Raw genomic sequence first — 71,794 nt, forward strand, 5'->3', positions numbered from 1 at the left:
TTCTCTTCACACACTGAAACAGTTCATGTGCTGGTCACATACAAATGGGCAAAGCTGGGTTCTTACCTGCCAAAATGCAATGATTTGAGTCTCAGATCTTGACATCAAGTTCACAGAGAGATTGAAAACCATAAGCCTTCATGGCCTGGGGGTCCAGCCTAGCTCTGCCCCATTGCACCAGGGTAAAGATTGGTTTTTAAACTCAGATGACTGGGTTTGCTCTTCCAGAAGAGCTATTTCTGAAACTACTTCACTTTTTATCTACCTTAATTACTGTCATAGGTTGCAATTCCCCTGTTTTTGAGTGGCATGACCCAAACTGACCACAGGTGCCTTTACATGGGCAGTTGGGCTTTGGCTCCATGCAGAGCCAGAGGTGGCTGGGAGCAGCACAGACGTAGTGTGCTTTGCTTGATCCAGGATAATGTGGGGAACAGACACGTAACAGAGGGACAGAGCGTGTTTTAAAACAGAGACTACAATGCAAACACGTGAAGTAGTCTGTATGCAAAGGCAAGAGGAATCTTCCAGCTGAAGGAAGACCCTGCTGTGATTTGCATGTGAAATGAGCTCCTGGTGAAGGGACTGTGGGTGTGCAGTTGCTCATCAAATGAGTAAGTCTGGTAGCCAAGGACACATTTTCAAGATTATGTTGCAATTAATATGATTTAATATCAGAGCCTCTTTTTTTGTTCTTATCCCACTATCTCTCCCCAGGGCTTCATCAGACTCAAGCTTTCTCTTTACAAATCATAGAATCATAGGATGGTTTGGTTCAGAAGAGACCTTAAAGATCACCTCGTTCCAACTCCCTGCCATGTGCAGGGACACCTTCCACTAGACCAGGTTGCTCAGAGCCCCATTCAACCTGGCCCTGAACACTTCCAGAGATGGGGCAGCCACAGCTTCTGTGGGCAACCTGTGCCAGGGCCTCACCACCCTCACAGGGAATAATTTTCTCCTGATATCTGACCTAAACTTACTCTGAGTTTGAAATCCTGCTTTCTGGCACCAAGGAAATCACCATCACACTGCCAGCTACCCTAGCAACAAGTTACAGAGGCAAGGGCTGTATTTCACTTATTAGCCTTAAAATCCAAAGGTGAGAAGGAAATAAACTGCGGCAAAGAAAGAAATGGGCAAAGGAAGAAGTTTGTGCTTCATTAAGGAGATGCCTGACCAGCTCAGTTAACCCCAAATGCTGTTGCAGCCATTCCAAGACCTAGGTTTGGATATATTATCCATCTTTTGCTTTCAGCCTCCATCACTGTCATTGCAAATTCAGGGTTTTTCTCCTTTACTCAGACTAGATACAGGGAAGATGTTCCAGTGAGCTTTGTGTGCCAAGGGGTGGGATATTTTGAAACCTCTGGTGGTTTTGGATAGGAAGTTCAAGCTCACAGTCAGTCACACACTGATGATTCTCTGACAAAGCTGCTCCCAGAGGTGGCTTAATGGACAAGAGCTCCCACAGAGCCCGGCCTACCAGCAAGTGCATCTCCAGCCACCCCTCATGGTGTCACTCAACCTGGATTTTGGGCTCTCTAAAGGCACTTGGAGATGAGCAGGCAACAAAGGCACCCAGAAACCACTTCTGACCCCTGACAAGATGCCTCTTATTGTGAGGCTCCAGCCCTCTGCCCCACCCTCAGCATAATACTTCCGGGGGAAAAGAAAATAGGTCTCATTTTTCTTCACTGCTGCCAATACAAGAGCTGGCTGCTTAGAAATCCTCCCTGTTTCTTCCACCCATCTTTCTTTCCCCTCTCCAAGCACATTTTCTCTGAAGGACTAAGAACAACCATCACAGCCAGTGTGAGTCCCACAAACACCAGCAGTAGGTACATTCCCATAACATCCCCTACTTCAGGCATTCAATGGCTCTCTTCTGACTCTTCTCCTGGCTTTCATACGCCAACCTAATCACTGGAGTATCATTGTGGGTGATGTTGCTTCAGGAATTAATCTCTCCTGAAATTTCTGCTAAAGATGTCTGTCCCCATCCCTGCTGCTGTGGAGAAACTCTCGGGGAGTCCCTGACATGGGGAGAATGACCACTTACATTGATTTAATTTAATTCTGGGGAGAGTTGAAAGACCTGTGAAAGACCTAATGTAGCAAATGAACCTCTTGCTTGTAAATTCTCTTGCATCTGCAGAAGCATTTTATGTTGCTGAAGACTGCACTAATCACTAAAAGACAGAAATACATCTTCCACTGGGATTTATCCCTGCACTTGAACAGGGAATACAAATACAACTTAACGCTCTGCACCCCAGACTAGAAGGAAATTTCCCAACTCCTGTTGATTTTCCTTGCTTTTGCTTCAAAGCTATTGAGGATGGAGGGAAACAGAAGAAAACAGGGACATCTATATGGGTGAAACTCCTGGAACTCCCTGCTACCTGCCCCAGGTGCAGGAGGGAGCAGGTGGCAGCAGATGAAGGTTACAGGCCATGGTGAAGGGCACTTCTGTCATCAGATAGATGCCTGCCCACAGCAGGAGTCAGGGAGCCTCCTTCAGCAGGCACTGCCCTGGAGAGATTAACCCCAAAAAGGGGATGGAAAAAGAGCCCTGACATGAACCTGCATTCCCTGAGAGCGAATATGGAGGGAAACTCAGCTGCAGGTGCAGAACACGGTGAGTCAGGCTCTTTTTTCTCCCCTCTAATAATACCACACTGAGAAGGGTCCCTGGGAGCTGGGTTGTATGAGGTCATGGGGGAGGTTTCCAGGAAAAAGCGGAGCTTTAGTAGCTCTGGAGGGCCTGGCTATGTTAGAGTCCTGCAGGAGCTAGAGTGATGTTGGATTTACAACTGTCTAAATGAGAGGTGAGGTTAAGTTTGGATGTGGCTTATCAAGAAACACCACCCCAAAACCCAGGCACACACATACATATGGGTACAGCCTCCCTGGAAGGGGCACTTTACCAGCCCACAGAACTGCTGTAAAAATTCCCACATCAGAGTTTTTCTGTTCCAGAAGAAGACAAGCCAAGCAACAAATACTGAGAAAACTCATGAAGGATAAATTGCTGCTGCAAAAAGAAATCCCTAGTGCCTGGCAGAAGCTCTATTTATCTCCCAAAGACTTTAGTCTCAGTCTCTCCCAGGGGAACATTAACAGAGCTTGTTAAGAGCTTCCATGACAAACAAACCTTTGTCACATGCCAAGAGGACAGGTAAAGCTTTGACGTCCTAGGTCCCCTCCTAGAGACCCGAGGGGATGCTTCATGCTGGAAATGCCATGCCAGGGGACACTGACAGTGCCACTGAGAGACCCATCTGCATAGGAGCTGTATAGCAGAGCTGCTGTGAAGACAAGGCCTTTTCCCTTGAGGTGCCATGGGCTTGCCACCCACCTCCTTGCCTCAGGAAGAGGGCTGGAGCTGGCAGCTGTGCTCCCAGGGCTCCATCAGTGCTCTGCATCCACAGGAGCACCACAGCTTTGGGCTGATGCTGGTGCATTGCCTTGTCCTCACCTTGTTAATCCCCATGTGGACAGCCCCCAGCTCCGAGTTCAGCTAATCTCAACACCCACTTAATGGAGTCACCTTGGGTGAAAAGCTGGAACAGCAGCTGTCACTTGTCCCATCAGGCTGGTCCTGGTCCCTTGCCCTCTGAGCACTTCTGTTCGTGGGAGACCGTCTTTCTGTGGCAGGGTCACACTCTTGGCAGGTGAAGTTACTCAGCTATTGACTACATTCATTAGTCAGATATTGACACATCACGCTGGAGAAAATGAGAAGGACTGCTCCAGCGACTGCCTTATTGCTCAGGCTCTTGAGAAAAACCTGCTCCCCATTTGCTTCTCCCCAAAAAGCTGAATATTCAAAAGGTCAGAAGGACGTCTCAGGATGAATCAGCCAAGAGACACGTATCTAAGATCAAAGGGATTGTCAATCCAATTAACAGCCTGGGTTCCTGCGGCATTTTACGTATAAAATACACACTCCTCAGTGTTTCATCTCCAAGTCCAGGTCTCTCTGGAAGTCCTTCTTCTCAAGTGTTTCTTCTTTTCTCCCCACTGTCACAGACATCCCTCAGCTGGTAGGAGATGTTCTGTAACCAAGATTCTATTCCTTCTCATCAACCATGTAGAAGGCTGCAGGGATCAGCACTGAGCTGGAAGGCTCCTGCTGCAGCCTGTGGCAAAGAAATAGATGTGTGGGTGGGCTTTGAGGAAATATATCCCCCACTAGAAGGAGAAGATCAAGCAGACAAAACAGTCTTAGAAAGGGAGGGGCCGTTCAGGGAGTTGTTCCATCAGGCAGGTGCAGAGTGCTGAGCTAAGGGGAATTCACAGTAAAGAAAAAAGAAAGACTTCAAAAATGTGTTTCCTTCCTTCAAAGTTATCCAGCAAGCGGTTCCCTGTTAAAAGTACCCTTGGAGATGCAGCTGCCGGGTTGACACGGCATCGCCCCCTTGGCTGCGCAGTTCCCAGCTGTGCCGCGGCGGTGCCGCTCCAGTACGTTCTGTAATTGCTCATCAGCGCTTCACAGCGCACAATCACCCCAGGAATCGATGCCTAAATAAGCACAGGGAAGTCTTAGCTAATGAATTGGGAGTTCATTTCTATTCTGGGGACAAACTTGTTCCTTTGTTGCTGAGAAATATCCTGCATCTCTTCATGTGCTGACGTTGAAGCGTGGTAGTTGTGACTCCTCAGCTCTGCCTCTGCTGGAATCTTCCCTGTGACATATTTGCAGTGTCATCTGGCAGATAAACGTTGCTTTTTAAGCAATCCTTTTTACAGAATCAAGGAATCATTTAGTTTGGAAAAAACCTTCAAGATCAAGTCCAGCCTGTGACCAATCCCCACCTTGTCAACCAGACCAGAGCACTGAGTGCCACGTCCAGTCATTCTTCAAACACCTCCAGGGATGGTAATTCCACCATCTCCCTGGGTAGGAGAGATCGTGGAGTCACCACATCTTTTTCTGACTGTTTTGACTGGGAGGGAAACACCTCAGCTGCTGCAGGGCCAAGAGGTGGAGATTGCTCTGTCCACATGGAAAGAAGCACTGATGAGGCTTCATGACTTGGCAAGAACATCCTGTGGGCTAAAGGTCTCCTCTCCCTGCAGGGGAGGCTGCAGGCAAAGAGTCAGGGCTCCAGGTGGCAGAAGAAGTGGGGTGTTTGTTTGCAGAAGGATGAAAACAACACCTTTGAAAGCTTTCCAGGGACTTGCCCTGCTGGTGTATCTTTATGTAGAGTGTCAGCTTTGGAACTCCTCTGGCATCCATGGGTGCCACCACATGATCTGACTCCTATCAGCAAGAAAATCCTCCCCTGTGAAGTTCCTCTGTTGTTTATTCTGATCTATGCAATGGCTGTCCCTTTTCCTAGACTGTCCTCTGATCCCAGAAAAAGCATCTTTTCCTCCTGCTTCCCTCCTCTAAGCCCCTTTCTAGAGGCTGTTTTCTCTGTTGTATCCCACCCAGTGTAGACACAGAACACTTTGCTCAGCATCATGTGGGTAGAGAAGCTTTGGCTTCTGACCAGCAGCTTCCAGCTGCAATCCAAGATTGCTGCAAACTTCCCCTCGTTGTCCCCATCGCTGTCAGTGGTGAGTTCCGAGCTTCTTGCTCTGGACCTGTTCCATTCACACCCAAGGAGTCCGGGTTAGCCCTTCCTTTCTCCAGCTGGGGCAGAGCTTGTTGCTGAGCAAATCAGAGCCCTCTCCGCTGCATTTGGGGCATGCTAATCCTTCCTGCCCTCAAGCACACTCCAAAAATAGCACCAAGCCCCCACCGAGTGCAGCCTCAACAGCAACAGGTGCCATCCTGGAGCCATCACAGCCGACTGGGCTGCTCAGAGCCCACTGAGTCGCTGGTAAATGCCACGTAATTTCTCATGCCATTATCCTGTGACTCACTGCCAGGAGCACCTGGGATGCATCTGAGGCTGGGGTAGAGGTGGCAGGATGGGGGATCAAGCAGGGGCTCCCCCTCTTCCACCTGTCCTGACAAAATTCATGCTGTGCCCACCTTCCCACAGGGCATGGGATGTCCGTGAGGCACAAGGGCTTGATTGCCAAGTTGGATTCTCAATTGCCAAGTAAACAAGGCTGTTTACCAAAACCACCCAGAGTTTATACAAGGATTAGCAGGAAGTACTCAGCTACAGCCACAGGATGGAGAGCTGGAAGCGCCATTCAACTCTGCTTAGCCACAGTCTGGGGATCAAGAAGTCAGCTTCCATCAATCAAAACCATATTTTCCTCAAAAAACTTGTTCTTTCTGGTTGCACTTTCATTGTGGGGGTCTCTGAAACATGACAAGCTTCATTTTGGATTGACGCATTCATTTTACTTTGGTTTTGACGATAAAAGAAAACAGAAAAATTTAATTTCCTCCTTGTTTGCTTTGTCCCCGAATGCACTTGTTCAGGGTGTTCGCATATTTTCCCATCCCCCTCCTTTGTTGTTTAAAAAACATAAAAATCACAAACTTTCTCCAGCTGAAGGAGTGTAGAAGGAAGTGGAACAGTTCCTGGGTCAGTGCACTCTACTCGGCATTAGAAAGGGGAACAGTGTGGTGATGAAGATGTGACTTATTTGTTTTCTAGAAAGAAACATCTGAAATTATTTTTCAAAGATGAAAATTGTTACCTTTAAACAAACACAGAACCTTTCCCAAAATCTACCTTTGCATGTTTGGTGCTTGTTGTGCAATTGTTTTCTGGTGCTACAGTTTTTGCACATGTTTCTTGCAAGAAGCAGCATCTGATGCTCTTGCTGGGCTTGTGCAGCTATCAGGCATGTGCAGGGATGGAAACAGGAATGTGCTACTCCCCAGTGCAGGGCACTGCTCTATTCCCTGCCCTGGGAAGACTGGCAGCAGGGGAAAAACACACTTCTGCCAGAGAGCCAGGTCCCTGTGTCTGTACCAAGGCAGGGCCATGGAAAAGGCTGTGGAGAGCAGAGCGAGTGGCCAGGATTTGCCTGGCTGAATGCAGATGTCTCCAGCTGAGCTACTCCACAGCAATTTTGTAACCTTGCAGGACAATAGCCCATCTAGAGAAGTAGTGTAGCCTACCATAGGATAGTCATAGAATCATGGAATGGATTGAGTTGGAAGGGACCTTAAAGATCACCTTGTTCCAACCTCTCCCAGGGGCAGGGACACCTTCCACTAGACCAGGTTGCTCCAAGCCCTGTCCAACATGGCTTTGAACACTTCCAGGGATGGGGCAGCCACAGCTTCTCTGGGCAACCTGTGCCAGGGCCTCACCAGCCTCACAGTAAAGAATTTCTTCCTAATACTTGACTTAAATTTTCCCTCTTTCAGTTTGAGCCCATTATTCCTTGTTTATCACCACAGTTCCTGATAAGAGTTATCATTTCCTTTGATCATCATTTCCTGATGTTTTGCCAACCTCAGCTTAACCAGGGAGTTCACTTGGATCCTGTTTGCTGCCCCTGGGATATGTCCCCTGCCTGTCTTTATTCTCCTGTTTAACCACTCTCACCTGTTTAGATCCTGAGCTTTGCAGGACTAGACCCTTTCCCACAAGGTTGGTGTGACACCTGGAGCTGTGGAGCTCCCTGCTTAGGTTGCCTGGTTGCTATTGCCATTGCAAACACAGCTAATAGTCATCTGCATCCCTGGACACCCATACAGCCTTTCCATTGGCCTGGATGGGCTTTCAGCGAAGATTAGCTCTTAAAAACGTGGGCTCCCCATGCAGGCTGCAGTGAGGACTTGCAGCAAAATAGTTAATGGTTAACAACAGCATTAGTTATTTCTCTTCTTTTCCATTTTCCAGTCACAACAAGCTTTAGAGAAGCAGCATGGATAAACCTCCCTGGCATTTGTATATATTTTTTTGTTATTTTTTGTGCTTTAATGACCATAATTTCCATTTTTTTAACACCTCTTCTTCCTCTTTTTCCTTTCATCCTTTCAGATGACAGCCTGGTCTGGGCAGATCCACATTTCATTATGAATTTCACTGACATGTACAAAAAAAAAAGCAGGCAAATAACCCAGCCCTCATCACTTCCTCAACTGATGAGGCAAACCCAACCCTTCAGCATCAGGATTCTGCAATCCAAAGGTGACCCCTTCTACCAATTTCCACTGAGACCAAAACAGAGCACCTGGGAATTAAACATTCTACCATAATAATCAAAATGATGGTAAATTACCATCTTGGAATTTTTTCATCCAACATTTATTGAGATTTGTGCCTATAGAATTGCAAGTAAATGTGTGTGTGAGACCCAGAAATCAGCTTGTGTCCCAGGAAGGTGCCAGCTTGGGCTGGGGGAAGATGATCAGGAATAATATAAGTGCCATGGTAGCAGCAGGACTCTTTGAGGTGGTGTCAGGCCAGGGAAAGGGACACATCCACCAGAAGACATACAAGGAAAGCAGGGAAAGTACCTGCTGCTTATGCCCAGCTGTGCAGTTCTTAAAAGGATACTGAGAGAGGGAGGATCATTAAATGAGGGGATGTGGCCATGGCTGGGAGAACTGTTGCTCTTGGATCGGGTCTTGAGGGCACAGTCCCCTCTATCATCCTCCATCCTTCAGGAAAATCTACACCCAGAAGCAACAGGGCACCGCAGGAAGGCGTCCTACTTGCTGGGGACTGGCAGCCTTGCTTGCATGACAGCTGACAAAATGACCCTAAAAGCTGCAGCAGTCACTGCTGGCTGCACATGTGAAGACCCTGACTTCTCTGCAGCCTCTGCTATGTGCCAGGTAGCCTAAAATCTGGCCAAATGTGGGGGTTTTATTAGCCTGTTTACATTTGGGAGTTATGACGTGTCTCGTCTGCTGCAAGAGTTGATGGTGCCAGAGCCTCAAACGAACAAACGGGTCAGAAAACAAGGGCAAAGAGTGAATCTGCTGCTTGGTGAGGGTGGAAAGGGGTTGTTTAATTCCTGGAAGGATTAAACTGACTTGTAAAATAGCCTCATTCAAGCAGAAGCATTTGTGAGTACTGACATCTTGGGTTAACAATGCTCTTTACCAGACATTTGAGAAAGCAATTTTACATGCTGCTCTCAAGAGGTTTAAGTTGCCATAATTCATGTTCATACCTCTAACCATGAAAGGACGAAGAAAAGGTTTATTGCAGTTATGTACTGCAATAATATTCTCACAGCTCTTTTCTCTGGATTGCTTTAAAGCTTTAGGAACTTTGGAAAGATATTTGGACACATCCTGGGATGTCTGGAGGCACTGGGGTGGTGTGTGCTCTTGGCAAATAAGGCTCATGGTTTATCCAGTCCCAAAACCCAGGGCTGACCCCAGAGCTCTGTAAATCCAGATGCAAAGCCTGGGAGATGGAGAAGATCCATCCTGTTAGTTAGATAAGCCTCTCTAGTGCGGATGGATGGGTACTCGTGGCTGGAACAGAAGTGCCTAAGTCAAATGTGACTTTGGAAATGTTCTTGGAGAGCTTCTGAATTTTTGTTGTTCCCAGTCACACTGAAAAGTAGAAGTATGGCACCACAGGGATCTATGCACAGCTATGCATCATTTCCAGGCTGTTCTGTGATAGAAGGCACATCAAAATCTCAAATTACCCTGGCAGTGCTGCATACCAGTCCCATTGGAACACTGTGGACCCAGAGTGTGCTGCTGCCTGAAGCCCTGTGCCTGCTGGCAGCCAGAGAATGGGCTGCAGACACTTAGCACGACCACTGTCTGAAGCATCTTTATGTATTAGGGCACTCCAGGATCTCCACTGTTTTAAATTGGGATGATTAATTGTCTCATCATGAATTCAGTTGGAAATGTGTTGGTTTTGATTCTTTCGTTGTTTGGGGACCAAAATTTCCCCTGACAAATGCTTCTGAAAAGCTGTAACACTGTCACTGCCACCCTGCCCTGGGTCACTGGGGAAAACAGCTGGGGATTGAGAGGAGGAGTTAAGGAGCTTTCTGCTCCATCACTGATCTGAAGTGTGCCTAAGGAACCAGCCCATGGGATGACACACTGCCATGCAGGAGACTTCAGATTCCTCTGTTGTCATTCTGCGAAACCCTTGGGAGACTCAGCACTCTTTCATCTGTCTTTTTTCCTTCTCCTTGGTTTCTTTGACCAGACCTCCTCCTGCTCAGCCCCACAACACCTGCAGCCCCACACCCACTGCCTTGCTGTTGCTCAGCTCCTCCCTAGCTTGGTCCCACAGCCCATTCCCACAGCACCCGGAGATATTGCAACCCATCACCCAACAGCACCAGGAAGCTTAAAGGAAAAGCCCTGCCACCTGCTCTGGTGCATTTTGTGTTTTGGATTCCCCTGGCTATCCTGACTGCCTCCAATCTCTCCTCCTTGTCAGCTGCAGCACTTCCTGAGCTGCCCTGGCATCTTTCTGTTCCCACCATCGAGGTACAGTCCCCTCCTCCGGCACCAACAGATGAATAAGGTAAAAAAAAAGAAGAGTGGGAAGAGCAGGACTTTTCATTCTTTATTTGTCAGAACAATTTGTTCAGTGAGAAGAACAGAGCTCTTACAATGGTGATGGTGCTCCAGCTGAGTTCTGCACACACAGGATCCCCACACAAGCTCTCCACGTGCACTGAGCCTGCCAACCCCCCCCCCCCCCCCCCCCACGCTCACAGGGCATGGGGCTCCCTCTTTGCAGAGAGCTGTTGTTGAGATGGGGGCTTGGCTGTGCACTGTCCCTAACAGGGATCACTTCCCGTGGAATCACAGAGTCACAGAATGGTTTGGCTTGGAAGGGACCTTAAACATAATTTCATTCCACCCCCTGCCATGGGCAGGGACGCCTTCCACTAGACCAGGTTGCTTAGATCCCTGTCCAAACTGGCCTTGAACACTTCCAGGGATGGGGCAGCCACAGCTTCTCTGGGCAACCCGTGCCAGCGCCTCACCACCCTCACAGGGAAGAATTTCTTCTGTATATCTTGGGAAACAAGTGCTCACTGCCAACACTGATCAGCTTTTGGACACATCTCTGCGTCTGCCCCTTCCTTGCACCCCACAAGCCTCTCAATGAGGGAGAGAGAAGCACCACAGCTGCTGGGGAGACTGGGCGTTGCCAGAACTCCTGGCTGCTCCAGTGGTGGGTACATATCCCTGACAAACTCAGCATGGTTGAATTAATGAACAGGCTCATCCTGTGCCAAGCCATGGGGAGGACAGGGAGCAGCAGCAATCAGGGAGCCAGAGATGTTCTTGGAAGAGAAAGAAGAGGGCAGGCCAAGTGGCAGAACATAATGAACAGCAGGTATTTGAAGAGCATCACTAGGAATAATGGAATGAAGTTTTCAAGAGAAAATGCAGGTGGAAAACTAACAGCAGGTCCTGACTTGAAGCACAGAGCAGTCTCCCAAAGGACAGCACAATAACCCTGGTGTCAGGGCATTTAAAAATAGACCCAGCACACCACCAGTAAGTAATATATGGAACAAGCCTGAAGGGTCAGAGGCAGATGGATTTGTAATACACCTCTTCTGTCTCCAACTCGTACAACTCTGCAAGGCAGTGATCAGCAATGAGTAGGTCACTGCTTTTGGGCCATGCTGGCAAATGATCAGAGCAAGTGCGTCCATTCCACTTGCTGCAACCTGCTCTTGCACATCAGGGGATTTGTGAGAAAAAGGACTACATGCATGTCTTTAACCTGAAAACTAATCCCACAGATAGTGTTTTCAGTACATAATAAGTGACTAGAACCAGCCAAGAATCTTAGGAGGAACAGGTTTTGTTGGGAAATATTTCCAGTCAGCAACAACACAGGTTTGGGCAAAGCCTTGCTGGGGCGTCTCAGAGGGAAGGGTATGGGAGAAGCCAGGCTTTTCTGGAGCAGCTGGGAGATGCACCAAGGGATGTCAGGGTAGCCTGGTCCCTCCTGAGTGTGGGAGCTGTGGGAGAGTAGCAGGGCACTGGAGAGCCGCCCTCTCCCAGAGAAATTTTTCCCTCTGCAGTGGGACAGACAGACTTTCCATAAAATGGGATACCTGACCATAAGTGGATGCTGCTGGTGTGCCAGTTTTTAGGCAAAAAGCGTAGGAACAGCCAAGGTTGAGCATGAACCACTACAGTACAGCTACAGCCCTGCCTTGAGAGGCTGGTCTCAAACTGGCTGTGTCAAATGGGTCTGTGACGGACGCCTAGAGCAGAAAATCTGCCAGGTTAATACCTAGTTTAATAACCTCAGTGAACACAATGGTGGGAACTTGCCTGGCTGGGGATATGTCCTCCTGTGAGTGTAGAAACTAAGTTTGCTTCAGGGAGTGCTGGGAAGGTGCAACCCGGGTGAGCAACTCACATAGAGACATGTCCTGCACAAGCACAGATGCACGGAGGACATTTGGCTACAGGGACATTCCCAAGCTTATGCAGGCTGCAGCTGTCCTGCTGTCCTTACCAGCAAAGCTCTACCCAGCTTGTCCTTGGTTCTTGACAGAGCAAAATTGCACCCTCACCCCAGGGAGACTGAGGTTTCACTGCAGCCTTTTCCTCCTGCCTTCTATGCTCCCTCCGTAGGCATGTCCACATCATAGAATCATACAACAGACACCTTCTGCTACACCAGGTTGTTCAGAGCTCCATCCAACCTGGCCTTGAACACCTCCAGGGATGAGGCATCTCGTTCAAGGCTTATCATAGAATCACAGAATGGTTTCGGTTGGAAGGGACCTTAAAGATCATCTAGTCCAACCTCTCCACCATGGGCAAGGACAGCTTCCACTAGAAGGTTGCTCCTGGAAGGTGTCCCTCTCTCCTGCCCCTCTGCCCAGTCCCCTTGCACAGACACACCACACACCCCCTCCCTCCATCCTCTTTTGGCTGAGGGTGTTTGTGAGGAGGCGGCTCATTTAGCAGCTTCACATCAAGCAGCAAGAAAATAAATAAATAAATACAATTGCACATGAGGGAAGGGGTTTGCAGCTGGAAGCCCAAGAGAGAAGGTCTGAGATGGGGCTCCCGGCACAGTTTGGTACCAGCATGTTTTGCCCAGGCCTCTGGCAGCAGCTCAGTGACCAGACATCTGCAGCTGCCCAGCTGGGCATGACAGTCCACAGCTGGGGCACCACCTGCAAGTCAAAGGTGCTCATTTTCCTATGATTTTGAGTCAGTTTTTCCTACTGTTTTCTGCCTGAGATCTGTCACTCCCTCCACATCTGTCTCTTTCACTGCTTAATGAGTTTTTCCCAATCCAAGAAGCAGGAGCTGAGTGTGCAGCCTGTCCATATGCTCCTTCCCACAGCTGCAGGAGAGGGACAGATGCCCTATGATGTTTTGAGGCTCAGGTGTTACAACTTGGCTCCCAAGGGTGGCTGGTCATGCTAGAATGTGACTGCTTGCAAGTGAAACGACTGCCAGGTTCCAGCCTTTCTCCTGTCTGAAGTCCAGGCATGACAGTTGCACATTTGTTGGCACAAGGAGCAAACAAAAGCCACATTGCATCTGCACTGGGCAGGATTTGCCCTATGCCAATCCTTCTGCTTGTTTGTGAGAGTCTGGGCCCCACATGATGTATACGGGCCTACAGAGAAGAAGAGGTAGACAGAGAAGACACCAGAAGGAGAAACAAGCACAGAATAAGTCAAAGCAATCTTCCACACTCCTTCTCTCTTGGTCTTGGACAGATTCCTGTTTCATCTGGATCCCCAACCAGCATGTGAACAAGCATCTTGCTGGTCTCCTGATCTGACCATAAGGCAGTGACCTTGCTGTGCCTCTTCCAACTCAGACATTGGAGATGACCACGTGGTCCTGATACTCCTCTTTTGAAAGTGCTTTCCAAGGTTGCTGTGCCCAGGAAACCACTCTGCACCTTTTATCATGATTTAGACATTCGTCTCCTTCAGTTCACAGGGCTCCTGTAGCCTCTTTCCAGAGCTGGTTCCACAAGCAGTGACTCCTGCAAAGTGCCTCTCGTGTTGCCAGTCCCCCGGTGGTGTCCTCCAAGGCTAGCAGAGCCTTTCCTGGTCCCCTGGTTATCTTTCACCAGCTTCTTCTTCAGGTGATGCACGATGGGCTATGGGTTAGGATGAAGACATTTGCCAAGGCAATCACTTCCCACAGCATCCCCAGGCTCAGGGTAGCAAGGCTGTGCTCCCACTCAATCTCTTCAGAGCCCTCATGAGCTCAGGATGGTGAGGAAGAGAGGTTGGTCCATTCAGCTCTTGACCATTCCTGGACACCCAGGGATCTCTGTGGGACAGAGAAGAAAGAAAAAAACCATTAGTTTAGCACAGAAGAGGTTGGGGTTTAAACACTTTCATGGATAAGGCAACCTGTACCAGGGCCTCATCACCCTCACACTAAAGATAAATAGATACATCTCTACAAACATGTCAGCTGCCCAGGAGATGAGAACACACTTCTTTCTGCATTTAATATCAGTGAATATACAAAAGGGGAAAAAATGGACTTTTTCTTGATTGTGGAGATACTCAAATGACAGACTTGTCAGACGGGAAAATGGGAAATTAATCATGAGGTAAAGAAAGGAATAAGTACAGAATATGCCTGTGTTTTTAATTTTTGAAAGTGATATTTTTTAATAAGTACATGTAAAAGATTATCATCTGTGCATGTGAGAAGAAAGCAGGTTTAAAGCCAGAATGGATCTGCACAAAGGAAAAAAAACATATCTGTTCTTTGGGAACACAATGCCTCTCTCAGAAGAATTCTGGGTATCTAAAATGAAGTTATATTTCTTGTGCAAATAGAAGATGAAGTTACAACATGACAGAGATAATTCACAACAGTGTTAGTTGCCAGCATCTCTTTAAAAGGACTACTCATACTCCATCTGCCTTGCAAAGTGTATCCTTCCTTCCTTCCTTCCTTCCTTCCATCCATCCTTTTTCAAACATTCACAACCCCAGTCTCTACCTCACCTTACTGGCAAGGATTGTACTGTGCACAAAAGGAAGAAAAGTCTTTCACTTTTTGTGTTTTCTCCTCCTAAAAACAGTCCCCATGGACTGCAATTAGCTCTGCAGGTGCAGCCTGGGCAGAGAAGTGTGGGCTGGGGCTGACAACTATGAAATACCAGGTTAAGGAGAAACTGATTTGCTAAATCAGCTCAACTTAGATGATTTGAACATGTCAATCACTGCTGTTTAGTTTTCTACATGGGGCACTGTGAGCTATGAGAACCTAAAGGGATCACAACTCTATCACAGAAACACGGAATGTTTTAAGATCATCTCATTCCAACCCCTAACATGAGCAGGGACACCTCCCACTAGACCAGGTTGCTCCAAGCCCTGTCCAACCTGGCCTTGCACACTTTCAGGAATGGGGCAGCCACAGCTACTCTGGGCAACCTCTGTCAGTGCCTCACCATCCTCACAGTAAAGAATTTCTTCCTAATATCCAGTCTAACCCTATTCTCTTACAGCCTGAAGCCATTCCACCTTGTCCTGTCGCTACAATTCTTTATGAGAACTGTTACCCAGAAGTCTTTCAGCTCATGATCTATTTAGAATATTGCTGAGTTTTCCTGTGTGAAATAATACCAGTTCCACCATTCCAGAGGCAACAGCCTCAGCTCCACATCCTTGCAGCACAGGACCAACGACCAGCAGTTTAACCAGGGTGGAAAGCTCTCCCCAAATATGAAGGACAGATGATGAAATCAATTGTCTTTCTGCAGTGTGGTATGCTAAGCATGCTGGAGTTTTTCCAGAACAAACCTGGAAACTCAGAGTGAAGCTCCTCTGCCCTTTTTCATCAGCTTGAAGCCAGAGAGCTCTTCTTCATCAATCCTACAGATGGAGCTTGTAAGCTTGCAAGAAAACCAGAACCATGCCATGAGCTCCCAGGGCAAAGCCACTTGTAAAGTTCAAATGAGAAGGAAGAGGGAATACTCTAAAATAATTGCGTGTTTGCATTCAGGAAGTAGAACCATAAAGCACAGCAAGATTATGTTTCCAACTCTGCATCCCTCAGCCACTGTGGTTTAATTGCTACCTGTCATAATTGGAAAGAGTTTTGCTCTTTAGTATGGTGCTGATAAGAAACCCCATCATTCATAGGCCAGTCCCCAAGAGCCTGATTTAGTTCTTCCCAGGAATACAAAGGAAGCCAATGCTTCTTGATATCTCATGACAAGGTTAATATAATAGTGACTGTCTGGTGTTCCAAATCCAAGGCACACACAGTTTGATAGGAGACGGCAGTCCAGTGTCCTCTTCCTGTTGCCCCATTGGATGAGCTTCACATTCAGGCTCTGATTTCCATGACAATAATCACAGTTTTGTCTCGCTTCTGGCAAACTCCACCACTGCCTACCAGCGAAGGCATCGGTCAAGTTGTCCACCTCTAGTGAGAACAAAATGGGTGGTAAAACTGGAGTTGTGCTCTGTTAGCTCTCACTCCATCTCCATGGGGCCACCTTCTGAGTGTGGCACAGGGAGGTCACTGTCAATGGGGTCACAGAATCAGGCTGGGCTCCTGAAACCCATGTCCTGCTCTGTGGCAGCCCCAGGTTACCTGGTGGTTCACATGGACCTTGTTTCGACCTGCTGCTTTAAAGCAGCTACGCCACACATGACTGCACTTCACCGTGGGCAAACAAAGCCACTGAGAGCAAATGTGTGCTATTAAAAAAGTCACTTATGAACAATTAAGAGATTGGCCAGATGCCAGCAGAAGAGGGGTGTAAATCAGCTTGTCTCCAGTGGCATTCGTGGAGCAAGGCCGGTGGACTTTGAGGTGACAACTGGGCTCTCTAACTTCTATAGAGCATCTACCAGAAATCCGGGCACTCTTTGCTAAAGTCTCTTTAAGCATCAAGGTTGTTTGTGAAGCCCTACAGCTTCAAGGAGAAATATCTAATTCGTGTCTCCTTCTGCTTAAACCCACAGTCTGAAGGGTGAAGCCACTGCAGAGAGAGGGACCAGCATCTCTTTTATAGATTCTCACTTCTAACCATTAGAAACAAAGTAGGAAAATTTAGAGAAACAAGTGAGTAAGTAAGGGTTAACACCCTGAATGCTGCCAGCACAGGGTGCCTACAACTCTTTGCGTCCTCTTGGAGGAGAAAAGTGCAGCCAGCATTCCCACCCCTACAGACCAGCTCTTGGCACCAGTTGCAAGGGCAGTTCCTCCACACACATGCCCCTCTGCCTTCAGCTAGGACCAGCGGTTCCTCCATGAACTTCTGCCTGGTTTTCATCAAGATATGAGGGTACTGCTGCCTTGCTCTCCACCATCACAACACAAGCCAAATGGTTGGATTCATCCCTGTATGACACTCCTGGAATAGTGTCTGACAGTGGGACTAATCACTTTACACAGGAGCATTGTTTTATCCTTTCTTTTCATTAGTGACCTGCTACAGGGAGCTCTTTGAGGTCCAGACTGTGGTGAAGTTACGACTCATTTTCATCAATTTAATGCCAGCAAAATCCATAGGACTGATCTCTGTTGTCATCACTGTACCCCAGAGCAAATCCTGGCCTGATGTTCAGCGCTAGAACATGCTGAGCCCAAGTTCTTTTGCTCTTGTCCTGGTGTAAATCAGCAACATTCTGCAGTCAAGGAGTCTAACTCTCCTTTACACTGCCATCAGCTGACGTCAGCGGAGCAATTTCAGATTTATGCTCATGTCATTGAGAAAGGATTTAGACCTAATTAATTTATGCTACAGTAAAAGTGATGTGCAAGGGGAACAGGGTTTGCAGCACACAGCCCTGTCCAGGCACTGATGGAAGACAGGGCCAGCTACCCAAATAGCGGCATAATCTGAAGAATCCTTATTTATGGACTCCGAATGTGTGCGCGCACGTAGGAAAGAGGTTTGGAAGATGGCAATTAAAATAAACAGCAGATCACTTTCTCCTAAACATCTGCCTTGTAAAAGCAGAAAATCAGATGTTGCCGTGGAATGCAGGCTGTTTGCTGCTCCAAGTGACACAAAGAGAGCACGGCTCGCTTGACCTCTTCCAACATTTCCTCTGCCTTGAGATCTGAATTCCTCAGGGCTCACAAATGAAAGCATAATATTCAAAACAGAAGTTGGCTGAAGAAACCTTGCAGCCTCTGTTCTTGACCTGTGCCTGTTCACCTGTGGGAATCTCAGATTTGCTCACCAGAGAAGCACAACGAGACGGATGGACCACCCGCATCCCACAGGGTCAGGCCACATGCTTCCATCTTGTTAACTACTTACCCAGATGGATATCACTAATTTACATTCCCTTCTTTTGTTTCATTACAGCCTTAGAAGAGGTGGAAGCCTAATGATGAAATCATTTTTGGTCATTACTCCCAAGATATCCCAGGCTCAAGGACAGCTACTCTGAAGGGTGAAGATCTGATGAGAAAGTAAAAATGACCTTTGCAGTCAATGGGAATGGACTAGTGCCCACATAGTCACAGTGGGAGTTTGAAATGCCTCCCATGGGGCATTTCCCAAGGGGTCAAGGAAAGGATGAAGAGGGAATAAATTCCCACCCTGGCCCTAGGCTGTAGATTAGCAGTAGATTGTCTTAGTGCTTTGCTAAGTGGTTTTGCAAATTGGGAATTTGAGTGATAGGAGAAGGGAGAGTGAACTCAAACTGAAAGACAGTAGGTTTAGATTGGATATTAGGAAGAAATTCCCTCCTGTGAGGGTGGTGGGGCTCTGGAACAGGTTGCCCAGAGAAGCTGTGGCTGCCCCATCTCTGGAAGTGTTCAAGGCCAGGTTGGATGTGGCTTAGAAAAGCCTGTTCTAATGGAAGGTGTCCCTGCCTACGGGAGGGAGTTGGAAATAGATGATCTTTAAGGTCTGTTCCAACCCAAACCATTCTGTTATTCTGTGATTCCCTAAATCTTACATTTGTTTCACTCCATATGAAACATACACTGTGGAAATCTTCATTGAGAGCTGGATTTCCAGAGCAATGGAGCCCAGTCCTCAGACCAATGTAAGTGCCTGCAAGGCAGCTGAGCAGCTCTTCCCTAAGCATCCATCAGATTCAGGGTGGAGTGAGGAAGATGGAATTTCACTCTACAGTCCTCCAGTACTCTAGAAAACAGAACAGTCTGTCAGCTTTCAATGCACAGTCTCTGCATCTAAACAGGTCTCATAATCTAGTCAAGACTGGCACAGATTGTCTACAGACTCTCCCCTCTTTCCTTTCCTGCATCTTTAATCTCTCCTTGGAAACTCTTGCTATTTTATCATGTTTCAGCAACCTGTCATCTGCCATTTGCCAACAATTCCTGCTATAACCTTTAAACAGCATATGTTAAAAGTGCAGGGTGTGAAAAGAATCCTAGGGCACAGCAACAGGAAATGAAGCATCAGTTGCTTCTTTACAGATCAAGGTAAAAGAAGAACCTGTTAATGCATGATAAGAAGCCAAAGTGTAACATAAGGGCACAAGGAACCCCAGAGGGTACCAATCCCAGACTTAGGCTTATTTATGATCACATTTACTTAGGAGAGGAAAAAAATTCCATCTCATCCCTTTCGGTTTGCTGGAACCCAAACCTGTGTTTTAGAGCATCTCTGTACTTGTCTCTCTGATGTGATGTTCCAAGTGACACATGGTGATGCCCCTTGTTTTATGACAGGGCTCTGACACAGCATCTTTCCTCCACAGAGTTTATCCACGACTCCTAGGTCACAGCCTCAGGAATGGCTGGAAGTCCCTCTGGACACTTTATAATCTATCCATCAGCTCAGGGGTAGCATTTCTTCCCTACCATTCTCCCCTGCACCAGTTTGTCCTCCTTCCCCATGAGCTCTCCTATGGGAGAGGATCCAGCAGCCAGTGCCACAAAGCCAAACTTGGACACAACTTTCCAGTTAGTGCCAGTTCTTAGCACATGTCCAGCTTGCTCCCCACCACGCAAGCACTAAATTAACTCAACTTCTCCACTTGTTGGATCTGGTATCAAACCCACCTGAAGACCCAAGTTCTCTGTGTCCTTTATGACCACTTGAAGAACACAGATCTCCCAAGATCAGGGTATTCCTCAACTCTGCCAGGCTCTTGGTGAAGATCACTGGCTCCTACATTGGTGCAGATGTCAGTTCCATTACTGTATCCCAAACCTGGATCTTCGCTTACTTTGCTAAGAAATAATGTCCTCATCAAATTCTAGGTTTGAAGGACTACTTTTTTTTTTTTTCCTGGCAGAGGCTCACCAAAGTAACTCTGGAAAGCAGCCAGAATGCGAACAGCTGCAAAGCAACAGGCTATGTTATCCTATTTCTCTTGCCCCAGCTTTTCTAAGCGGATTGTTTGTTTATTTTGTTGAATTTTGGGGAAGTGGGAAGGACATTGTTTGCTTTGGGGTTTTTTCAGTCACTGAACAGATTGAACGTCGTTCCCAACAGAGCAACAGCTCTCTTTGAAACTATTAAAACTGTAAAATCCTGCAATATCCAGCAGGAGCTCTTGATTGTTGGAGTATTGGGAGACTTATGCAATGCTTTTCTGGGGTTTTATGTCTGGGGGTTTTTTTGGCAAATAGTAATTTTCCTCACTGTGTTTTCCTGTCAATAGTGCAATGCATTAGGTCATGTGCTGCCGTTACACACTCAGCTCTTGGTGTTGATAGAATTCGCTCAAATGTAGCAACTGTGAATATCAGGGCAAGTGGGAGGACTGTAGGAAGGGAAGATACTTTCTGAAGCCTTAACGGAAGACAGTTACTTTGAAGCAAATTTAAGGGCCACTATGACAGAGATTATGCCCAGGTACCTTCCCTGCACTGCTTTTAGATGCAAATCCTCATATGAAAATAGAAAACAATTGTCCTTTGGATTAGGAAGGGCCAGGGATCTGACAGAATTGGAATATCAGCAGATGCCTGTGAATGCCTGGAGGGGATTCACACTAAAAGGCTCCCACCTTTCAAGAAAGAAATATTTGTGGGCATTTGGCTTCAAGCAATGAAAATCCTTCCCCAGATTTAGCGCCATCACATGTGGAATTCAGGTCTGAACTCTGATTTCCTACTCCAAGGATTTCTTGGAAAACTTATAAATTGATTTTGGGTGGTCTGTTTAATGGTTTTATGCAAAATGACTTGGGGTCAGGGGAAAACACTAAATGAATTTTTATTCTAGAAAGTCCAATAATGTCACGGGACGGCTGTCTGGTGACTCAGTGAGAGCTCAGCCAGGGTTTTGTTTCCTACCAGAAAAAGCAGAGATATCCTGTGGCATGGGGAGATGCCTACATGAGAGGATCCCTCTCAGCTCAGTTGAGGGACTCCATGAGCTGGCAGCAGCCACCACAATGCTCCAGTGAGAAATTGTTCTTAAAGGTCTGATTTGAAAGACCAAACACAGAAAATTTGGAGTAAAACTGTCAAGGCTTAACAGAAACCATCATGAAGCCATCACAGAGTCCCTCAAAGCTGTATGTCCCATCACAGGGTCCCTCAAGGCTATGTCCATGCTCTACTGGTGCAAGGATCCCACAGGTAACAAGCAAAAGCAAATCTACTCCTTTTCCCTGTAAATGCCTTCCTTTTTGCTGAATAAAGTGGGAAGAATGAGCTTTTCTCATGCCCAGCATATCATTGCTAGTAAAGAGGAACTGATCAGAGTCAGAGATCCAACACAAAACCAGTGAGCCAGCTGGAGACAAGGAAATGGGGAAGAAATCTGGAGAATACAGATCTCTGCTTCCAGTTCACTGGTATGCATCCAAACCAGCTGTCCCATGGCTGACTAGCGCACAGAATCTCTCTTTTTAGAGGAATATGGTGCATTTCCTACATTCATACACCCAGAACTGGCAGTCACAGCTCCTCACACTGTTCTAACCTAAATTCTGCCTACTGAACTGAGCACTTCCAGCATGACTGTCACCTTGAACAAGGGACAGGTACACAGATGGAATTCAGGCCAGGAGAAACCAAGCACTGTCATCCCTCCCTTTGGAAACACAGAGACTTAACATCCCTGTTTGTGCTTTGCTGTGAGCCTTTGTGATGCTGCTGTGGTTCCCTTGAGACTCTTCCTTGGAGAAAGAGGCAGCAAGAGTGCAGAGAACACCCTCACTCCATCTCTCACGTGCAGCTCTGTGGCTGCCTCTCCTCACAGGCAACGTTCCCATGCAAGGCTCCAGTGAGGATGATCTCTGACCCCGAGGGCACCAGTGCAACTGCACTGGATGTGGGAAATGGCTTGTGTCTGAGTTCCTTATCCTCAGGCAGCCTAAGAACCCCACACAGAGCCCAGGGAGTCTGAACAAGCTGCTTCCACCACAGTCACTAATTTCCGGGTCTCTGCTGAGTCTGCTCCACACACCCTGAGCTGGTGGCTGCTGGGTTTTCCTTTCCTACTGGAAAGGAATGGAGCTTCTCCAGGGAAGGACATGGGTGGTTTGTGTCCATCTACCTCAGACACTCCTGCTGCCCAGCCTGTCTCCGCACTGCTCTCCTCCTTCCTCTGTCACAGCCAGAGTGTGACGTGCAGCAGTGCTGGCCCCACGTGGTGCCAGAAAGGATCTGAAGCGAGTCCAGACAGAGGAAATGGCTCCTCTGACCTTCCCTGAGAAGGAAAGAGGTTCTCCTGCCTGCAGCCCCACCACTGTGCTGTGTGGCTGGCGGCTGGTGTTGGAGCATGGTCCCACTGGTGGCTGGGAGGAAGGAGGAAGGAAAGGCATTGGCCTGTTTACATCAGCACAAAAGCATTTCCCTCATTTTCAAAATGGTGCATTTCATCTGCTGATCTCGAAGCAGTCAGGCAAGAAGCATTGTCTCTCCCACCCAGCAGATAAGGGGTTAGGATCTGATCCAGGGCAATTAGCCAGCCAGCACCATTAGTGACATAAATCTGGTTTCCAAATCTCCAGTCCTCAGCCAACTCTGCACAGCTCTAACATCTTCTGATGAACGTGTGAGCTAACACTGGGGCTGAGTTTATGACTAACAAGTCTAATGAGGTAATATGAATACTAATTTAGACTCAGAGACATCTCAGATGCCATTTTACTCACAAAAAAAAAAAATCTTTATTCTAGTAAATTCCTTTCTAACACTTAGAAGAACTTACTCTCCAAAACTGTGCATTATCCACCTGCTTAACTTCTTGGGATGTGGAAAAGAGGACAAGGGACAGGGCAGCGGCTGCCCATGAGGGGTGATTATGGCAGAAATTCAGTTCTTGCGGTTTCCAGTCACTCTGTTGCAGTTTCATATTTGACAGGACAATCCAGGCCATGGGACAGCTCAAAAACAGCTATTCCCAAATGTAACTTTGTTGATGTTTTTTAAGCATCACAGCTTGGGAAGGAAGGAGGAAATCACCAGTTTCTGTTCCACTACCATCCTGCTGCTGCAGAGGTCTGCACCCAGAGAGGTGAAAGATCTCAGGGGCTGCCCTGGACAGACTGGTTTGTTCAAGGCCTCAGGTGCCTTTCAGCCAAACTGCAGCAGGTGCTTGGGGTGAAGGGAAAGTTGCTTTGGTGAACAGGAATCAAAGGAGAAAGAGAAACTGGTGAAATGTTAATGCTCAGTTTAATGTTAATGCAGGGTAGGAAGCACTCTCTCTTCGCAGGAGGGGCTAAGGCTCATAAAGGTCAGGGTTTCTTTTTTAGAGCCTTAAATTCTGACAACGTTTGACCTGTTAAGGTATTACTGCTGCCACTGGGAAGTAAGAGATACGCTGGTGCCCCTTGGGATAGCTGAGGGAAGCTTGAAAACTTGTCACTCCCACAAACATTAATGGTTCAGAAGGGAGCAGGCAGAGAACAAGGGAAGCAAAGGAAAAAGAGACAAGAAAGGAAAGCCACAAGTTTTTGAAGTTTTCTTAAGACAGACTTTGGGAGCCCATACAGTTTGCTAATGCCTGGGGAAAGGCAGTTGCTTAAGTGATTCAGCACAAAGGAACCATCTGGAGACTTTGAGTCCTTCCCCTCCGGTGGCAGCAGCAACTCTGACTAGTTACAGAAATGACACAAAAGGAGTATAAACAGCATGGCCATCCCCGTGACAGCCCTTTCTCCACAGCCAGGCTGCACAGTGACTGTCCTGCAGGACACACGTGGCTCTGGGGAGGTGGGTGTGGCATTAACCCTTTCTTAGCTGGCACTATGTCAGGGGGGTTGGGACTAGATGATCTTTAAGGTTCATTCCAATCCCTTAACATTCTGTGATTCTGTGAACACCCCTGCAGACAATCCTAACCTGTATATAGCATAACAAAAAGCAGCTCCCCCCCTTTATAGGGGCTCTCAGCAGAAGTTTCTCACCTCTGCTTTCTAAGACTAAAAGGAGCCTGGAGAATCCTGAGCTGCAATGCCAGTGGCCTCCTCTCAAACAGCCAGAGTGCAGGGAGGCATAAGATAAGATTGTGAATGTGGCAGAGCCATGCAGGGCTGCAGGGCACAGCACTGAGATCAGACCTGAGGTTATATTATGCCCCTCAGACATTCTCTACCCACATGCATGTGGAGTGTCTATCAGCACTCCTTCCCACCCCCTCCTCACAGTACTTCATTTATTAAAAAGGAACCTATTTTTCACCTCACACAGAAATAACCTAATAGCAAACACATTCATTTCACACTGTGTATGCTGGAGTCACACAAACAACCTTAAGGAGAGCCTAAGTGGCAATTGCCTGCACTCATGGTTATATCCATGTATGTTTGGAGGACACTGCTCTTGAGGAGTCCTATGGATCCATCATCCCATTAAATCAGTGACAACTATATTAGCAATGCATAATTGCAAGGGGCAGGGAGAGAGACAGAGCCTTAGCTGTCCTTGTGCAACACATCACTAACAGTTTCAAAAGCAGCTCAGGAGCTTAAGTCTCATTTCCAAAATTACCTTGGGTAATCGTTCACTCAGGAGTAGCTGCTACTTGATGAGAGTAAGTCCAATTCTTTTTCCCTCATCCTGCTCACCCACATCAAAGGGTGAGGCACAGTGGTTTGTGCCAAAGATGATAAATACTCCCAGGGTTTACAGGGCCAAACCTGTGTGGAAAACACTCAACCTCATCACGGCCGAGTTCACACTACGCTTTGGTTCCCTTCATCAAAGCGAAGTGAAGCTGCCTGAGCAGGGGCTGGCATGCAGCGATGCTGATGGTATCACTGGCAGACACAACACAGCCCTGCAGCGGGCACAGCGTGAAGGCAGGGCCAGGAATCCATGGGTGGAGCAGGCATCACACCTGGGTAAACACAATCTGTTTTCCCAGAGCACAGCTTCGAGCTGGTTACTGCACCACGGGCAGCTCAGCCCTCAGGGGCTTTTCTGCTTCACTCTCTGGCAAGTATCTTCTTCAGTGAGTGAGCAAATGGTTGGCATCTGCCATGGAGGTATAAAAAGATTTCCCTGCGGGGTGGAGCTCAATGTGTTGATGATCTCATGGTTTCAGTCACGGTGACCTGCTGCACTTGATGGATGCATCCCTTCCTCCAGTGCCCCTGCCCTTGCCCTTCGTCAGCAGCAGCTACTTCTGTCTTCAGCTGAGTTTTCAGCCAAGGAGGCTGGAATCACCTTACCCACACTTTCCAGGGCAAATCTCAGTTGTACACAACACAACAGCAAACCCTGTCCTCCTGACCCATTCTGGGCTCAAAGTGAGACAACCCTTGCAGAATAAAAAGTCCAGAACTTGCAGAAATGGCAGAGGTAAAATGTTAAAGGGACACAAGGTTCTAATATCAGTCACTTATTTACTGTAATTTCCCTCCTGTTTAGGAAGATCCAAATCTTACCTAACAGCATCCTGACCCTTCTGGGAAGCCCAACTGTAACCTTAAACCCCATTTAAAAATAGGTGGTCCTAAGAATTCTGCAGGCATGAGAGCCCTGGTATTCATGAGGGGTTCAAGTAACTCGTCTGCAGCCCTCCGATGGTTTGATATGGAAGGCTTTCGGGTGTATTATATTTTAAATCAGTTTCATTGTTAAGACAGCACTGAAATCTGAAGGACTTCAACTGCTTATAGAGAGTGACCAGTAGCTATGGGACATTGTCTGATTCCTCCACATTTGGCCCTGTCATACAAGGGCTCACTACAATGACAGGAGGACAGAGTAGGGATCAGAATCACGGAAGTTTCCAGCTGCCAGCTAAAATGGCCAATAAAGAATCTCTGATGTGCAATTAAAGAGTGCTTTCTGTGACACAGAAATCCATCCAGAGGGGTGTGGAAATTATAACTGAACTTCTCATAAATTACTGGAAGTGAAACGTTAACAATTTCCATGTAAGGAAGATGAAAGGCGGAGCGGGTGGAATGCATACATATATTCAGCTCCATTATTCTCGCCTCAAAAAACCAGTCCAGCAGCCCTTTAATCACTCAGCAGCTCATCTCTAAGTTGTCTCTATTATTAACAACAAAGTGCTTGTTATTTCCATGGTCATCCTTTGAAGAAGCCAGGGATGGGGGTGAGGACGCCTGTGGTGAGAAACGAGGCACAGCACAGACACAGGATGAGCAGTGTGGGCAAGGCCACGGTGTGCCAGCTCAGGAGGAGTGATCAGAACAGAGTAGCTGTGAGCCAAGGGGCAAAACAGGAAGGAAGGAGATGGTGAGACTCTTCTATCCAGGGAAAGGGTGGGTACCTTGTAATTCTACAAATGGCAAACACAGCCTGAAAAACTTTCAGGGAACTTCTGAGCAGGATATACCCATCCCTACCTTTGCGCTGCAGCAGAGAAATCTTTCACAAATGCACATGACCTAACAGGTCTAGTTTCTCATAGTAATTTTAACAAACAGTAATTGGAACTCCTGGCTGAAACCACAGGGGATTTCCTCATGCAAAGCTACAGCGTGGACCTGGCTCTGCTGTTGCTATAATTAGCATGTGTACATAAAACTACCATTATCATCCTGTGACTTCTCTGGCCCAATTTGCACTGATATTCATGATGAAATTGCCTCCTTAGCCTGGCTTCTCGTATCATTCCACTGAGAAATGAGGTATCTGTGGATGAATCACACAAGATGGGAGGGGGAAGGAAGAAAGTTCTTCAAACTCAACCTTTTTTATCAGCAGCTGAAGGAAAGGAAATTATAACGGGTACTTAGGTTGATGAAAATGGGAAGCTTGCAGGGATGCAGTCACTTTTAGAACAGTCAGGATTACTCAAGGCTAGCAAATATAACACTTACTTTTTACTACTACTAGGTAAGGTTGCCCTTTTGGTGCAAAGGGTTGCGTCTTATCCTTCAGTGGTCTAGCCCTGGTGTCTCACCTCCTCTGGTGAGGCTGAATGATAGTTGTCTTGCAGCCATCCTTACAGCTCTGGCAAAGTAATAAAAGGGTTTCATCGTTAGGTGAATCTGCATCAGGCTGAGTTCAGATTCCTGCCACAGAAGCCAAGAAAGGACAATATCTGGTAGTTGTGAAGCATCTTCTCTCCAAATTCCTGGACACAGTGTGCAGGGACACTGCCCTGCCAGGCACCATGTGCCTGGCAGGCTCCATGTCACAGGCGGCACCGAGATGTGAGATGAGTCACCTCAGTGGAGCGCAGACTCAGCGCTCCATTTCTAATCTGGGCCCTGCGTTGTAGATGTTTGCCACTGCAGCACAGGGTGATATCTTCACGCTGTATTTCTTTCTTCCTGCAACTCAACGAGCACCTCATAATAAAGCCTTTGTGCTTCAGAGAGGATTGAGGTCTCCAGGAATTACTTACAAAGCCTGAATGAACATTTCAGGATGTACCAAGTCCCATATGTTTCTGTAACAGCACAATCTCTACCCAGTGACTACAGACCCAGGCTGCTGCTTTTCAGGGATGGCTATGAACACTGGTGACTAGGAGTATGTCCATGTTACTGCAAGGGCACCTTTCACAGCAAGAAGACTCTTGTCTAGATTTGGACCATGGATAGTTTTACATCCCTAATACAGCCAGGGTCCTGCCCAGGTCCCCATCCTGTGGGCTCCCACCTCCCTGCTTTTCTTGGAGCACAGTGCAGCTGCAGGTCACTCTGCACATCCTCTGGGGCTGCTCAGGGCAAAACCACCTTAGCAAAGCAGAACTGACACCAGACACATACCAGGCACTCATATTCCCACAGGCACTGGAAATAGCACGGCCACAGCCCCGCAGCCCCGTTCACCACAGGGACAAGTGTGCACGATGGACAGACCAGGAGCGGTGAGCTATGCTGACCTGTCCCTTCCAAACAAACCACAGCTGCTGGCTGGCGTAGCCCACATTGTGGAGACACCCCAAGATCATAAACAAAGAGCAAACTAAGAGCAGCAAAAACTTCTGGGAGCAATGCTGATGCCAAAGCCCAAACAGAGTCCCTGGTGTCACCAAGTACCCAACCTCTTCCCATGGCTCTTCTCCAGGGAAAACCCCATCTCCCCTTCAACTTTTCTAGTTGACAAAGTGGTGATTAGTTGGACTTGATGATCTTAGAGATCTTTCCAACCTAAATGATTCTTTGATTCAGTGATTCCCCACTCACACCTGCTTATCACCAAGGCCATCGCCTCTCCAGGGGGATGGCTGTCCTGATTTGTCTCCATACCTGTCAGACACTCACTGCAAAGGCATTCATGCCTCAAGAATGACAGGAACGCCTGCTCCACACCCTTCAAGTTGTGCCTTGGCAGGCAGCAGAGCGGCCTCTGAGAAGGAAGAGAGCTTGCTGCTCATTCCAGAAGTAGTCATCCTCTACACAAAGGGAAGGAACCTGGAGGGGCTCAGAGGAAACCATGAATTATTGCTTTTCATAATCTTGTCCTGTGCCAAGGATTGGGAGGGGATTTCCCAAACACATTGGCTTGTCTTTGTGGCTTCTGCAAGGAAGAGGAGGAAGAAGATGCTCCAGAAGAGAATCAGGTTGTATGACTCAAATACCCCAGCTCCAGAAGGGGCTAAGGGAAAGAAAGGTGGTATATTAAGGTAGACAGTACATTTTTGGAAATGGATACTAGGGTTTTTTTCATCTGTTGTCTACCACTGGTTTTCTCTGGGCACCTCTATCTACATGTGAAGGCTCCTAATAGAAAACACATTTAAAAATGCCTTTTTAAGCCACCTCCTAATTCTTTCAGCCCTCATGGGCATCGGAAGTTAGGAACACCAGCTAATGCCAGCCAGAGAACAAGCAGGCACTATGCAAGCATGTCTGTCCCAGTTTCCATATCTTGGCACTGCTCTCCCCAGCTGCGACTTTTATTCAAGAAACAATAAATTTGGCAAAGGCTCTGCTTGGCCATTTGATCTGTGGCACTTTGGGGGAAACTCACAAGCACTGCGTCCCATTCATAGGAGCTCTGTCTTTAACAAATGTCACGTTTCTTCCCCTAACTCCACTGGATTCTACTGGGAAACTCTAACTGCCCTGTGTGCTGGTGTGGTACAGCCCTCCCCAGCCCCCTAGGCTGCCCAGTGAAACCCTTCTTCTTCCCTCCATCACTCCCCAGCCAAGGTGCTTTGCTGGCAACTGCCCCAGCCCCGCTCCAGTTGCAGTTAAAATAAGAGTGAGGTCCCAAATTTATCTGCAGCTATTTGTCTTATACAGTCATCTCCCTCTTTCTCCATCACACACCCCCACACCAGTGCTTTAGCAGAGTTGGATGACCCAAGGTCAGCTTTAGGCCACCTCATTACTGTCATTGCATTTACACTGACTGGAAGGGGAAACAGGAGAGAGAAACGCTGGAATCAAGGCTGTAATATCAGTCCAGAGAAGGGATATCTCCATCCAAAACTAAGGCACAGGACAGTCTGATCCTGTGGGTGATATTGGAGTGAACAGCTCAGCAGCAGGGACATCTCAGAATGTTTTCATTTGGTTGGAGTTGCTTTTTCCATGCTTTTCCCAGAACTGGAACCCTACTGCAGGAGGTCACATGGCACAAGGCAGAGGAGACCGTTATTAAAAATAAGACAACGTTCACCTTCCTTGCGCTCGGAGTGTAAATTAGGCTGGCCACTTGTCTTGGAGAGCCTTCTTGACACTGAGAACAAACTGTGCCTGCATTGCCTCTCTAATGGCCATCCCTGCTCACCCACGGGTCCCCAGCAATTCTGTGTCACCAAGACACTGCCCTGCCCACTCTCCCTGTGTCCTGCCACATTCCCCTGCCACATCTGCTGCATCAATCTCCCACTGCCTGAGAGCAGACAAGGGAACTACTAATGTAGGAGGGAAGAGGCACCACTGGGGCTGCCTGCACGGAAATGCAGATCCTACTTTCATGGCATTTTCCAGCCCATTTCTACCTTCTCCCTCCTTTTCCATGGAATCCAGCCTCTCGCTATCCAACTTGAGTTTCCTGCTGATGCTTGACTCATTGTCCCTCTTAGGACCAATTTTTCATCTCCAGTCATTTGATTTTTTTACACTCTTCTTGGGCATATAGCCTCTCTTATTTGGTTGCCTCCATCTATCCCTTCAACCATTTCCTTAGAGTCCTTCTCTTTCCATCACTGGCGTTTGCTGTATTTATGACTTTAATGGCAGATCTGACAGGAGCCTCCTTAGACATAGGCCATCAGTAAGCTGCAGTTGTTCAAACCTATGCTGAAATAGTTGGCCCTGTCCAGTTTTATCATTTTGTTTTCCCTCCTGAGTTTTGAATGTTAAAGAGGATTCTTAGGCAGAAAAAGAAAACATCCGTGAATTCACTCTGACTTTGCTACAAGCCTTTGGCTTTGCAAATCGTATCAGAAAGGAAAATCCCCAAAGCTGTGTCCTGTAGCTGTAGCAATCTGAAATCCTACCCTGCAGCCAGATAAGTGAATACAAGCGTGGTTTTCAGCAGTGGTTTGCCCCTGGAATGAGGGGTTGGGGCCAGCCCAGCCTGAGGCCAAGCCCGAGCAAATCCAATGCCAGGCCCCATCCTGGGTCTCTCTAAGATTCAGGAGGGCTTTGCAGACTGGTAGGGATCACTCATCATGCCCCAGGCCACCAATTCTGCAGCACCCCATGCTTCACTTCAAACCAACAATCCTTTCCCTTCTCCCCAGTTCATTTCTGTCTCTCCTGGCCAACATCCACGAGTCAGGTCTAGAAACCACAACTTCACCCCCAAGCCCCTCCTGCTGCCACTGGCTCTGCCTTGGAGGCTCATCACACACAGCTCTGCACCCTGACCTTTCCTTTCTGGGAATAGCATGCACTGCTCACCTCCCATCACTTCCAAGGAAGGGGCAGCCCAGCGGGAGTACCCTGCCCCTCTCCCTGCCTCCTCCTGCCTCTGCCAGCCCAACGTGGCAGCAGCCAATGTGTCATCACCTCCGGCACCAGGGAGAGATGCCGGCAACTGTCCCTTACAGTCTGATAGCAAATGTCAGAGGGAGGGGCTGGGACTGCGGGAGAACAGCCTGTACATCACTCTGCTGCCGGGGATGGGGAGGTGTTCATTCAAGGCTGGATGACTCTCCTGGAGCAGTTTACATGCTATAAATAGGTACCTCGAGGATCCCCTTTTAAGAAGGGTCTTTCTCTACAGCGGGGAGCCCCAGAGGGACAGGGAACCACATAGTCAGCTTTAAATGAGCTGTACAAAACATGCTATGCAGTTACTGAGGAATGGCCTTCTTGTTCTGAGTCACAAAATGTCTTTCTGTACTTCTGCTCTCCCTTTATCCTCCCACAGGTCTCACCTCTACAGTGCCCCTTTGCCTCAGCTGCTGAGCCAAAGTGATTTTGTCTACAAAGCTGCTGGTGCATCCCTTCTGTGGGTTTGATCCCCATATGGGACATTCCCTTAAGAGTTGGACTCAATGATTCTTGTGGGTCCCTTCCAACTTAGAATATTCTGTCATTCTGATTCTGACTCAACTTCACACCCAGTAGCTCTGCACTAGAGCTGTTCAGCCTGACTTGTGTAAAGAAGGTCCTGTGCTCAGCCAGACTCGTGTCAAGGCAGAGTATCACAGTAGTATTTGGGTTACAGAGAGGTCTCACCATCAGTCAAGACTGATACAGATGTATCTCAGCATCATTCTCTTGCTGCCCACAGTTATAATTACACTTCCTCTCAGAAACCACGAACAGCAAGAGCATCTTATTCTCATGAGATACAGACCTGAGCTGTGACCCTAACAAAGGACTGGAAAGAAATGGTGACAGCCTACACCTGATCCCACCCATTCCCAAGCAGGACTGCCAGGTGAGGTCAGTGGAGACTGAGAAAACATCTGAACAGTGAGAATAGATTCCCCAGTGAACAGGTACCAACCCAGCTCCCCCACCCTGCTCCCCTGAACAGAGATATTTTGGGGCTCCCACAATCTTTACCATGTGCAGACACACTTCCTTTCTCTACCGAGAGTGTATCGGAAAATCAGCACATCTACCACCGAACCATTTGCTTTCGGGGACAGGCAGCAAGAAACTTATCTAGGGCTCTAATTTCTCTCAGGAGAAAGTGCCCTGCATTTCCAGCCATGAGTCCAATACAACAGAATAGGACTTTCAGCCTTTGGAGCAGGGACCCTGCAACCCCAGGGGTATTTTGCACTGCTTTTGAAGTCATCTTCAAGGCTGCCTCACCAATTTGCTGTCCACACGCTGCAGCCCATGGGACCTCCATCCAACAGACACTAAGGAGTGTCATGTCCTGACAGGCACCATCATGGGAGGCACCATTTAATCTGATTCCAGCAGGCTTGGGAGGCAGGAAGAGCATTATGGCTTTGGGGATGATAAGATATGTTTTCAGCTGTGTGGTTCTTGCTTCAGCTGCAAAGTATCAAGATGAAGGCAGTTCTCACCCAGGGGTGAACAAGAATTTCCTTCAGCCAGAGAGAAAAAAAAAAAAAAAGATTAGGGAGAGGTTTTTCACACTTGCATACACTTAAGAGGAAAAAATATTTACATGAGGGAAAAAGGACTTGGCAGGGGCTTCCCAGAGGCCATTTGCTGTTTATGCATTTCTCAGGACTGGGCTGAGGCCACAGAGCTTGGTGGTGGCGCCTGAACCTCCCTGAGCAGCTGAGGGGACTGTCTTTAGGGCTGGGGAGATCCTCTCAGTGTTCCTACTGTGCCTCCACATGCAGAGAAGTCGTGTCTGTGAGACCACAGGCAGCTCTGACAGTGGCTGCTGTGGTTTCCTAATGCCTTTCCTTTGTCATCCCTGAGGGACCAGAGCCAAGAGAAGCTGTTGGAAGCCTCAGGGTAACATCACATGTGCTGGGAAGCAGGAACTGGGCTCTAAGAATCTCTTAATACCAACAAACCTTTCCAGGATGGGATGAGAAATATTCTCCAATTGGAATGTCCTGTTTTAACAGGGGTGGGGGGGGAGCTGAATGGCAGCTGTGGCTCCCACCACAGAGGCTGAAGGTCTGACTGATTCTTTCATCAGGACCCCTGCAGTCAGCAATGGCTTGTACTTATAGCTGTGGCTCTCTATCTCTTGAAAGCACAAAGCCACAAATTATTATAATTTGGGCATCTGCCGTGCTTTGGAATTGCCTAGTGCAATCCCTCCCTGTCCAAGCTGCACAACAGCTCCCTGCTGTTGTTTCTGGAAGGTAGAAGCCTCAAAATGTTCCAGGCACACTGGCCTCTGCTGCCAAGACTTTCACCATGGTCTTAAGTGGCATAAAGAATGCAAAATACTTGTCACTGCAACATGCTGGGCTGGGATCCTACTTTACGTTACCAGTGCTCTTTCTTCACCCTCACTTGAAGCAACAGGAACATCAGGACAACAGGCAACAGAGAACAGGCCTGGAGACTTTCCCAAAGACACACCCCCATGAGCTTTTCCAATCCTATCTAGGAGATAAAACAACCTGGGACAGACAGCAGTGTCCTACCACCACACCGTGCTTCTGTCACCCCAGGGCAGGGGCAATTTGTTCCATCACCTGCTTCCAGCCCAAACTCCAAACCAGCCCAGCTGAAGAAGCTGTAGCAAAATGTTTGGTGCTGAGTCAACACTCAGAAGCCCTGTGAGGTGTGAGGTAAGACCTTGCTCAGACAGGCGAGAAGGAGCAGAGCCACCATTCCCTCCTGCTGTGAGCCAGTGTGGGGGTTCTGGGGTGGAGCAGAGCAGGGACAGCATTGGGCTCTACAGATCGGTGCCAACCACATTTTGCAGTGTTTCATGTTTGCCATCCCAGCAGTCTCAGCACTGGACATCTGTGTTTCCTCCCAGTCCCAGGGGACGCTGGCACTGGTGACCAGCAACAGAGGATTAAAGCCCCCAGCTGTACTGGTCCATGTTTCTGCAGCAGCATGGGAAGTGCTGCCATGGTAGTGCAGGAGCCATCCAAGACTGCCATTGTTTCCAGTCCAAACAGGCAGGAAAGCAGGTGGACTTTTAAAACTCTGTTTGCAGATCCCAGCATAAGATGCGAAAACCAGATAAGCCCTTTTACATGTGAAAACCAGATGAGCCCTTTTACAGGGAGCTTTTGAGCACCCACAGCTCCTTCACCATTTCCAGTGCTCAAAGCACTGAATAAATTAACAAAATTCTTGTCCACACTATGTTTGCCTCCCTGCCAGCGCCCACATCTTGAGGTGCTGGTTTTCTTTAATGAGCCCTGAATGATTCACTGGAACAGTCTTGGAGAGTATGGGGGAAATAGAGCCAGCAAAACAGCTTTAAGCAAGGACACTTGACTACAAGCATACCATAATTACTCTTTATTTAAACACAACATCGATAGGATGTGCAATAAATACTCCAAGTTTTAAACATACAGATCTTCATCTATGTATGTATCTAGCACAGCAAAACACCTTTACATTTCCTTGTTTATATACAGATCTATATATTGCTGTATATGGATAATGGATATATATATACACACATATACATCTATCTATAATGAACTTGTGCAAAAATGACCTTACCAACGACAGTAAACAATTAAATATTTCCCAGTCCACTCTCACTGGCACTGGCAATATTGCACAGAACTTCAATTGTATGCTCCTGCCATTGGAAGGGTGAGAAAATGGGAAAAACTGAAATTGCAGGCACAGAGAAGCAACAAATCCACTTTTTTCATGATGAAGAAAGTTTATAAAAGCCCGGTGCCCACTAAAATACTCTGCTTGATTCATCACCTTTACACAAAGCAATTCCAGCAAACTCCCACTGCCAGATCCAGGGGAATCAGGGTTGTGTTCTGCTCTTACAAGACTTACCACTTACCACTTTACTTCCAAGTTGTGTAAACCCCAGTTTCCAGCACGCACTGCTCTGTCTAGACCCAGACTGTGCCACTGGAGAAGTGATTGTGCTCCCAGCCCAGCTGGCTGTACTTTGTTCTGTGCCAGGCAAATACAAGCCTCAGTCCTCTGGCTGAGGGAGTGGTGGTGCCACAGGACCTGCCTGTGCCACCAGCTGCAGCTGGAGCCCTTGAGGAACAGCTTTAGTGCATCTCCCAAGAGTCAGTGCTGGGTGGAATGTTGCTGCCCTACTCTGGAATGTGATAAAAAGCACCTACAGGTTCCCCTGGGTGCCCCATGTCACTGGTGACCCACTTAGCAAGAGGGCAGCATCCTCACAGCCCAGGGTGTGTGTTCATTGCAAAATGTTCTCTTCGCCCCCAGGAAGAAAGATTAGTACTAATGTTAGCTTTCAAAATAGCTCCAATAAAAGTATAACAAGCGGAAGAAATGCTGGGGCTGCTCAGAAAAAGCCAAGCTTTCACACTGGAAGAGACTGCTGCACAGGGAGGAGATGCCAAAGTGGCTGTGGTCCTACTGTGGAGCTGAGAAACCAAGTGAAGTGTAAAAACAGCGATGAAAGGAACCTTAATCTTGCAAAACACTAATCTCAGGGAGCCTGGAGTCACACTGCCTCTCTGCTGAGAACAACGACCAAGGCCAGGACAGCTTTTCACAACAGCTCTTGCTCACCTGAACCTGCAAAACCACTCTGGGTACCACATACATTGCACACCTGAAGTGCAGGCACAAGTTAGCAAACAGTGTGGGTCAGCCAAGGTACGAGGTGCTTCACCAGGACTGGATACCCCTGCAAAGGCATCTGGGGAGAGGAAGACTGGGGTAACGCTGGTGAGAAGACCAGTGTACACCTTCCCCAGCTTCCCCTTCAATCCTCACAGCCCAGGGACACAGCCAGTCAGAGCCATGGTAGGTCAGGAAACCTTTGTTTCCCTGCTACTTTGAGGATGGCACTTTGTATCCACTGACAGAGAGCAGAGAAGGGAACACACAAGACAGGCCATCCTCCCTCCTGCCAGAGGAATGAATGTGCTCATAAACCCATCTCCTTGGGAAATGGATTCATCATACAGTGAAAATAAACACTCAGAGGCAGAGAACTGGCAAAGGGAGGGACAAAGCCCTTCTCTCAGACAGTGTGGGTGTTTGAGACTCCTGGCAGCAGGAGCTGTGATTAAAGGTGCAGGAGCAGACTGTCCCCGTGTGCCGGACGAGTCGGCAGGGAAGAGAATGAGCCTGGCAGAACCAAGAGTTTTGGTTGAAACTCAGGGGAAAGGGGAGAGTTTAGGACCTCTGGAAAAAGGGCAGGCAACTCAGGCAACAACAAGGATGTTGTGAGATGATGCAGGGAGAAAAGTTAGAGGGACTAGAGTTTAATCTGGCTGCTGCCATAAAAGACAATTAAAAATGTTTTTATATAAGCAATAGAAGGAGAGCTAAGGAGAATTTCCATACTTTATTTGGAAAACACAGTGACAAAGGATGAGGAAAAGGCTGAGGTACTTAATGCCTTCTTGGTCTCAGTCTTTATTAATCAGACCAGTTATGCTCCAAGCACCCAACACCTTGACCTGGAAGACAGGGACCTGATGTCCTCTATCAAGGTGACCTGCTTAGTAGATGAGGGAAAGACTGTGAGTGATGTCTACCTGGACTTTAGTTAAGCCTTTAACACCTCCTTCCCACAGCATTCTCCTGGAGAAACTGTTTTCCCGTGGCTTGGATGGGTACACTGTTTGCTGGGTACAAAAATGACTGGATGGCTGGGCCTAGAGAGTAGTGGGGAATAGAGCTGAATCCAGCTATGGGCCAGTAACCAGTGGTGTTTCCCAGGGCTCAGTTTTGGGCCAGTTCTGTTTAATATCTTTACTGATGATCTGGACAAGAGGGTCAAATGCACCCCCAGTAAGGTTACAGATGATGCCAATTTGGGAGAAGTGTTGATTTGCTGGAGGGTAGGAAGGCTCTGCAGATGGATCTGGACAGTCTGGATCGATGGCAGTGCCAGACCTTAAAGGTCTTTTCCAATCTAAAAGATTCCATGGTTAGAGATGCTGGGAGATAGACTGCAGCCTGCTCTTTACAGCCAGCTCTGACAATACCTTCCCCTCAATGACAAAAGCATGTCCCTTATAGTAAATAAACTCTTAAATGGGCCCTTTGCAAAGCCCAGCAGCTGTGACATGTGGGAATGCTAAAGAGCACATTGTGTGACTGCTCACACATCTGCTCCCTCTCTGGAGAAGCAGAGCTCTCCTTTCTACTCTATTAATCCCTGACCTATTTTCAAACATTTTGGTGCATTTTGTAACTTAAGTCTCTTCCCTCTCTCTCTGCTGTACCACTATCCCTCACCTTGACCCCAGCGGAGGTTGCACGATCTGGACACAGTTTCAGAGGCAAGGCTGAGGCAGGCACAGCCCTGACACCCCACAGCAACATGATATGCACCCATAGGCGATGCTGCCCAGTGGGAATTGCTGAACAACTCGGGACATGGAGTGCTTTGGGAACAACCAGTCCTCAAAAGATGCTTGAGTCTCATTTCCAGGTGGGGATCTGCACCCAGACCCTGTTCCCTCTGCCAGCTCCCCATGCACTTCCACATCTCCCTAGTGCCAGAGCAAGCTGAAGGTTATACTTCCAGGCCTGCCTACCCAGAAACCAAAAGCTCTCCAGGAATGCTCCCAAGAGGCAAAGGACTAGCATAACTCAGGAGCTTTCAATGCTCTGGCTGTTTTGTAGGATGAAGCAAAGACAGCTCCTGATGTGAAAGCTGCAGCTGCCCAGATCACAAGTAGGACCTACAGCGAGGGCAGTATTTTGTAACAACACAAAAGCTGTGTTTGTGATCTCCGTCTCAACTAAGACTTTAAAAACAATTACAATCTCTTTGGCCAAAGTGGCTAAAAGCAGTGAACATACTGCCAAACTCCAGTCAACTGCACACACAGACACCTGGGGGTCATATCCCACCAGTGTCCCCACTGACATGGGTGGGCAGTACCCTCTCATGCTCTACCCACCTTTGTGGCAGTGGCACAAGGTAAAAGCCAGCAGCACAGCATGTAGACTGCTCTGTTTGCAATAACAATTTGGTGTTTATCACTGTGTGTTATATCAGATGTATTTAACCTGAGCCAACTCTCTGATGGTGTAAATCCTAAGTACCCTAAAATCCAATTTAACAGCTACTTCTGACTTCAATGCTCCATTTTTTAATGCCTAGCATGTATCTATAAAACTATCTTTGTAGTGTAAAATATTTTAACAGGCCAAAGCTTTTCTTTTCCAACCACAGACAGGAAAGATTTGTCAGGTTTGGTTTTGGTTATGCCATAATATTTTTTCTCTCTTTCAGTTCCAGCTGCCCCCAGAAGCACACAGTTTATATTTTAATAGTTTTACTAATGTTACCTTAGAGGAGAGAAATCAGTTCTTCAACACTCAGACTCCACTGCAAGCCTGAGGTTTCCTAACACTGTAGCTGAGCTTTGCAGTACCAAGGTCAACTGCCCAGTGCAAACAGCCCAACATCCCCTGTCCCTTACGTATCCATGTGCTCTGGATGCTGGAGTGGATTTACATTCAGTCACTTGCTCATCTCTCAGTTTTGGCTACACAGAGCTACAACATCTGAAGTATAAACAGAGACAGTCAAACAAATAGAGAGATTATTTGGACAACAAAGTCCTGGTCCACAACATGTGTTACTGAAGTGCCAACAATTAATAACAGTGAAAACACAGACCCCAAGATGCGGACAAGGGATTTCTTTGTGCCAGAGGGTCCTGTCCCAAAGCCGGTGAGAGTTTGACCACTGAGCCTGTTGGAGGCTGGCTAACCCCTCAACACTGTGGGGCATCTCCTCCCTGTGTGCCCTTGCTACCTGCCAACCCACACTGCCCCCAGGTATTGCAAAATAAAAGTGACTGGCAAGATTCAAAATGCAGGAGACAGAACAACACAGGAGATATTGATCTCTACAATCAAGAGGTTAATTGTCACTTCCCCTCAATGCTACATAATAATCATGGCCTGCACTGTTGTAAAGTGCATCTCCAGTTCCAGTGTGAGTACCTACACTGTGTGTACCTACACCGACTCCACATCACACCAGCCTGTCACCTTTCAGTCCTTGTGCAGTATGAAGCAAACAGCACCTGACTGGCAGTCCTGGTCCTGTGCTGGGTCTCCCCTGCTCGGGTAGCCTGTTAATGTTTATCTGAGGAGGTGACCTGGGGCCTCACACACCACACCGTTAGATCACACCCTTCCTTTGCCCGACTGGCTCACACCCAGAGGGCTTGGGGCACTGCTGACATCCCTCCCAAGGCAGCAGGTGAGAGCACAGACAGGTGCAGGCAACAAAGCAGAGAGGCAGGAGGGAAGGACTCAGACACATTCCCTGCCTCTGCTGTAGTGCTGAGCTGCAAAGGCAGCAAGTGGGGCTGAGTCAGAGAAGAAGAGGGTTTTTACAACTGTTCCTCCTTCCTAACACCCTTTTCAAGCAGGATCAGTACCACTCTGGGAAAAAAAAAGAAGGGAGCACTAGGAGTTTCCAGACCCCAGCCTCGTACAAGCCAGGTGGGGTTTTACCATGAGGGATGTGAGAGCTCATGGAGCTTGTCCCCACGCCTTGCAGCAGCGTCAGAGACCATCATTAATGACACCCCCTCCTGCTCCCTGCCGTTCGGGGAGGGGGGGTCAGGATTCCCTGGGGTTGCCCCTGACGGCACCAGCGCTTGGGGCAAGTCCTTCTCAGAGCAGCCAAGAGAGCCAAGGCCACACGGGGACTGCAAAAAGGTGTCGGTAACCAGAAACCCTGCTCCACCCCCCTCCCAGCCTCCAGCCTCCCCAGGACAGCGCACAGCGCTGCTCCAAAGCTCCTCTGCCTTCTGCACCGGGGGGTACCAGCCTGGGGGGGTCTCAGCTCCGGGCTGGTCACCCCACTGCGTTTGCAAAGCTAGTTCTGCCACGGACCCAGCGACACCCAGACCCACCCACTGACCACGGCACGGCCCAAGTAGCAACGCAACGAACACCCCCGTAGTGCAGGGAAAGCGCGTGGAAATGCGGGGGATCCACACACGGGGGGTGCCCGAGCGTTCCCCCGCGGGACACCACGGTCCCACGGAGCGCCGGCAGGACCCGTGGGCACCGTTTCCCCGCACCTCTCCCGAGTGTTTCTAAAAGGACCCCGCGCTTGCACAACCTCCCGGCCCGCGGGTCCAGCCTGTCACACAGCACCGCGATTGCAGATAGGTAGGGAGCTCCATTCCCCCCTTCCCCAGCCCAAACCGCTGCTTCCCTCCAGCTAGGGGACTCCCAGAGAGCCAGCCCTCGATAGCAGTGCGGTCCTGTCCTGCCGCCCAAACCTGCCCGCCCGTGTCTGCCGTGCCCTGCCAGCCCTGCCCGCCCGCCGCCAGCTCCGCAGCGCGGGGACACCAAGGCAGCGCCTGTTACACGGGGAAAAAAACCTCCACAACCAACCCCACAGACCTGCAGCCGTCCCACGGTCGGAGCTGAGCTGGATGCCATGGAAAATAAAAACCCTCCTCCCCTCCTCTCGGGCTCACTGTCATGTGAGACTTGTAGTTAAACAAACTGGGTGCTTTAAAAGCTTTTGGTTGGATGCAAAACGATGGTCTGTAGTTGCAGCAGCGTGTCACCCGACTTCCCCGTACAACATTCCTGAGTCCCACAGTCACAGGCTCACATTTTAGGCAAATAGTCCATTTATTCCTATTATTATTTCAGCAGAAAGTCCTATAGCGCTTGGTAAAAAAGCGTTCGCAGTTTCTGGACGTTGATAAAACTGTCCCACTGCGTCCACAGCCGCGGCCGTGACCCAGCCCTGCGACCCGCGCACAGCCCCACTCCCAGCATCCCTTCCCCGCTATTTTGTCGCAGAGTGCCACCTCCGCACAGTCCCCCGGGCCGGACAGCACTGGCACCACCGCCCGAGATGCCCACCTGGCTGGGGGGGATTCCCACGGCCACCGACTAGGTCAAGAGAAGAGAATCAGGAGGAGTCCCGCGAGGCGCCCGGCTCCTCAGCGGGGCTGCCGCCGGGGCAGGGGGGGTCCAGCCCCAGCCCTGCTCCCGCCGCCCCTCACGGCTCTCCCGCAGCAGCCACCGGCTGCTCACAGCAAGGTCATGAGGTAGTTCAACAGCGGCCGCGGCCAGAAACTCCTTCCGAGAACGTGCATTCTGCACAGCCTTAAATCCCCCCGACCTCACTTAAGGGACCCTCGGTCGTGCCCCTAACCAGGGAGGCCGCCAGCAGCCCACCTGCCCTAGCCGGAATCAGCCCCCACTTGCATAAGGCTTGAGTTTGGGGTTTCTCGCAGCCATTAGATTTTGGGGCACTCTAGAAGAGGATCACTATTATTATTAAGGGAGGAAGTTGATTTTCCTTAGAAAGACTCCTCTGCACAATCACTGTGTGCCACATCAGAGCCCACAGTACCCTACCCGCTAGGCACAGTACCTTTGCAGTGCAAAAAGTCCTCGGGGTGAGGGAAGGAACCCTCTTCACAGAGCAAGTCGCAGGTTTTATCCGGTTCCAGGGGGTAGCCGTTTTCCTCCTCATTGTAGTCGCCCCTGCCATTGCTGTTGGAGTAGCCGTTGGCATACATCTTCAGGGCAGACCTGCGGAAGCACAGGAGCTCCTGGAAGGCGTACCTGAAGTCCGGGCTCCGGCAGTAGATCAAAGGGTTGAAGGCAGAGTTGACATAGCCCAGCCAGTTCAAGAGGATGTACACGTACTTGGGAATGATGTTGTCCTGGATGACGTGCACGATGTTGACAATGAAGAAGGGCAGCCAGCACAGCGTGAAGGTGCCCATGATGATGCCCAAGGTCTTGAGGGCCTTGTGCTCCTTCAAGAATTTGGAGGCACGGCGGTACCCGGCTCCCCCTTTCTGCTCCTGCTCCTTGTTCTGGGTGTGAAACCTCCCCTCGCTCCTGTCTATCTTCTGCAACTGCTTCTTGGCCACCTGGAAGACCCTGGCATACACGAATACCATGACAACGAGTGGCAGGTAGAAGGAGATGATGGAGGAGGCAATGGCATAGGCTTGGTTGGTGAAAAAGTCACAACATGTGTCCTTCTCATAGCACCGGATGGCCTCTGCATGGTCTGCCCGGTACCAGTGCATTTGGATGGGCAAGAAGGAGGTGAGGGCTGAGACCACCCACACGACGAGGACGACCATGCGCGCCTTGCTCTTAGTCAGCAGGCTCTGGTACTTGAAAGGGGAGGTGATGGCGAAGTACCGGTCCACAGCAATGACACAGAGGGTCTCAATGCTGGCCGTGACACAGAGCACATCCACGGAGGTCCAGAACTCACACCAGAAGTTCCCAAACTGCCACATCTCCATGATGATGTGGCAGGCGCCGAAGGGCACCACGGCCAACCCCATCACCAGGTCAGCGCAGGCCAGCGAGGTGATGAAGTAGTTGGTGACAGTCTGCAGGCGCTGGAACCGGGCGATGGCAGTGATCACCAGCACGTTGCCGAAGACGATGGCCAGCACGATCAGCGACATGAGGATCCCCATGCCCACCATCCACACGTCCCGCGACACCGTGGGGTCGGCGGCGCTCTGGTTGGCGCTGACGTTGCCGCCGGGCAGCTCGGTGCCTGCCACCGCCATGGCCCGCCAGCAGCCCCCCGGGGGCGGCGGGGGGGGGGCTCGGCTTTGCTTAGGGCTCCGCAGCGGCAGCGCTGCTCTGGGCGCCGCGCATACGGGATAGCAGGTGCGGGGACGCTCCCGCCGTGCGAACCTGGGACGGCTCCCGTCCCGTCCTGTCTGCCTCGTCCTGTCCCGTCCCGTCCCGTCCCGTCCCGTCCCGTCCCGTCCCGTCCCGTCCCGTCCCGTCCCGCGCGCGGCAACCGCCCGCCCTCCCGTCTCCCAGCCCGTTCGGCGCCGCGGAGCTTATAAAGTGACACCCGCCCGTGACATCAGCCCGCCGCAGCCAATGGCAGCCGGCACCCGAACCCCGAGCCCCCCCCGCACCCCCTGAGCTCCCCCTCCGTCTGCTCCACGCGTGTCACCGCTCCCCCCGACCACGCGTGCTGCATCCCTGCGGTGTACAGCGCTTGTCGCACCGTGGGCTCCCCCTGCTCCAGGTGTGATCCCTCCCCTCGCGGTGTCCTCACGCTCTCCCGCGCCCACGCGTGTCCCCCAAGCACCCCCACGTGCAGCCTGCTGTGCCCTGTCCCCGCGCCTCCCACCTACACTGCCAAGCAAGCACTCCCTACCTCAGCAGTGTCCCTGCACCCCCTGCACCACAAATGTCACCAGGACACACAGCACCAGGAAAATCCTGAGGATGCTGAAGCTCACGGAGGCTTTGTCCCTGGCTGGGCACTGGAGTTTGGCTTTCCCGAGAACCCCCATCTTCACTGGTGACATCTCATGCCAGGTTGTCACCCGTGTCCCCATCTTCGACAACCCCCAGCACAGCACTGTTACTGCAGCTTCACCCCCAGCTCAGCACCCCAGCTGGCACCCAGGGTGGTGGGGTGTATCCAAGTGCACCATCCAGCCCCCAAAACCCCAGAGATGGTCAAAGGCACAGACACCTCTCAACTGTCTTGGGGGCACTGACAAGGCAGGGAGCTGTGTGACTGCTGCAGCCAGGCATGTGGTCGGACCCAGACTCGATCACAAGTATTTCCCTCCAAAATAAACAAATTTGCTAAGTAAGGACTAAGGAATCCTTAAAACTTCCTTTTAGCCTAATGGGAGATAACACCACCACTGGAGTTTCATTTCTACCCACGTCTCTGAAGTGGCACTGCCCAGCCTTGTGCTGCTCTCCCAGAGATAAATCATGCTGCCCGCTGGGCCTGGGGTGCTTGTGGAGTTGACAGCACAGCCTGAAACCTGTGGTTCTAGAATTGCCCTGTGCCATGGAAAGGTAGTAAAGAAAGAGTTGCTTTTGCCCAGATCTACCCCAATGCCACCATCTGCACCAGCAGCAGCTGCAGGTTGGTGCCTCGTTGGGTACAGAACTGTGACTCTCTCACGGCACAGGCAGTGGCAGACTCCTGCCTTCAAATTAAACACTTACCAATGTAGAATCCTATTTGAAACACATCAGCTACTGGGGTCTGATGGGTTTTCATGATGGGTTTTCATTTTTCCCCACATAGTAAGGTGGTACCATGGTGCCAAGGGCCAGGTGCCAGCTGTGGCAGTGGGGCTGCATTGGGGAGCAGCCTTCACCCTGCCAGCCCCAACCACACTGGGGATATTTATAGAGAAGAGCTGCATGTACAGAGAGGAAGTTTTGTGTTTTAAGACAGAGGGGCAAATGAGGTACTGGAATCAGGAAATGAAAGGCAATTTCAGTGGCATGAGGTGTCTGTCTAGGCAGGGACCTTCCTGAACAAGTGGTTTCTTGCTCTTTCCACACACTAATATTGCATCCACCATTTCAGAGGTTTTAAAAAGGCAGAGACTTGAACAGAGGATCCACAGGGTACCCCTTCCCACTGCAGACATCTGCAGCCTTTGGGAAAACACCGAGAGGAGCCACTGGTTTGGTGCAAATGACCTGAACTAATTACCTGGAGCTTCCTCTGCCCAAAGGATAAATGAGATAAATAGGGCTGTCCTCTCCCCCCCACACCAACAGGTACAACTGTAACCCAGGTGTTAGTCTGTAGAACTCCACTGACTTTCACAGACCTCACACCAGCTGAGTGTGTGGCCTAGAGGCAGACACAGGCTCCGAGAGCACTTGCTGGGTGTCATATCCATTCTCAGCTCTGGTGAACACAGGTCTCTACACACACTCTGCTCAGGGCCAGCAGCATTCACCTTTCAGGGGTAGCATGCCAAGAAACTGCTGGAAGAGCAGAGGTGCAGATGAGATGCAATAGTGAGAGTGTGGAGCAGAACGGGGAAGGAAAAGCAGAAGGTTTGGGAATTAGACATCATCCTCAGCTCCCTGTTCCCTCTTCTATTTTAATAACTGATCTGAAAGCTATAGAAAGCACTCGAGGTAAGTGTCTGGTAGTGACCCAGTGAGTTTGCTGTTCTGTTTCTGTGGGTTAGCCTAACAAATGGGTATACTCAGACACCAAATCAAAGCATCCAGAAAGCATTAGGTCCCCTATCCTAACAGACATACATGTATTCATCCTGAGTCCTGACAGGAGAAGAAGCAGGTTTGGGGACTTGGTAGGAAAAACCAGCTCTGGGAGAATCAAAATTGAGTTCTCTGCTTCATAACAAGTGCTTTACCAAAGGCATCTCTATGTCCTGCAAGTCTCTGGTAACAGTCCTGCATCTCTCTCCAGAAGCTCTGAGGACTCTGGCAGTTTTTGTGGCCCGGGGTGCAGAAATCAGCCAACCCAGTTTACAGCTAAATATATTTTCTTTGTTGTACTGTATCAAAAGAAACCTCAACCTCTGGTTAACAGGCTGTGGTGGAGTAAGAAGAGAAAGCCTGATTTTTCTTCCTTGATTTTGAAGCTCTTGCACGTGTTGGCAGTTCTTTCTCACCTATGTGAGGTGTGTTGGGGTGGGCCCATGTCTTGAGCTGATTTCTACCCACAACAAGTAGGACGAGCGGCCACAGATTCAAAATAAAACCAGGAATTTGCCACACATGAAAACAAATTTCATCACCGGAAGTCTGAGTCGCTTTTGAGGTTTGCATGACTATCTGTGCTTTTGAGCAGTTCGTAACTTTCCAGCATTTTCAGCACATCTGCACCACTGACCCTGCTGCTTTGTCATCACACTGATCTCTTCGCTTTTCATAATTGGATGTGTGCTCCCTCCTCACTGAGTGACATTTGAAGAACAGCCTGTGGGATCAATGAGAAAGCAGGGTTGGTAGAAGGAGGTAATCACTTTTATTAGCCCAGCTGACATAATTGGAAAAAACAGCCAGGCTTTTGGGCATGGAAGACCTTCCTGAGGACTGTGACTAGCAGGATGCTGCCCTTAACCCCGCCTGCCCAGATGCTTATCACAAGCTGGAAAGCACAAAGCACTCTGATATTAAGCAGCTGACCAGACCGGGCTCTTGGCAAGCGCTCGGAAGTGACAGTCTCCAACACAGTGTTTGGCAGGGCAGGAATTCGTAAAATTCCTTGCGGAGAACTGATAACTCACAGTGTTTGTCTGGTGTGTCACTGTGGGGATGGTTGTAAGGTGTCAGCAGCAGCCTGAAGGAGGGAAAGGTCCCCTCCTGACTCACACCAGCCCCTGCTGTGCGTGGACTGCTGCCCACCCTGGCTTGAGCCACACCGGGCACCCTTCAGACAACCTGGCACTGCCTGCTCAGAGGGGATTCACTCTATTTTCCCCCTTTTTACTTCTGCATTCCTTTGCCTGTGTGAAGCTGTGGCTGTCAGTACTCAGCAGTGCTGGGGCAGCTCACCAGCCCACAGGAGGAGGGACGGGAACACTTTTTGTGGATTACCTCTGCCTTCCCCTAGTGACCTAACTGCAGCCTTCCAGTGCCTGAGTGGAGTCCACAAAGAAGATGGAGACTATTTACATGGGTCTGGAGTGACAAGACAAGGGAGAATGGCTTTAAACTCAAAGAGTAGGTTTAGATTAGATATCAGAAAAAATTCTTCCCTGTGGGGGTGGTGAGGCCCCAGCATAGTTGCTTAGAGAACCTGTGGCTGCGCTATCCCTGGGAGTGTTCAAGGCCAGGTTGGATGGGGCTTGGAGCAACCTGGGCTAATGGAAGGTGTCCCTGCCCATGGCAGGGGAGTGGAACGAGATGATCTTTAATATCCCTTCCAAACTATTCTGTGATTCTATGATTCTTTTGGCTTCCTCATGCTGCTTCAGAACAGCCTGGTAGGGGTCAGGGGGCTCTGGGCATTTTAGCTGTGGCAGCAGAGTGCAAGCTCCTGGCTCCCGATTTCTTTTCCTCTTTTACTCTCTAAGCCATGAGAGGGAGCCACCTCTGACTCACAGCTCCTCGTTAGTCTCTCCTTTGTGCTTGTTTGGAGCAATGGTGCAATCAGAAATTAGGGTTTGAGTGATAAAGCGTGGGGGGGGGGGTTTGCTCATTTCTCTCCTCGGGCTCTTTGCACGATCAGGTAGGAGTCCTGGGGTGTCTTCTTGCTCCAGGAGACCGCAGCAGTAAGGAGTAGTCCAGGGCTCTCTTTTGATACTCACCTGCATCAGGAGGGACAGCAGAATGGACAGAAACACTCCCGACTCTTTTGAAGAGGGAGATGCTGCCACCTCTACCCTCGGGCATCCACCCCCAGGGACTGTGCCCATACTGTGCCCCACAAGGGAAGGGACAGTGAAGAGTGTCTCCTCCACTCTGAGGGCTGCAGGTAGGTGTAAAATGCCTGAGACAACACCTGTCAGGAGCATCCCTAATGCTTCCACTGATGCAACCGTCCCTCCATCATCCCACGTGAGGGTGCTGTGAAAGTGGGAAGGGAAAGTGAGCAAGGAAGAACCCCCTGCACCAAGGCAGGAGGATGCTCTGGTCCTCTCTGTACATCTCCCAGAGCATCTGCTGAGTGTGGGAGACCACAGCTACTAACCTCTGGAGTACCAGCACTTGTAGGGAGGCAGGGTTTTTTTCAGACTAGACCGAGGGAAAAGGAAACTGCTGAACATGAGCAATGACCCCGGCGAAAACTGAGGCACTTTATATGGAACATGACACTGGCTGGAACAGCTGAACACCAGAGATTCATTGTCTCTGGGCCAAATAGTGAACTGCTCTCCTGTAAATCAGCACTGATGGTGAATACAGGTTACAAAATGACACAACATGGGGGCAGCAGAGGAAACAGAAGAGAGCATCAGAATAACAGCCAGAGATAAAAAGATTCCTATCAAGACCTTTTTCTTCTTATTACTGTTTTTCCCATAATGGAACATTGTTTTCACAAGCAGAGGAGATCACTGTCTCTAACCCACACCTCCCTCTTGGTTTATCCCTGGCAATGACCTCTGAGCCCAGCAGTCTTTTCTTGTCCTCTCCACAGGATTTTGTTTCCTCGCATGGTGCAGAGCTGAGGTGTGAGGCTGAAGCAGGGGAGTTTGCCACACAGTGGAGGATTTTTGAGTGCTCCAGACTTCAGCATCAAGGTGTCTTCTGCTCCATTATCCCCACCCAGCAGATCAGAGGGGACACTAGTCAGGTGCAGTGGGTATCTGGGGCCACAGAGCTGATAAGACATAAATGTAGCCATAATTTCATGGGACCCTGGGCTGGAGTCACACTGAACTGCATACTCATAGTGTGAGGCAAAGTCTGATTCAAAGACAAATGCACTGAGTTGTGGCCAAACTAAAGGTGCCTTTTAATTTTAACCTCTTTCCTGCCTTTGTTCTTGCAAGGTGTCCTGAGGTCCTCAGATCATGCTCAGTATCCTTAGGCAGGAGGCAATTTGTGACAGACCCAGTGTAAAGCTCTGACTCCTGTAAATAATGGGTATGGATAAAGGAGGCACACCAGGGAAGAATATGAGAAGCACAGAGTGTTTTGTGTTCTCCGTTTCTCCATCAATGAAGGTCTACTGACCTGGTCTTGAGGATACAGGTCCCTATTTGCAGTGGGGACAGTCCTCCACCTCATTCCTAATTTTAGAAGGCTACTTCATGAGCTTATAGGAAAAGGAACTCTATGTGCTGGAATATGTGCCCAGTTCTACTGAGTCCAAGAGGAAATTTGTTTTTTCCTGAGAGCTTCCTTATCAAATCTGCCGCATATCAAACCCAAAATAGCTTGTGTGGCGGCTGCTCAGAGCAAGTTTTCCCTCAGCTCCAAGAGATGGTTTGAGAGCTGGAGGAGGATTTGCTGCAGGGTGACATGGCCATGGCCATGGTGGGTGCTGCAGGGATGTGCTTCATCTGGACCAAACCCAGGGGTGGGGTTAATTTTTTTCAGTCACCATTTCCACTGAGCATGGTTGAAAAGCAGTTACACCATCATGGGCAGTGCAATCCCTGCAAAGCAACAAGGTCTGAGCCCTTGGGTGAGTGCATTGGTGGCTCCAGAGCTGGAGTGTCAATATGCACATGGAGAAAATACTCCGGTGCTTGGCATTTGCTTCCTAGATCACATGGACCTTTGCAGTCCTTGTATCCTTAATTTTCTGTTTTCCCTTACTGAGTCAGAATCAATTAATCCTTATTTCTCCAGATACTTAAAGAGGACATCCAGTAATGTCTGTCAGTTTTTCTGGAGCAAACTTCACAGGATAATGCTAAAATATTTGTTGTTCTCTGTGGTTACAACATATAGGACCACTCATCCTTACCCTAAATACATTACTGGAAAAAGGCAATCACAATTCAAAAGTGGCTTAGGTTAAGTCAGGCTTGTCTCATTTCTTAGTAATGCTTCAGCCTGGCTGTAGCCATCAGTCTTCCTATTTTACACAGAAAATGGACATTTGCAATGGTAATTGTCATAGAGATTTTGCTCTTAGCCTTGAAGTGAAATGATGTCCTGAAAGAAAGTCAGTAGTTGTGTTATGCGAGGTTTGGGGGGCAGAAAGATTGTTTAGAAGTGAATGTGTTTGAGGAAAATGGTTAAACTGAGAGTCCTGGACAAAAACACCTCCAGAACATGCAAAGATATTTATTTTACTGGTTACCATCAGCCAATATTCCTAATGGAGGACCGTGTCTAGTCGCAAGATGGGTAGTAAGCGCTAAGGTATCGAGATGAGGTGTACAACAGGCAGAATTCAGTCTCCATAGTTCACACATCGTTTGCCCCCTCTCAACCTGATCCCTACATCTGATCTGAACCCTGTTTAAATTATGCCCCCTTGGGGAGAACCTTGCAGCACATTTCCAGTTCGTATCGCGGACCCCGCCAACTCTATACCATTCTCATTTCTTTAGAACTCGGGTTAAATGCAGAGAAACCCATGAAAATGAAAGACACCATGTTTCCTCACCATCCAGGCTCTTTACCCACCCTAGACGGCTCTGGAATGTCAGACAAATAGTGTTTAACTCCTTAAACAATGTCAGTAATTGCTTTTAGATGGGCTATTGTGTGTGGCATTCACCTTGGAGATGGTATCTGTGAATGATGCTTTTGTATGTTACTGCGTTTTAATAGCACGTGCGATTACATCTCTGGCTACTATTTTTATTTGCTATAGTATGGTAATTGGGTGATTTTAATCTGTGGTTGATTTTATTTTTAATTTTTTTTTTTGTGTTGCTAGCCCTGGGGGAAACGGTGTAAGGCTGTCTCTTACTAAAATTAGCCTTGGCAAGCTCAAATTCACCCCTTCTGCCAGCTCACGGCAGAACACTTGGGATAAAAAATGGTTGTATGTCTGACCAGATAAACAGAGAACCTGCAAGCCTGGCTTTTCTGTCCTGCTCTCGCTAGTAATCTTTTCAATGGAGGCACAGACTCAACATTTTGAGAACCTTGTATCCTCCAGATGTCTTCCCCATTCTCCAGAGAACAGGAATGCTGTCCCTCAGTTCACCAGCAAAGTATCAAAGGCTCAACTTTTTGCCTCTGCCCTCCCCCCCCCCTCCCACGTGCCTGATGTGTGAGGACTTTTTGATTGCATCCCTGGACATGTTGGTGCAGTGATGGTCCAGCCCTGGCAGTCAGCACAGAAAGCAGAGAATTTCTCCAGGAAACCAATCCCTGTGCCTGCACTTCTCTTGCACAGTCACCTCTATCCAGCTCTTTGAGTCCCTGGGGACATTAGAGGCCCCTGGGAGGCATTTTCTGCACTTGGGTTACCAGTTCTAGTACCTTCTTTCCCCAAAAAATCTCTGACTTCCATACTGTAGCTGAGCTGCTCCTCAGGGCACAGCAGAAGGCCAGGGCAGGTAAACCAAGAGTCATAATGAAGATCTTAATGTGTGAGTGGAGCATAACACGTGCTGGCTCCCTGCCTTCTGCCCAGAATGAAAGAAATTAATACAACGTTCCTGGTGTGCCTATAAATATTTCTGCAGTGAACTGAGCCCTGCCCAGCCATTGATTTCCCACTTCAAAGGTCAAAGCCATTTGGTTTCATAATCACTTGTGTAACCAACCTTCTGATGGAAGTGGGAAGTAGGGAAAGGTGTCCCAGAGACCTGGAGGAGCAGGTGGGGCAACGAAGGAGATCCTGCATTTCCAAAATGCAAAGATAGATGTAAACATAGGTTGAGAATTTGGGAGGGGAAGAGACAGAAATGCCATTACCCTGTCATGAGGCAGAATTCCTCACTCTAGGCCACCTCAGTTTCATCCATGGGGTTTCTAGGAGCCTACCTGGACTCCTTTCCTGAGGTGCTTGTTATCCTGAAAATCACTCTGAGCTCTTCTCCCCAACACTACCAGATCCCTCGGAGTCAGAGGTTGAAGGCTCTTGCCTGTGCCTGGCAGCTCTGCTGCCCAGCCACAGAAGAGCAGCACACATGAAGTTCATGGAAAGGTACATTATTTTTTGGGGTTCTATAAATGGAGATGGAAACAAATCAACTTCATCCTCAAAATAAAACAGTCTTGGTGATGTGGCAGCTGAAGGGCCTGTGTGCTTTCCTCCAGCATACCCCAATGCCAGCAGAGAGCTGGTGTGCTGTGTTGGCCTCGTCCATCTCCTTCACTTAGGAGGAACCCATCTGTTTCCCAGCAGGAGCACAAGGGCCTTTCATTCCAGTTTTTAACCTCTCTGCAAGTCACCTCAGCTCCCCATAGTCCCCATTGTCCCTGTTGTCCCTGTCAGTGATGAATTCATTAATCATCCCAGTTTTATTTGTGATATAACCACAGGAAACCAGCAGGATGCATGAGTTCTGTGGGTAGAGCACTCACAGGGAGAGACCTGTGCTCATCCCTGTGGGAGCCAGAGGCTCCCTCTGTGAAGGATTAGCCAGGAGGGTGGTGGGGCAGGACCCCAGGGATTTCCCAGTTCTCTGTGGGAGCGCAGTCCCTGCCTACTGAGGGCACACAGGGAAGGTGTGTGTCCCTTTACTGCCTTTACAGCAGCTGCTTCAGCTTCTCAAGCCTGAAGTGTAGTACAGCAGCAGCATCTCCATCCCAGAGCTGACAACACAGGGCTGTGCACTTCAGGGAACAAGAAGCAGGAACTTTTGTCTGTCAGCTGTTTACAAACCCCTTGTTTCTCACCAGATATTTGCAACAGATCCTTAGTTTCATCTCCTAAACTACTCTTGCACAGCTGAAAGAAAGAGACTGAGGAGATCACAGTGATCCAAGCACATTATCCTCACTAGGGCTGGGGACACAGTGTTTGTGGGTGGCTTGGACAATCAGCTGCAAATTCAGATGGGTCAGGAGATGTTGCCACCAGCAACTGAATGTAGCACTGGGCTTTCTCCCACGAAAAACCAAGAGGTGACTGAGCTGAAGGCTTCCTTTTGAGATTAATTCTCTCCTTTAGTTTCCATACCAACTTTAACAGCTTCCAAAAGATTGGCTGAGGTTAAAAGATCGTGGGTGATTTTATAGGCAAAGTAGAGATGTGGAGGAGACCTGGTGTCTGGCCATGTCTGATGTCGCTGCACCAGCTCTAACTGTGCTGTGCAGTGTATCCCAGACTTTTCATCTGGAAAAAAAGCTGTGTTTCTTTCCAGATTTAGAGGTTTAGGGCAGTTAATAGACTGTGGTTGATAGACCCTAGTAAAAAGAAACATCTAATAGGAAGGTATGCATTCCCTTTCCTTGTAAATATCAGTTCATTCCTATTGCATGAGTTAAAGCAACTGCTGAGTTCAAGTGGGCGCAGTTTTAAAAGGGAAAATCCTGCTTGAAGTCCAAAATAAATAATAATGAATATAGCCATATGAAAAGCAATTATAAGGCTTTAAATAAGCTGAACTAAAACAAACAGCACTCCTGTCCTTTATCTGCTAGCAACTTGGGTTCAGCAGTGGCATTTCCCAGCCAGGGTGGATGTGGATGGTTTATTGGAGCAGGTAAAGCAGCTCGAAGCACACAGAGTGGCTGTGTCTCACTGGCCTCTGGTGCCAAGGATAACAACCTCCTCCTTCAGACCAAGTGTGGGACCAGGAGGTCATGGGCCCTGGCTCCATCACTCCTGTCACCAGCCAAGTCACCAATCCTTTCTTTTCCCCCAGAGATTTAAAGCTCATTAATTAAACAATCATCATAGTCTATGTTATTATTGTCATGTTGAATGAAGTCAGCAGTTTTTGTGGGAGATGTGGGAGACCCCAGTTCACAGGAGCTTTGATGTGTGGGGAGGAATGAAGGCATCTGACTCAGCCCTGTGAGACCCAGCTCCTGACTCTTTCATGTCTGGTCACTGCTTCTCTGAAGCTCAAATCCTTCAGAATTTGTGCAGGGTCTGGAGGGGAGGACTCAACATGCTCAATGCCCAGGGTGAAAGGGCAGCCACCAGGGAGGGCAAGAAATAAAATATTCCTGGTATAAAGGACGTACAGACATATATATGTATATATAAAGCAGTTATAACTATAAAGCATCTCTACCATCCTTTATGTAGCAGAGGAACAGTTAAAATCCTGGTGGTCTCAAAAGCTGCCTTGTAAACAGGGAATTCCCTGCATGTTCTGGACTTTTCCAGTTTGCTCATCCACTTCTTCACATCTCAGTGCTTAATGTAAGCAATTCCCTCTGTGAGACAGACATCATAACCAGTGCTGGGAAACAGAATAGGACAGGAACTTGGTTATGAGCCCTTCAACAACCACGGGGGAAACATCTCATTAGCAGCTCTGGCTGCAGGAGGGTTCTCTGTGCCATGTGCACTTGGTTATCCCCTTGACAGGAAATGTTCCCATTAATCCCCAGTTTCCTGCTCTTGTGCCACCAGTGGTTACTTTACAGATGATGTGGATACACAGGCTAACACAGCCAGGGAGCTGGGAGAGCTATGGGGCAGGAGCAGGAAAAGGACTGGAAGGAACCTCTGCCATCCTTTATGCAGCAGGGGAATGGGTGAAATCCCACTGGTCTCAAAAGCTGCCTTCTAGGCAGTGGGTTTTCTGCATGGCTGGGACTTTCCTGGCTCACTCATCCACTTCTTCACATCTAATGCCTTATTGCAAGCAAATATGTATCTGCCTGAATCCAAATTGACGTCACCCCTTTGCATCTGGTCTCTGCACCTCTTTTTGCCCCATGCTGTGAGATATTGACTAAAACCCCTTTTGCTCTTATAGTTCAGGACATCAAAGAACTAAAAAGGGCAGTCAGGTACCATAAAGGGCCTTTCTTGGAAGCAATGGTTTTTGGAGTAGCCAGGATCTGGAGTGTAAAGAGACAAGATTTAGGAAAATGAGAAATCCACCTGAGGGTGAGCGTTAATGTAGAGCTCCAGTCATTTGATCTGAAGAGGCAAATGGAATGGGTGAGGGTGTAAAGCACTTCAGCCTGGGTGGCTGCATAGGAGTAACTGCTGTGTGTGTTAATGAACCTCCTCCATACAACAAGGAAAGCCTCTGCGCGTGGAGATGACTCAGAACTGCTGATATGAAGTAAAATTTTAATGCACTGTCTGTAGGAAGAGTGTAGGGAGGAAAGATCTTTTATTATCCCTGCAGTGCTTCAGGAGAGAAGGGAAGCCCTTGTAAAACTGGCCTTAGCATGGACCAGAGACTCTCTACTGAGTCCCTTCTAGAGTCTTGCTGAGATGCTGTCAACAGGCTACTGAATATTGCAGTTAATTTTAAAACATGCTAGTGGAGTAGACAATGAAAGAGGAAAGAAACTAAATGGCTGCTGAAGAAATGTTTTCACCTACTTCCACAATAGGAACACTTCTTTCCCTATTGTTTTGGAAGGAGTTTCTTCCTCTCAGATTAAAGGTTCATTTTCCTGCACACTGTGATGGAGTGGAATAGAGGGAGCATGAGCACACAGGGATGGAACTGGGGGAATAAATTCCCCATGGATGCAGGCAGAGGAAAAGGTGGAATGAGAGGAAAGAAGAAATGTGCAATTAGAGGAAATTTTTGCATTGTTGACAAGTCAGGGTTGTCTAATAATTAGTTTAATATCTTAGTGCCCAGTGAGCACCTAAATTATTATTCCTGTCATACAGCATGAAAAGATGTCTTTCTAGTTAGTCTCCAAGGGATATTCTTAAAATCCCACATCACAGTGGAGCTCTACTTGGCTCTACACTCAGAATAATTCAGAGCTGGATTTTGAAAGTCCTTAGGGTAGAGGTACTGAAATTCAACTCATCCTTTTGGATTTCCATACTGTACTCCATCTTCAAGGGATGGAATACACTGCAACAGAGGCATGATTAGGACATCAGCTGGCAGTGCTCCTAGTAGTGAATTGTCTTCATATCTGACCATATAGGGTATTAAGGTTGAGAGTCCAAAACTGTTTTAATAAGAAAACAACATGAAATCTATATTCTGCATCCAGTGAAGTGCATTTGCAAGCACCAAAATGAGCTTGTGGCTGTGCAGTGTACTGAGAAATTGCTACTTGCATTTTAAATATTACCATATTTGAGAGTTATGACTTGGAGTATCGCATGGAAATGCTAACTGGGCTCTGTGGTTACAGGTAATGAGGAGAGCTGTGCATTGAGAAATGCAAGGGAAGGACCTTTCAGATGTGTCTCTACTTTTCCAGAAGATAAAGCACTTAACGTAAAAGAAAAAAACCGTCAATTATGGCACGGATGATATCACTTCTTGTTTGCAGCACGAAAAGCAAAACTGAATGGGTTTCTAAGAGGCAAGAGTAATATTTCATAATCTGAAAGGTAAATCCATAAAAACTGGGTACTTCCTACTTTAAACACAAACCAGAGAAAAGTTAAAACTGCAGCACTAAAATAAGTCAGTTTTAGATGGCAAGAATAGGTTTATTTTCCATGTAAAGGCAAGATTAAGAAGCATTTACCGATGCCTGGTTCTGATAAGACCATGTCTGACTAACAAGTGGATGAAGATTATTAGTGCTCACCTCCTCTGCCCAAAGCCTATTTTAAAGGAGATGGAAGCAACTTCGTGAACAAAGCATGGACAAAAAGGATAGTTTTCTCCTCTTTTAGGTGTGCAGTGCACACGAAAAAGCTTACATATTGTCTGTGGAGGTAAAAGTTTATTCACCTACATGAATGCCTCTTTGACATCCTTCTTTATGTGCCTCCAGAGAATATTCTTTCTGCTGGCAAGTTCTTTCTGGAATTTTCTTTTTTCTTTTCAACTGAAGGAAGATCAGAAGATTAGCAACGTAAGACTCTGTAACTACTCAGATTATAAGAAAATAAAGTGTCAGTTCAATGTCAAGGACCTTTACATATCATATTTCTGCTTTTCTTCTACCAGATTAAGGAAGGGTGAGAACAGGGATCATTGCTTATGACAGCAGCTGCAACAGGGTTATTAAGACTGAAACCACGAACAAGGAGTTTCTGGAGGTTTTCCCCTCTGTTATTTGTTGGCATCATCTGGGAATACATCATGAACTCCTCATGGAGAGTGGAGGTTCCACTGATGTTATAGGAGATCGTCCATAGCATAGTGCCCATTTCCACATGTCCTCAGTTTTGGACATTTTAGACTAGTCTGGAGATGCTTTGAACGTGCAGAAAACTCTGAGATTTGTACAGTACATTTGGCCAAGACACTGGACAATATTAGCCTCATCTCAGGATTTTGTTGCAAGCTTCCCAGCCTGGTGCAGAAAGTCGGAAGATTCTTTAGAGTCTGTACATGCTGACGTAAACAGAGCCTCTCACTGTGGAAATAAAACTAAGGGGAATTTCTGGCACAGTTCAGTGTGATACATAATTTTGTCATGACCTCTCCAAGCTCTGTCTCTTTGCTTAGCACCAATGTTAAACATCTGACACATGAATTTGAATTTATTTCTATCTACAGGACTCAGAAGACCCCGTGGGCCAAAGCATACGAGCCACCTCTCAAGGTCCTTGTCCTTACTGCTCCCTGCAGAAGCAGAGAAACAGTACCAATACTATTTTTGCAATCCAAGAGAAGATGAAATATGGGAAAGATTGAGTTGTTCAGTGACACGCAGGAAATCAGTAGCAGAGTAAATCCTGTTTCCCAGATGCTCCGTGTGTGCCCTTAAGGAAGGTTTTCTCCCACTGCCACGTGGCCTGGAGCAGTGAGAAAGTTACATCCCACTCCAGCCCCATGTCTAATCTGCACCTCTGCCAACTGCAACTCTGCCCTGTTGGTTCAGCATTTCTCCCAGACTGGAGAAGAAAGAAAATGCTATAATTTAGCAGTGGCCTGACAGCAGTTGACCTTTACATGACAAGCAGGGCTCCTCAGCAGCACATGAGAGGTTTGTTTTCATTTACATTTATTTCATTCAACTTCATCTCTCACAGGCATCCAAAGTGAAGCCAATTAGATTAGACATGCAGGATCTCTCAGCATCTTGAAGTAATCTGTGAGGAACCAGCAGCATGATAGTCATTAGGCAGCAGTTACTGCAAACAGCTTTGGGGAATTTGTCTCCACTAAAGAGAGTTCTGGTGTCAGAGGGAGAATTGGGAAAGCCTCAGCAAACAGGGTTTTGTTTGTCTTGGGAGAACTTTGGGGAATCACAGGGAAAGTTGGAAGTGACTGGTGGAAATGACCCCATCCAGCTTTTTGCATGAGCCCTTTGGAGACTGTCACTCTTCCAGCTTTCCTGTATCTCTTCTAACTAACCCTTTGCTAAAATAGAAAGTCCTGGCTCCATTCTTGCTGCATTTATCAGAGCACAAAGCATGTTTCCTGCTGAAAAAAGATGAAATTCCACCAAAACCAGAGCACAATTAGGCACAGGGATGCAACTGAAAACCTTTATCCATGCATTTTGCACACGTACATTGACTTGTTCAGACAAGGACAACTAAATTGTCTTTAAAAGTCCTTAAAGGGCTCCTACATCTTCAGAGGGTCAGAAAGGCTCATCAAACCTGGTCTTGAAGCATGAAACATCACAGAGGGATTTGAAAAAGTTTGCAAAACTTTGGGATATGGTGTTTGGAACATCTTTGCCCCCATCCACTGTATGAGATCTGTTCTTCAACTGGTTCCTGCTGGCAGGACCTCTCCTACAGAGCTTTTCCCAACAGAAGCCATGACACATAGGCAAAAGTTTATACCCAGCAGGAAGGAGAGCTGAAGCTCCAGCCCTGACTCATGCCCAGGTGGACTTTCAGTGGCAGTGCCCTGGAGGGATCTGCACTTCCAGGCAGACACAGAGAGGCTCTGACAGTGCTCTGAGCCTTGGCCCAGCCTTATCAGCCTCTTCACCCAGATGACTCAAAGGAAATACCAGCAGGCTTTGAAGCTGCTGAACCAGGCAGCAAAATCCTGCCAACTCGGCACCATTCCAGTCCCAGCAGGAAGAGAGTGAGAGCACTGCTCCATACCCAGGGTAACACGCTCTTCCAGGCAATAGCCTGTGCATTTGTGTTTGTTTTCTGGTGTCAGTGCAGGACAGCGGGATCTGGCCATTTGTCAGAGATGCTGGCCATGTTTTATGATATTCCAGGTCTTCTCACAGCCTCCTGACGTCAGGAATCTGTCATGTAATGATCTGGTTCCACAGGGAAACATCTGAAGAGAGTCAGTTCATCATCACAGCCTCCTGCCTTCTCAACACGTTGTCCAGGTGGGAGAACTGGATCAGAAGAATATTTTGAGTAGATTGCTTAAGAACAGTGTCACTACTGGGAACAGAACCAGAATACTTCATTGCCACGTTACCACTTTTATGTCTGGTGCAGCAGCAGATAAAGTACTTTGGAAATATTAGGAAGACATTCTTTCACATCTTTAAAGCAGAAACTTCTGTAGATCATGGAGACCAAATAATGCAGAGATGAAGCAGAACTTTTTTTAAAAATTTTTTTATTATTATTTCAAATTAGATTGGGCAGTATCCAGTGGGTTTTGTCATTAAAATTAAAATGAGCAGAAAGACCATGCAAATAAAATTTGTCCTGGGAGTTTTTTGGTTTAGATCTGAATTAGAACTCACTAATTACAATCAGAATATGAGGTGTATTTGTGTGTTCACATTAAATGGTACCAAGGCAAAGCCAACATGTGTGTGCTGTCTGCAGTGGGTATACATGCACCCAGGTTCATATTCATGACCATATCACCTAGACAGTCTCACCAGAAATGTCTGGATTCACAGTCCAGTCTAGCCCCAGACTGCAAGTTCTGATCATTTGCTGGGTGTTTTCCCAAGTCAGCCAATATCCACAAGATCAGCATCACCAGCATTGCAACACACCTGTAACTGGAGGCCTGGAGTACAAGTGATCCCCCTGCTCTCTTCCCTGACACTGTAACACCGTTTCCCCCAGCTCATGAGCCTTCCAGCCTCTCTGTCCATCACCCCCCATGCAACATTAACTCACTCCTTGCAGTTTCCCCACTCTGGTAGCACAGTTCATATCGATCTCCCTTGGCTGTCAGTCCATTTCCTTGAATTTCTGCTGGTGTTCTCACTGTGAAACAGTTTTGCACGTAAGCACTCAGCTGCTTTTGACCTGACAAGACTGAACTGCCATGAACCCAAAAGCATACAGAGCAGCCCTGGAAAATGGCAAACTCGTTTTACTGTGTGAAGCAGGATGCAGTATTCAGCATTACAAGCAATAAAGCCGTCATCTCCCCTGCCCTGCTCCCATAACAAGGTACTTGCTTTCCAAGAAGCAGAAGAACAGTGGGTGTGGCAGGGCAGTCACAGAGATCAGAGGTGGGCCATTTCAGCCTGTGGAGTAGGTCAGCATCACCAAATTGGCCCTTGGGATATCCTATTCAGCTGTCACCCCATAGTCTTTCCACAGCAGAAGTTACCAAGGGCTGACCACCAAGTCTCTATAGATATGTACAGTAGGATAAAGGTCATGCTTGGAGCTCAGTAACTGCAATGCTGGATAATTTTTTCCTTCCCTCCGAGCTCAGTTGGCTTCCCTTTGTCTAAAGATCTCCCAAGGGATTTGCACAGGGGAGCTGTCAGTGTGCCTCCACCTCACCACTGAACAAGCACTTTGCAACACATCAAATGAAGGGCTAGAGACAACCTGCCCAGTGAGAGAGGTCTCAGTATCTCTGTTGTGATGGCAACCACCATAATATGGGGACATAATTTCCACTGAGTAGATTTGACAGCAGCAGAAGTGAATACTTGATTGTTGACACACTGCATGACAAATCCCAGAAGTTTTTGTCCTTCCTGCCCTGGGGGCACTCAGCAGTGGGAGGACAGCTGGGCCACAGACCCTCTGCAAACAAGCTGTTGTTCCTGCAGCCACTTCATGATCCTCTTGATCTTCTTCATCCCTAAGGGGAAAATTGCCAGCTCTTGGAGCAGAAATTCAAGAGAGTTGGACAAGGAAGCTCAGCATTAGCTGATAAAATAGTTATAGTTGGGTAAGCCACTGGACCTTTGAAAAGCTCCTCATTTTCAGAAATGGACCTTTCATCCTTGAGGTCCCCTCTGCTTCCTCACTGCTTAACTGCATGCTGTCTCCTAGTTCCCAACACATAGTCTGTCCCAAAAGAAAAAAATCTCAGGCTCTGCCTTGTCCAACAGCCTCTGTACGGTCTCACTAAGAAAGCAATTTTCTCCTGTGGGAAATTCAACATCCCTTAGGGAAACACAAAAATGACTGAACTGCTCAAAGAAAAAGTTCAGCTTGACCAGTGTTCTGGCTCCAGCTGTGACCAAGTGAGGATGATCAGGGAGAGATAATAGGAGTAGCAGAACAAAACTTGCACGAACCCTTCCCTCAGAGGCACTCCCAGTTCTGGCAATCAGCAGCTGAAGGTCTTCCTGAGCCAGAGGTTGCATCCAAATCACAGACACACCAGAAATAACAAGATCTCCAAACTTCACTTTTAATTTAGTATAATTGCAGAGAAGAACTATCTGTTCTTGAAAGAAGCAAAATTGTCTCTGGACAGCCCCTCCAGAGACCCTGGACACGAGACCCTGACATTTGGTGTCTCCCTATATGTGCCATGGCACTTGCTTGATAATCTTTATCTAGAAGGAGGAAGCACATTCATAAGGGCTCTCTGCTTTTGGGTGTTTTGCTCTGCATTTCATCTTACTTGGGTTTTGTGTCCTTCATGTTCGCTCCTGGCACAGGTTCTGCGGGTTTACTGAAGCTTCATTTTCGTTGAACTGGTTATTACTGCTCACATGGTTACAAAATACCATCATAGAATTATAGAATGGTTTGGGTTGGAAAGGATCTTAAAGATCATCTTGTTCTACCCCCTGCCATGAGCAGGGATGCCTTCCACTAGAATAGGTTACTCCAAGCCCTGTCCAACCTGGCCATGAACACTTCCCGGGATGGGGCAGCCACAGGTTCTCTGGCCAACCTATGCCAGGGCCTCACTACCCTCACAGGGAAGAATTACTTCCTAACATCCAATCTAAACCAACTCTCTGTCAGTGGGAAGCCATTCCCCCTTATCCTGTCACTCCAGGTCCTTGTAAACAGACACTCTCTCTCCATCTTTCTTGCAGGCTCACTTCAGGTATTGGAAGGGCACAGTTATGACACCCTGAAGCCTTCTCTTTTCCAGGCTGAACAATCCCAATTCTCCCAGCCTTTCCTCACAGCCTCCCTCTAATCAACTTGGTGACCTTCTCTGGACTCGCTGCAACTCAGGAAGCCAAGGGAGAGGACTTCATTCAGAGCATGAGTAGCTCACCAGTGAGGTATTCACCATCAGCCATAAAGTACTGTGCAGCCAATATTTGCATAACTAGACCTCTCTCAACCCAGGGGCATAAAAGAAAGTATAACTGGCATTGCCAACACTGAAACATGCTAGAAATTGCAGCATGTGATGTGCAGGTGCTTGGCTGTTGCAGTGCCATGACTGTCAGTACAGACCACAAATCCACATTTCCCTACTATTCACTGACATCCTGCCCCTGCTACATATTTCATAGGCAGTTACTGAGTCCATTAGTACCAAAGTTCATCTGCAAGCAAAACCTTCATCCCTAAAGACATCAGGAGCCTCATGTAGCCCTGCAGCTACAGCGTGAAAGGCATGAGGAATGTTAGCACCTCCATGAAAGCAGCCCTCTCTTGTTTTCAGCTCTTCAGTGCTGAATGAGCTGCAAAAAACCTCTCCAAGGCTCTTAGTTCCCAGGGCAGGCTCTTGTTTTTATTAGAACATCTTGGACAGGATCTCGTCTCAGTTACATTGATAAAAATCCGGTTATGCTACTACAGACAACTGAAGTATTTCAGACACATCCTGGTGTGGCTCAGAGCAGAAAGTGTGCATGAACTCACAAGGGACTCCCCGGGGAAGTTGATAAACAGCATCTGGGAGCACGGGAATCCACAGTTTGGATAAAATACTGTGTACAAGTATCATATGTCAAGCCGTTCACATCACTCTGTTAACAGATGATGACAAGATTAGGTAGACCTTTTCCAGTTCATGTTTGTGTTTTTCTTGCTTCTGAAACACAGTGTTTTGGCTGGGGAACCATGTTAGAAAACGATAGGGGATTCCAAGCTGAAAATAACTGAGCAGTCACATATTCAAGCTCTGGCCAGAGTCCAGAATTGGTAAAGTAGGTTCATCACTGTGACTTTAATTCATTTTTAGAGGAAGGAAGAGAGGTAAAGCAACTAAAGGTTTATGTAGTTCCTAGGGTGGGCTGCAGTAGCTCATCAAACTGTAGCATGAGTGTTGCTACCACCGCTTTTATCTTTTCTTGATAGAAACAAGTGAAAACTGAGGGATAGACCATAACTCAACACAGGCTGCAATCTTCACCTGAACTTCATCGCATGTCCAGGATGCTGGAACACTCAAGGAATTTGGAGGCCATCAGGCACTCTGACCCTTGTCTCTGTGAGCTGTAAGATCAGAAACAGGGATACCCTGAGCTGCTCTTGTTGCTGCTGTGTCATGTAATCGTGGCTTAGCTGGGACATGGTGAGTCCCTGTAGACTTCTCAAGATACTGTCAGAGACCAGTGAGAGCCCAATGGGATAAGATAAGGCCAAGCTAAAATGACACTGCAGTTTCAAAAGCTAAACGCAGTTTTAGGATGCTTGATGGGATTAGAGATCCTATAACCTACTACTTCAGACCCTGCAACCATCACAGGTCTGTGTTGCCAACTTAAGTTTGTTCCTGTCCCTGAGAAACGGGGAGATGTTTATCCTGGTGAACTTTCTGCTCTATCAGTTTTCCCTCAGCTGGCACACCGTGTTTTATGCTCTGGGTAGTTCAGTAGCAGCACACTTGAATGCAGCCTGGTCCTGCTCCAAGCTCAGCATTGCACTGAGGCAGTGGGTAATGATCACACCATCATGGGCTGCCAGGGCAAGACTCCCAGGGATCCCTCTCCATGTTTTCTTGAGGATCGTGTACATGCTGTACTGATCCTCAGCTGTGGAAGACAAGAACTGACATCTTGCCGAGGACACAGAACTAAAACCTAAAAGCATTTGAAGGCAAAAATAGCAGACCAAAAATTGAGCATTTATTTTTCTTTTCATGACTGAGTGCCAGTAGATCAGGGCCTGTGATTTTTGAACAGACACACACAATTATGGTAACAGAGCAGCTGGACAGATAGTTCAGCCAGCTGTTTCTTGGATATTGGTGCCCACATGACACCTGGAAATCAGTCCCTCGATGATTCCAGCAAGGCTTTCCAGGAACAGTACTTCCAGGCACAGATACAATACCAGGAAAGCTGAGGTTTGGGAATAAAGCAGGGGAGAAGAAATTTGAAATAACCACAGTGTTTCAGAGAGAGCAAGTGAAGATTTCTGAGGTGAGACCAGAGATGGATCCCTGCAGAGCCCAGCTCTGTGCCTGCACCTGCAGAAATTTTGGGTTGTTCTCCTGCTGAGCAAATTCTCCTGCTGCAGGTGAAATTTGGATACCAAGCTCCAGCTGAGGTAAGAACTGAAGCAACAGCCTCAGAGAATTCCTGAGTCAGTGGTGTCCCACAGCCTTGGCCTCATCCTCCAGGGACCTGTTGCAGGGCACATGGCCCTTCTCCCCAGATCCCCTTACTCTCATGGATTATCAGATACGGTTATACTTCTCTAACAGCTGAATTTAGGACAAGAGCAAGGAGCAAGCCACAGTTCATCATCCGGGAACCCTGTCTGGAAGTGCTATTCCTGTGACACCAGGAGAGAAAGGCAGGTTATCCTTGGCCAAGGCACCATGGCAGGTCCCAAGAGGAAGCCCAAAGAATTGACTGGTTTAGGCAGAAGAGCCTGTTGAAAGATCAGTTGGACAGATAACCTGCTTCCTGCTGAATGGCTGTTTGCTCTGCAAGTGTGTTTGTGAAGGGCTTTATGTTTATTCTGGGCTATCAAGATGGGACAAACTACAGATTCCAAGAGGACAGAAAGTTCAAGGCCACTTAAGCATAACAGCCTCTCATTTATCAAGGGCTCAGCTCTTTGGTGAGCTTAGTGCAGCCCTCACCCACTGCAGTGAAAAACCATGCCCAGATGGAGGGTGATATGGCACTGACACACAGGCAGAGGTGGGTCAACTGCTGAGCACTGGTGTTGAGTGCCAAGAATATTTTAACACCCAGGAGACAAAATGTTGAACAGACATTTGTCACGTGCCACTCACCTCTACTATCTACTAATGTGAATTGCTTTCACCTGAAGTCTTTGTAGCTGTCTTGCACATGCTATTGCATTAGTAGCATCCAAAAAGGGATGTAATTGTCCCATGCTCCCATTTTCAGTCAGGGGTCTCCTGCTCCATCAGTGTAACATATCTTGTTTGTAACCTACAGAATCTCTGACTCATTTACACCCTCAAGTTATGCCTCTTCTATTCAAAACAAGATTTAAATTTTACAACACTATGCCGTAAATCAGTGACATCAGAAACAATGAATTTAAACTCTGAGGTTATAAAAAACTAACTCTGCATTAAAAAGGAGAATAATAACAGCAAAACAGTTTGAGAGACCTGGCAGGAACTACAGATCAAGGTCAGAGGAAGGTCCATGTCCAGCATTGGGCCAGTGATCTTTTTCTGTTTCTACACTGGCTGATTGGAAACCTTTAACCTTTCCAAAGCAGTTATGCTGCTACCAAACGTGTCAACAACATCAAATTTGGAAAAAACAGCCAAATGTTAAATAATATTAATTGCCTCTTTCTATCACATGTGGTGAACGGAGCAAAGTTCACCAGAGCATGGTGGGAATTCTCCCTGGGTAATTGTTGAAGGCTCGTGTGTGTGTCTGTGCTCACTCACACCTTCCCCAGAGAGCCTCCCTTGTCTCTGCTGATTTGTATTTCCACCTTGGCAGCTTTGGAAAATTCACAGTGTTGTGTAAATCAGTCCTACAAACAGTGACACCTCTGCATGTGCCTCTCAGACACTTCTCAGTCAACCTTTACCACTGCTCCAAAGTCACCACAGAAGTTCAAACATCCCACAGACAGCTGTGTTCAGCAGGCTGAGAAGGAATTTCCATTCAGGGAAACAGTCCATCTTCTCCTTCCCATCTCAAGATCTCAAAGCAAGAAAGCTTTCAAAACCACAGAATCACTGAGGTTGAAAAAGACCTCCAAGATCACCCAGTCCAACCTTTGACCAATCACCACCTTGTCAACCAGACCAGAGCTGTGATGTGGGACAGAGGCTGCACAGCAAGAAAAGCAAGGACCAGGATGGGCTGAATTTTCAGGGAAGTTTCCTCCCAGTGTGCTCTGAAAGACTGAGGAGATGGTGGGAACTATTGGCAAGCTTCAGAAACCAGCCCAGACTTGCAGAGCAGTCCTGTGTTTATATGGGGATGGAAGGAAAGATTAGCAAGTGTTGTTTATCTCTTGATATCAAGAATTCAGGCACCACAAGCATCATTATATTTTCTTCATTTTTTTTCTGATCTTGGCCCTTTTGATACATATATGATGGAATCTGTGTGATGCACACTCTCCTTTAACCAGCTCCCAGTGCTTCTCCACACCATCCCTTTACCTAACAGTGACACTGCACAGAGCTGGGCAGGGATGATCACTATCCTCAAACTGTTTTCCTGAGAGCTGTAACCTTTTTTTTTTTTTTTAATTTTTTTTTTTTAATTATTTTTTAAAGTTCAGCCCTTCTCAAGAGGCTGGAGAAAATTCAAGGTCAACACAAACTCCACACGCTGAACTGCCTTTGTTTATCACCAATTCTGTTATTTTCTTCCCCTTAGAATTTCATAATAGCAAGTTTTTTTGAGAGGTCACCTCTTTTGCTTTCCTATTCCTACGGCACACTGTGGTCACTGAGGGTGGGTGGGACTGCCAACACCACAGGGAACATTGAGAAAGGAATGGCAAGTGGAAGTCAGCACTGTCAGAACTGGAAAACACCAACCGGACAGGCAGCAGCTTCCTAGACAGGCAATTTCAGAGCTCAAGTTGGCACTGGTCATAGGAGTAAATGAATCAGAAAACGAATGTGCCTTCCCAGGTGGACAGTAAAGATAAAATCATGATTTGAGGATGTTTAGCTTTTTGTTGAACTTCAAGAGAAGGAAGGGTTGGAGGCAAATGCATTCAATCAGTGTTAGAGATCTTTCTGTTGCTGTTTTATGGAACCAAAGGTCTGTGTCTGACCAGGAGTTCCAAGAAATGAAGGATTCCTGTGGTGAAGGCTGAGAGGAAATTTAACTGTGTTTTGTGGACATTAACATATTTTTTGCTTTTAAAACAACTCAGACAAAACCGGCTCAGGGGCTGGTCTGTTGTCAGGTCAATGGTGGGTTCAGAGTCTGAGTGTTTGATTCAGTGTAGAACAGCTCAGGAAATCACATTTCCATTCTTCTTATGAGCTTGTTCCACAGACCCGCAGAGCTCCCTGTTAGGAATTATTTCATGACCAGTTCTCACAGGTAGGTACCATTCACAGAAGCAGCTCCCTGATGCCCTGGAGTCAGCTGCAGGAGCTGATCTCAGCTAATCCCTAAATCCAGCTACACCCAGATACCAATTCACGGTCTTTTTTTCTGCTCTCACACCATTGACTGGTTTCTGTTAGGCTGGATTTAGTGTGGAGAGTCCTTGGTCTTGATTTTGAAAAATTTCATATCCGAGCAGTTCATAATATAAGAATTACACTCTAGAAGCTGGCAAATCCTGTGGGGATTTGCACTGCTGCATAAATATGAACCCAGGGTTAGCCTGGGCACACACAGCCTGTCTACCAGGGACATTAGGAACCCAAACACACTTTTGGAGCTGGCTTTTAACCTGGGATGTTCCAGAGCCTGTGGCTGATGCATTACCACAGCCAGCGTTTTTCCAGGGAGGTCATTTACCACACTCTCTGCATTGCCTCTTGCACCCACTCCACTTCTCTTTTGCAGTGTTCTCTCTTAATCCCATAATAATCTCCCTCTAAAGTCCAGTACCATTTAAAGACGTGTCCTTGTCCCATTTTCCCAGGGTGTAAATAAATGCCCCCTCCACCCAGGGCCAGAGGTGATGTGGGGGCTAGTGTGACACAGTGACAGATGCCAGCTGCAGGCTGGTGACACAGACAGCACAGTTGCTGGCTCTGAGCATCCAGTCTTCTTCCCTCTCCATGAGGAGAGCTAAGAACTGGGGGACAGATTTGGGCGCTGAAGCCTGAATATTTATTTAAGATCTGTACAGTCTTTCCCTCTGAAGCAGATGGTTCCATTATTACTTCAGAAACATTCACCTACTTTTCTCCTTGCAACTCCCCCACAACTCTTCCTTCCTCCCTCACTTGTTGAGAAAAGTGTGCAAGTGCAGCCACACCATGCAAAAAAACACATATTCCCATTAAGAAAATTACTTATATTCACTTCACTCCACCCGGATCTGTGCCATGGGCAAAGCTGCAGAAGAGTAGAGGTGTGAGAGAAAGGTAGGAAGCACATGGGCAAATAAATTCCTTGGCTGTTGCTCATACTATATTCCGTTCATTTAGATTTTATTAAAAATAGTATCACCTCTGAAGCGTGTGAAAGAGGGAGTGTTTCCATTAGAGGAGCTGTGCTCACAGAGTGTTCTCACATTTACTCACACCTCTGACTCATGAGCTCTCCAAGCATTAGCTGTGCTGATTTCAGTGGTTGCCACCTCCCCTGGAGAACCCGCAGGTGGGACCACCTCGTGGAGACATTGAAACCTCTTCACCTAAAACTGGCAGGGCTGAGAGTCTGATCCCCCAGCTGAGACTTCCCTGAACCCCACTTAGACATCCCACTTGGGCAAGGGTGAGCAGGGAAGGCTGCCAGCCTTGGCTGCGCTCAAGGCCAGGCTATTTGGGTTTTCACCATCCTTGTAGCCCTCCTTTGTATGCTCTTCAATAGCTTTATATCTTTTTTTTATATTGTGGTGCCAGAAACTGTCCACAGCGGGGAAGCAGAGCCAGCCCCACACTGCCTGAGTTGCCACGGTACCTGCACTGGCTGAGCTGCAGTTGCTGCCCAGGTGATAAATCACGGCTGAAAGAGGAGGCTCCACAGTCCCAGACCAAGCAGGGGTGGACAGGTAGCTGGGAACAGTTACATCTCTCACTACTCCCACGTGCACAGCCCATACCGAGGATTTGGGAACCCTGGGGTGCGGGGGCAAGTCACAGCATCTCAACAAGTTGCTGCACATCAACTGGGTGTTGATAGCCCGCCGTGAAAGAGCATGTGGCAAACTGCATGGCCATGGCAAACAACCCCAGCTTCACCTGTGCTTTGCTTCTCTATTGGTTGATTCACAGAACTATAGAATCACAGAATAGTTTGGGTTGGAATGGACCTTAAAGATCATCTCGTTCAAACCCCCTGCCATGGGCAGGAACACCTTCCACCAGATCAGGTTGGTCAAAGCTTTTCTTAAAACACTGCAGGCAGCAGTTCCTGAGTGCCATTCTGTAGGGACATATTTTGAGAAAATTAATATTTTATGCCATCATTAATAAACTTATCATAACAGTTTCCACGTGACTCCCTTTGGGACTCCTGGGAAAGTGTCAGCAGTTTAATTTTATTCATTTGTGAACATGAGTCAGACTTTTTTTTTAATATTTAACCAACTCTGGACTCCCAATTTCTCTCTCAACAAACACATTCTGTCACTGCAACTTTTCACCTGTTCTCCAAACTATCCTGCCCTGCGTTCAGCTCCAGTGATGCCACAGAATGGCTGTGAGGTACCATTTTCTGAGAGGCATCAGCAGTCTGGGAGCTCACAGATTAGAATTTTAATGGGTTTTGGTGCCAAATGCTGATATCTAGGTGACTTCATTACTTGCTGAACAGTGATGCAGAAAACAAAGTGTCATGTAGGTGTGCTTTTAAAGTGGACTCATGTTCCTAAGAGATGTTGCTGCATTTGGAGACACAACTCTCTGAGTCTTTCTCCTCTCTCCAGACTCCATTTTCTCAGGTGCTCACTTTGCAGCACTGACACAGGTTTTTAGCAGAACAGGATAATGTGGTTTTTCCCTTCTTAATTCTCAGACCTGGCTCCCAGCCACAAGCAGCAACACACGGGCTGGGCGTAACGCGGAGCTTTGAAGTCCTGAATCCCAATGACTTTGTTTTTGCAAAAGGCTCGTTTCCTTTTTTGCTGTTAGTGGGTTGCCTGGCGTCTTCCTGCAAGGGAGTGCAGTGCCCTTCACCCTGCAGGTCTCACCGCAGCCTGCATGCCCTCCCTTCCAATCCTGGGAATATGGTGGATCCCTGGGCTGCTCTTTACTGCAACCAACTCACTTGAATGGAGTCTGCGTTTTGCATCTTTTGGATGCTGCCATTCCCAGTCAATCCTTGTTGGTTGTGGCAGTGTCCAAGGGGACTCCAGGTCAGATGACTCATTTCTCCCTCTGCGTTCCCCTAAGCTATCCCTTCCTTGGCTCTTGATCTTTCACCCTTCCACTGAGAACATTTTTCATCTGGTCCTGGCTCTGCTCCTTCCCTTCTTTGCCATTGCTCTTTATAGGCCTGTTCCTGGATGATACTCTCTCCTGCTCACCATGTTCTCTCTTGAGCTCTCTCCCTCCAATTGTAACTCACCCCTGCCTTTTCAAATCCTTTCTGTGCAGCTTCCCTCATGAACTGTCCTCCCATCAGTCACTACCTCTGCTGCCAGTTTGTGTATGGGGAAAAAACCACAAAAATCTGAAGTGGAAATTCCTCTGCATTATTGTGAGGGTTTTCACAACTCCTGCTTTCTCTCTGGTCAAACAGATTGCTCCTCTCATCCTCCCATGAAGTGGGATGCTGAACTGTGTCATTTGTGCTCATGCCAGAAGCCAAAATTCTTCTTGTTGCCTCTTCTGATTATTTTTTAGCCAGGCAGCTGTATAATAAGCTCTGAGAACATTAGACTCCAGGGAGAAGTTTTTGTCAATCTAAGGTACTTCACAAACAAATTATCAGGATGTATTTCCCCTGCTTCACCTCTCCACAGTTTTTTGGATGTATGTGTGATAAAGACCTTAAAAAGAAGGCGTCCCCTTCGGTAACCTCTTTCTCCAGTGGAAAAAATCATCCTGGCGTTGGTTGGAATTTGAAGGAAGCAGAGGTCTCCTGAATATTTCTGATTTTCCCTGCCTATTTTCCTTTAAGACAAACCTCTTGGCCTCTCCTCTCCCTGGGCATGGTCTATAAATAACCTTGAATGCCTGGCTCCTGGACTCATGTCCACATCTCAGGGAAGGTGTCTACAGTTACTGTGTTCAACTTGACCTCTTAAATTAGCTCAGCCACAAGAAGGCACAAAAGAACAGGAGTTATGTGACTGCTGATGTTTATTCCTGGGGAAATGGGAAGGAGGGGTGTTTCATAAGCAGTTCACACTCTTTAATGCTGGTGGAAACGATGCTTTGACATCAGCAAGTGGCAGACAACAGAATCATAACTATGGAGATACAAACCAGCCCAGCCCAGGGCACACACAGTGTGTGGCACTTTGCCAGTCCCCTCCAGCCCCAATAGCAGCCTGTTGCTATTCCACATGGCCCTGGCACTGGACCTGCAGCCCTATACAGGGAGTCACCAGCTCTGCCCAGTTCTCATCATTTCCCAAATGAACACACCAGCTGGGCATAAAATGTCTTGATTTTATCCTTGCACAGCTGATGGATTTCATCCAAATGAAGTGGTAGCGAAAATTAGGAAGACATTGGGCAGCCTCCTTCCCTGTTTTTCATCAAGCATCTCTCCTCCCATGTGGCATCACCTCCTTACCTGAACAACCCTAATCCAGTATCTTTAGCAGCCTGTTACCAGCACAACTTCTGGAGGAAGGAAACAGTGAGCATCATGAATTAAGGGCCACCAAGGGCCACCTGGATTGCTCACATATCTAATCTCCAAGAAGGAGCATGGATTTTGCTTTAGGAGAGCATGTTTTGGTAGACAAGAGCTCCCTGTTGTGTTACAGAGCATTTTCCAAAGCCCATTAGAGTCAATGGAAAAGCTCCTGCTGGTTTAGATAGACTTAGCAGGAGGCCTTATTAGAAGGGATTTCACAGGGAGTCCTTAAAATTTTGCATATGTGTCTGACTCTCCAGGCAAGCTCAAGTCCTTTTAAGCACACCGAATCTCACACTCTTAAATCTTGTGCCTTTGTATTTCTGGGACAAAAAAAAAAATTGAAGACTGAGGATTAGAATATAATATGAGCCAACATATCTAAAAGCAAGCCCAGGAGGGGAAGCAGTAAGGAAATTATCCTGCTGAAACAGCTTTGACACTGAGCCTCCAAGTACCTGCTCGGTATTTCCAATCTGAAATC

General features: G+C 47.9%; 1 protein-coding gene across 1 annotated transcript; it reads right to left on the reverse strand.

Annotated features, from left to right (window-relative positions):
- Positions 1-12,626: 12,626 nt before the first annotated feature.
- On the reverse strand, positions 12,627-42,861 carry ADRB2 (adrenoceptor beta 2). The gene is made up of 2 exons (XM_027643395.1): positions 41,552-42,861; positions 12,627-14,146 (listed from the first exon to the last, which is right to left on the reverse strand). The coding sequence occupies exons 1-2, from the start codon at positions 42,720-42,722 to the stop codon at positions 14,112-14,114; spliced, it is 1,206 nt and encodes a 401-aa protein (XP_027499196.1). The 5' UTR covers positions 42,723-42,861; the 3' UTR covers positions 12,627-14,111.
- Between the last annotated feature and the right edge of the window lie 28,933 nt (positions 42,862-71,794).

This window comes from Corapipo altera, unplaced genomic scaffold, assembly GCF_003945725.1.
Source record: "Corapipo altera isolate COAL_440 unplaced genomic scaffold, ASM394572v1 75, whole genome shotgun sequence".
In the NCBI taxonomy this organism is placed as follows: Eukaryota; Metazoa; Chordata; class Aves; order Passeriformes; family Pipridae; genus Corapipo; species Corapipo altera.

What these genes read in the sequence shown, in the direction of transcription:
- ADRB2 (XM_027643395.1), bottom strand. Translation starts at nt 42,722, where the DNA reads ATGGCGGTGGCAGGCACCGAGCTGCCCGGCGGCAACGTCAGCGCCAAC. An exon ending in GGACTTTTTGCACTGCAAAG is followed by an intron (nt 14,147 to 41,551) that starts GTACTGTGCCTA and finishes TCTGTCCCACAG; the next exon opens with AGATCCCTGGGTGTCCAGGA.